At 46.6% G+C, this 62,711-nt stretch overlaps 2 protein-coding genes across 2 annotated transcripts; one reads left to right on the top strand and one right to left on the bottom strand.

Moving 5' to 3' along the window:
• Positions 1 to 5,328: 5,328 nt before the first annotated feature.
• On the bottom strand, positions 5,329 to 22,345 carry LOC122367682 (beta-1,3-galactosyltransferase 5-like). The gene is made up of 6 exons (XM_043341017.1): positions 22,241 to 22,345; positions 15,209 to 15,611; positions 13,405 to 13,535; positions 12,800 to 12,990; positions 9,506 to 9,647; positions 5,329 to 7,126 (listed from the first exon to the last, which is right to left on the bottom strand). Exons 2-6 carry the CDS (start codon positions 15,587 to 15,589, stop codon positions 6,898 to 6,900), a joined length of 1,074 nt encoding a protein of 357 aa, XP_043196952.1. The 5' UTR covers positions 15,590 to 15,611; positions 22,241 to 22,345; the 3' UTR covers positions 5,329 to 6,897.
• Positions 22,346 to 29,508: 7,163 nt separating this feature from the next.
• On the top strand, positions 29,509 to 38,069 carry LOC122367680 (carbohydrate sulfotransferase 13-like). Its single transcript, XM_043341016.1, has 4 exons — positions 29,509 to 29,603; positions 29,960 to 30,098; positions 31,092 to 31,276; positions 36,760 to 38,069. Exons 2-4 carry the CDS (start codon positions 29,960 to 29,962, stop codon positions 37,537 to 37,539), a joined length of 1,104 nt encoding a protein of 367 aa, XP_043196951.1. The 5' UTR covers positions 29,509 to 29,603; the 3' UTR covers positions 37,540 to 38,069.
• The last annotated feature ends 24,642 nt before the right edge of the window (positions 38,070 to 62,711 follow it).

Genomic DNA, 62,711 nt, shown 5'->3' on the forward strand with positions numbered 1-62,711 from the left:
CATAGAGACCAAGATCGTGAGTACAGTTGTTGGATGGGAGATACAATGGACAACCGACCTTGGCGCGGCTTCTTCGTTGTTCAGCGTGACCGTGCTACACAGTACACACCTTGTCCTTGTCCGTGCGTATCCCATGCCGTTTACCGCTTGTCGCTATCTTGCTTCGTTCTCGAGATCTCAGGGGGGGGGGCGGTCATCCGCCCCCCCCCGTCGGGTACGAAGTTGGCGCAAACCCCTGTCGGTGCGCGGGTTAAAGGTAGTGTGCCACCTTCCAATGATTTTCCATTTTATTTTTCCTAGGATAAAAAGCTTCTGTTTTCACCTAATATCGCAAAAAAATCAAAAATGGGCCTAAGATAGTGCTTTTTTTCGCCTAAAAGTTTATCAGTTTTTCGATATGTATAACAACTGTAGTGGGCTGACCTGCAAACAAGCGTCGGCAACAATCGCGAATGCGGCGCACATGTGACAATAAGCAAAGGTCATTATAGAGTTACGACGTACGGGAATGAGTTATCAGCTGTCTAATCGTAGACAACACAATGTCGAATTTAAATTGTGAGCCTGTATTGGTATTGTTTCTTTTAATTTGGCTGTCGAACATTAATTTATGGTTTGAAATATTGTTTTATGTAAAATAATTGATATGAAACAGCCGTCTCTAAAGTTATGACCCCATCTCACCACATGAAAGTGGCAGAAATGACAATGATCAGCTGACGCATTTTTCTTGGCCGAAGTCAGAGCGCGCGGCCCGACGCACCACCACCGCACCACAAATATGAGCAGAAGCCGCGCCCAAAGCCTGTGCCCCGGTAACGTGAGGTAGCCGAGTCGGGGCAGCGTGCGCTGACCCAAGCCGGGGCCGCGGCTTTGGGCGCGGTCTACCGCATCCCCGGGCAGCCCCGGGCTATTACATGACACCGGGAGGACGCCCGGCCCCGGCTTGGGTCAGCGCACGCTGCCCCGACTCGGCTACCTCACGTTACCGGGGCCCTGGCTTTGGGCGCGGTCTACCGCACCTCCTAACAGGCCACAGTGTATATAAATACTAACAGGCGTGTTCGAAACCGCAGGAGATGATGATGAACGGGTTTATCGAAACTTGATTGGATGAGCCTATCGGTAATAGCGATTTCAGTGTGTGCATTTATTGTTCATAGTGGTGTGAAATGTGGTTGGGGTACGACCGACAACCCGTCGGGGCGAATTTCGCACTGGGGTACTCAAAATGTGAAGAATTTAAGACGTTTCCATGAGTTTTGAAGGTATGGATAAGTTCTAAAAATCCAGTTCTCCTTATCTGGGCCATTAACTCCATACGGTCCAGGAAAGCTGGCACACTACCTTTAACCCGCGCCGTGCTGGTGGCCTGAACTTTCCGCCGAGTGCTGGGGGGGGGGCGTTTTCACGCCCCCCCGTCTAACTCGGCTCCTGGGCCACGTAGCGACACGCGGTAAGCGGCAATCGAAAGAGCGTCAAAAATAAGGACGAAAACACTTCGGTCATTTTTTGGGTCAGGTCAAAGGTCAGGTCACCAGAGGTCACCAAAGGTAAAATGTTGACTATTTCAACATTTTGGAAACTGCCAACGGCTATCTCGGGAACCGATAGAGCTACAGCGCCGCGGAAAAGCGCATTCGATAGCCCTTTTACAGACCTTTCTGAGTAATGTTCTCAGATTTGACCTCAGGTCAACGGTTTAGCCTCCAGAGGGCAAAAACTCCAAAAATAGCCGTTTTTACGAAAAACGTTTTTTCGTCAATAACTTTTGACTCATAAGCGCCATGACATTACTTTTGCCAGCATCGTGTTCCTCTCGTCGAGACGCGTCGAATGGACTATTTGTTGACCTTGAAAGGTCATTTTGAAAATTTGACCTCAGGTCAAGGTCATGACCTGACCGAAAAGGGTCATGTTGCATATCAGTCGATCCGTATCGTCGAGCTGAACACATCTGACGTGTTTTCACCGCTCTAGCACGTCTCTATCAAAAGTTATAGCCAAAAAACTGCTGGCGACCGTTCATGACCTGAGATGACCTCAGGGGCACACAGAGGGGTCACAGGTGCATTTTTCCTATTCAGTGTGTCATGTTTACCTATGAACCGATGTTTGAGAGCGTTTTGAACGATATTCGTCCAAAAGAGGCGCATTTCAATTTTCTCCCATTGACTTATAATGGAGAGGTCGCAAAATTGACCTGACCTTAGGTCACAGATATCAAAAATCCGAGATATACATTTTATACATACTGTTACTCATATCAATCGCTGAAAGTTTCAAAGTGATCGTTCAGTCGGTGTAGCTATAGCGAGCCTTTGAACTTTTTCTGAGGTAAGGTCACTTGACGTGACCTGGTGACCTGACCTTGAACGGCCTAGGTCTGAAATTTTCACAACATGTGCGGAAATGATGTAGGAACACGTGTACCAAAAACGGCGGCGCTGCGCGCCGCCGTTTTTGAGATATTCGCGAAAAACCTGAGGGGGGGGCGTAAAAACGCCCCCCCCCCAGCACGGCGCGGGTTAAAATTGGATATCATCGGCTTCCTCTCGTGACGGGCAGCACGCTCGTTTTTTCCGCGAAGCTCTAGCTCGATCAGGGGCCAAACGCGAGGGGGGTCGTACCAACCTCCCCCCCCCCTTGTGCCGTCGAAGGACGCCAAATGGCCTGTGCCGGTGAGGGTTAAGTTAACATAAAAAACTGGCAAGAGAAATGTCGCGGCATTCCCTACTAAGAAAACATTCAGGGATTGTTAGCATACTAATAAAATCGCTTTTGTTCTGCATTTTGATTTCGTTATACGTGCTTGTGAATGACAGGGCACTGCGCTGCCTGTATTGTATGTATATGGTTTATGTATGTCGATGTGTTTCCCTCTGTAATGCCCACCGAATGGTGGTTAGTGGGAATATGAAATAACCAGCGCCCCAGTGGCGGTCTCGGCCAACTTCGCCCTAGTGAGGGGGGGCATATGTTACCACCCACCTCTAACTCAAAAACTAAGAGGGCTAGAAAGACGCGGTAAAAAGCAGTCGATAGCTCTCAATGCGTACGTTTGAAAGTATTTCGGTCATTTTTCACCTTAGAGCAATATTGGGGTCACCAGACGTCATTAAAGGTCAAAATTTGCCAATTGTCATTATATTTTCAGAAAACATGCCGCTATCTCAGGAACTATGATAGCTAAAAAAGCGCATGGAAGAGCAATCAATAGCTTTTGAACTCTTCTTTTGAAAAGGTTATTATCAATATTGTCCTCAGGTCAACGGCTTAGCCTCCAGAGGGCAAAAACTCCAAAAATAGCTTTTTTTACGAAAAGTGTTTTTCGACAATAACTTTCGACTTAAAAAAAGCCACGACATTTCTATTGCCAGAATCGTGTTCCCCTCACCGAGACGCGTCGAATGAACTATAATTTGACCTTGAAAGGTCAACTTAGAAATTTGACCTCAGGTCAAGGTCATGACCTGACCAGAAAAGGTCATGTTGCATATCAGTCGATGCGTCTCAACAAGACAAACACAATGAGACCATCCCCAGCGGTTCTATCTCTTTCCAATCGCGAGTTATTGGCAAAAAACTGTTTGTAGCCTCAAATGACCTCGCATGACCTTTCTAGAGGCTATCAGCAAAATGACACCTTGGTCATCACGAGTTGACTAAATCATTGTGATTCTGAAATATTTGGACTGTTCCTATGCGTACACACGGATCTAGAGGCATTTTCATTTTTCTCCATTGACTTGTAATGGAAAGGTCATGCCACTGACCTGACCTTAGGTCATGGATATAAAAAATCCGAGATATACAAATTGTAGGCTCCCATAACAGCATGCAATCCACCAAGTTTAAAACCTTTCTGACAAACACTGTAGGCTGGACACGATTGCAAACTTTTTTTAAGGCTTGGTCAGTTAACTTGACCTGGTGACCTGACCTGACATGACCTGGGGTCAAAAATTTCACACATTGTCCAAAATTGATGTACCAAAAGCTACCCCAAGCGACGCGGCGCTACGCGCCGCGGTTTTTTATTCACACGCGAAAAACGCGACAGGGTGGTAACATATGCCCCCCCCACTGGGGCGAAGGATAAAAAAAAAATAATATAATTATATACCCTCGCATGTGTAGGGGGGGGGGGTCGGATGGACCCCCCATGGTTTTTCGCGAATAACTCGCGTAAAAAGCGGGCGATCGCGACGAAACTTTCAGTACCCTCACATTGATCAATTTTACACCTACCCTGAAAATTTCATGACCCTGACCCAAATGACCTTTGACCTGTGACCTCTTTTCCGAGACCATGTTTGGCCGGAATCGCGATTCTGCGTATGTCGGCTCGCATTAGCCGCGCGTTTGCAAGCTTTTCGTGGTTTCAAACGTTCAAACATGTGATTTGATGTTGCTTCCATGCATTAGGGTGGGTGTTAAGGTCACCTGAAGGTCAGGTCAGGTCATTGACCTTTGATGACCTCGGGTGACCTCGGCTCACTTTTTCGAGCTATACATATTTCTAGGCTAGTTTTTGGAGCTGAATTCGAATTTAGCAACCATTTTGACATTTACGAAGTAATTTTGGTGCCTTCGTAACATGTTACGAAACTGTCAGAGGCGGTTGACACGTACTACGAATACCCGTCACGATGCCTACTGGTTGACCTGACCTGACCTGACCCGACCTGGTCTATATGCTTAAAGACATCATCTGTGATCAAAACTAACACGATATTCGTGATCAGCACCCCGAAAACCCCTTAGCAGCCACACTTTACGACTTTCTAACAGGTCCCGATTTTCCCGACTTTGGGTCATTGACCTGACCTGGAAGGTCACCCAATAACCTAGGACCTTAAAATTGGGTATCATCAGCTTCCTCTCGTCACGTGCAACACGCTCGTTTTTTCCGCGAAGCTCTAGCTCGATCAGGGGCCAAACGGCAAGGGGGGGTCCAACCGACCCCCCTCCCCCTACACATTAGAAGCTGGCAAACGCCGCACACATGCGAGGGATAAGAAGGAGGAAGAAAGATGTCAATGGTGAATGGAGTAATGAGCCATTAACTGATCTTCCCACTACGATTCCGAAATTAACACTCATACTTTTATTCATATGCATTGGGTTAACCCTCGCACTTATATGGGGGTCGGACGGACCCTGTCCCTGCCCCTTGGTTTCTCGCGAATAACTCGCGTAAAAAGTCACCGATCGTGACGAACCTTTCAATACCCTCGATATGATTAAAGATAGGTACATATACCCCGAGAAATTCATGACTCTGAACGAAATGACATTTGACCTGTGTACTATTTCTCGAGACCATGTTTTTCATAAACGGCTTGTTTATTTCAGAAATTAAACAAATGGCAATACTGGACTATAAAATGGGTCAAAGCGATAACTGGAATCACCCGAAGCAATTGATCCGAAGGTGATCTGAAAACGCGCACAGTAATGTACATCGTCTTTGCTCGCAGTAATAGCATGACACAATCAACAGAATGATAATATCAACACAATACAATACGGCATGTCATCGATGGAGGATGCGCATTGCGAACCGTGAACAAAACGGGCTACCTACCACTTAGCTAAACAACGCGGCGTTTCACGCATGCAGACAGGCATGAGGAAAAACGCAGACAGTGTAGGCCAGGGCAGGAACAGGAAGACCTCAGCCACAGCACACAATGCACATACACTAGACATGAATATGGGTGCATAAACAATGAATAGGTACTTTGGTGTCGCCGCAACTGGCGTGTGAGTGGTAAAGTTGCTACAGGCTGTCGGTGGTTTCAGCCAGAAAAGATCTCCTGAAAACCATGGCGATGGTGTATTTTATGTTGCCGTGGCCTGTTCTTACTCCAGTCCATTAGCCTGTCTCTCAGGCCACCTTGACCATCCAAGACGGCCATAGATAATATCTATGAAGACAGCCACCCAAGCAAGTCTCATGTGGCGGAAATACACAAAAATCACTAAAATCACAACCCATCACACCTCTCCATATCACAATACTGCACCCACGTGAACACACCAACCATCTCGAGACCATTTTTGGCCGGAATCGCGATTCGGCGGTCGGCTCACATTATCCGCGCGTTTGCAGTTTTTGTGGTTTTAACCCGCGCATGACTGGGGTGTCCATATGTCCAGCAATGTGGAAGATATTGCGGAAAAAACGGAAGCGGAGTTCTGTTGAGCCCCTCCCCTCCCTCCAGTCATGCACGGTTAACCCGGCGGCCGCTGGGCCTCCGCGCCACCCGCCGGCCGCTGGGGGGGGGGGGCATATAGTTGCCCCCCCCCTTTACTTCCGCGGCGATATCGTCGCAACGCGAAGAGATAGAGAAGCGAAACTTTGCACACATCTTCCTGAATACCTAGCCGAGGTTGTGTCCAAATTTGGTGTCGATCTCATTTGAAATGACGTCACAGTGACGTCATAAGTCAAATTATAGATTTGCGACTCTCAGTTTCCTCACGATACATCAGGTATATGGGACCGAATATAAAGGGCCGATTATTGGTTAGGAACTAGATGGAAGTGTACTTAGATGTTTTAGGATGACAGCAGGTGCTGTCTAGTTCATTTACAGTTGAGTTTCATGCTCAGCGTCATCAGAAACGGTCCATATCGGGAAACGACAAAACTTTATGACGTCACTGTGACGTCATCTTAGATGCTACAGCCACCAAACTTTCTTCAAACATTGCCTAGGTATTCATTTGAAGCTATGCCAAGTTTCACGTTCGTAGCTCATCAGGTTTCGGAGATATTCCACAAAACGTAAAGGGGGGGGGGGCAACTTTATGCCCCCCCCCCCCAGCGGCTCGTGGGTTAACGGAGCCGGTGTTCCAAATATAAGCACTAACCACTAAGCAGTCCATTTAAAACTCCGTCAAGCTATTTGCACACACTTTCCCTCGCTCCCTCTTGCGGCACGGCCGGCTCCTGCAGTAGCGACAGAGGCTGTTGAAGGCCTTCAGCGCATCCAGGTCGCGGTCGGTGGGCGTAACCACCACGCTGGGACTGAAGACGGTGCCGCTGGGTCGTCCGAGCCGGGGGTAGTTCTGGTTGACCGTGTGACGGACGCATTCAGCCGACGTGGCGAAAAGTCTGTCATGAAGAAAAATACAATCGTTAGCTCAGGTAACATCAACAAACCTGAGAGAATATCTTAGGCTAAAAAGCACATGGTCAAGGTTGAGGAAGGTGTCGGTGCAATATAGGCTACGTGATACCCTAGCGGGGGACCCTGGGAGTGGGGAGGAGAGGGCAGGGTGCGCTAGTGTCAGCCATCAAAGGTCTTATCAAAGTTATCATAGAAGTTCTGTTTGGAGACACATGATAGGGTCAGCCGTGCAACGAAACTCAAACATCCGCGAACGTTGATATAATGCGCCGTTCATTTTCACCACCACCTTGCTGCACTGTGGGGAGGGATCAACCCCCTCCTAACATTTATTTTTTTTACAAATATCTCAAACACAATGGAGTGCCACACCTTTATATGTATTTTTACTTGTGAAAATTTTTGACCCAGGCATTTTAACTGTTGCACTGGCGACAGTTAAAAAGGTCGATGTGACCCTCCCCTGTTTTTTTTTTTTTTTTTTTTTGGCGATGGGCGCCGAACTTTTAGTCGAATCGTGCTAAAATTTTACATAGCCTCTGAGGCATCCTTTGCACTATGTTTGGCAAGAAAAAATATTTTCGGGTCATTTCAGGTCACCGAGCTATGACGTCATAATAGGTACAATCTCCGACCGTGTTTGACAAGATCGTACATTCCGCGTAGCTGGATGTTATCTCATCGACAAGAACGAAACTATTCCATGTGATTTATGTCAGAATTTGACAAGACATGAATCTTTACACTGTATATTGACCTTTCAGAGGTCAACAAAGGTCAATGACCTCGAATCGTAACACGCTGACCTCCGTGATATGAGCTGTGTTTAGTGGAATTTCTTGAGGTCCAGAAGCTGGATCTGTGGCTCAGCTACCACCTAAGCGCCTTCAAAACTGTTCTTTGACCTCTACACAACGTCAACCCAGATCAATTACAACCGTTCTCGCCGGCAACGTGTGTGAACTTCAGTGTTCCCGGGGCCTAAGCCACGCAAGTAATGACTGAAATGCAATCAACTATACATCATTTTGTTGCTAATTCGTTGACAAATTTTACATTGTACATTCCGCGTTACTGGAATTTGTTTCACGTTCCTTCTTTCATAGATTCGCCAAAATTGGTTAAGTAACTTGGAAATTATAGCTTTTTCTCCGAAATTTGACCTTTGACCTGCCATAACGTGAGCAATTATTGACCCAGGGTCAAAAGATATACCACCAATCGCGAGTACTCGTTGAGAGCAATCGACTGGTCTTTGTTGCGAAGCGCTACGACGCTTAGTTTCGAAACGCTAGGGGCTGGGTAGCATCGAGCCCCCCCCCCCCACGCCACGCTGTGTTATGAAAAATGCCCTGCCAGGGCGAGGGTTAAGGGCAGGTAACCAGGTTACGTCAAGTGGCGTTAGCCGAGATAAAGTTATAATGTTTGCAACAGCTACAGCGACTGAACAATGTGTTTGAAACTTTCAGCGATTGATAAGGACAGTACTATGCAAGGAACGCCATGCTTCAAAAAATTGATATCGGTGACCTAGGGTCAGGTCAGTTTTGCGACCTCTTAGTTCTAAATCAATGGAAAAAATTGAAATGCGTCTCTTTGGTCGAAGGATATACTAAACACTCTCAAGTTATAGGTGAACATGAAACTGCACTGAATCGGAAAATTACATTCGTGAGCCCTCTGTTTACCCCTTGGGTCATCGCAGGTCAGGAAAGGTCTTTATTATAGATATAGAAGCTTTACGACAGTAACTTTTGAAAGAGACTAGTAAAAGAGCAATGACTGAACTTTGCCTTAGTCTGAAAAAAGTGACAGAATCAAATTACCTATTTTTGATTTTTAGCGCTCTTTCGAACGCCGCCTACTGCATGTTGCTACGTGGCCTAAAAAGCCGAGTTAGAACGGGGGGATGGGATAGCTCAAACGTCAGATCCTGAAAATACAGGGGCGTGGTTAAAAAAACTTTAGAGTTGCATGCCAACATTTGTAGATTTGTGCTGAGATTTGCACTTTGTCGTAAGATTTGTTGATTGTATGTATTAGACAATACCCACGACAGATGTCTGACATGAAATGACAGATGTGCCGTAAAATATGGTTAAATATTTACATAAAAGCCCAGTCCTATCAAAAAGCCCGTGATCAAAAGTCAGAACATGAGATGCCTAATTAACATTCGCCCCAGTGGGGGGAGCATATGTTACCACCCTGTCGCGTTTTTGCGTGTGAATAAAAAACCGCGACGCGTAGCGCCGCGCCGCTTTAAGTAGCATTTTGTAAATCAATTTTGGACAATGTGTGAAATTTTCGACCCCAGGTCATGTCAGGTCAGGTCACCAGGTGAAGTTAATGCATACACTTACTGATTAAAGCCCGTGACGTAGATACCCAGTTGTTCTGTTATCATGCCAGTGATGAACAGATCGTCGATCCAGAAGAGCGGTACCTCGGTGGACCGTCTAACCATTGCACGAGCAACATCCTGACTGACGATGTACAGCCAGCCTGAAAACGAGCACAAATTCTTGTTAGAATCCCTGTAAGTGCCTTGACGTATTATTATAATGAATGTCCCTGTTTCAACTGCCAATTTTCACACTCATTGAAGTCAAATTGTTGATGAGAACAAAGTGACAGTGTTCTGCTACCTAGTGTGTCATATTGAGTTATTTACATATGACTATTGCAATATTGTGGACGGATGCGGGTCAGGCATGAGGCATGTGTACATACATGGCGGTCATGCGTACTTAAAAACAATATTTATCATTTTATACTGCTAGGGCTTTATTTCAATTTTTTTTTTTTTTGCTCCGCCAGCCTAAAACCAGTCTGGAGCCGGGGGTCATTACATCTGACAATTTTGGCCAGGAACAAAGTTTTACGTTAAGCCGGTTTATGTGAACCCGGAAGCAATAGCAACGTGGGAGCCCATCCTTAGCGTGTGTGAGCAAATTTAACCATATTAGTGGCAGGCTCCTGGCTACCCCTATTAGTGGCAGGGGGGGGGGGGCTGTTTACGACCCCCCCTTGATATCTCGAGATCTAACGGGCTGATTTTCAAAATTCAAACGGCATTCGATTTGGCTCAACGAGATCTATATTTCTTTAAAAAAAAAATTAAAAAATGTCAATAGGGGGGTAGAGGGGGGTAAAAACGGGCAAATTGCAGATACATTTTAGACTGTTTATCACGGCCAGGTTTCTGAACCAATCTTAACGCAACTTTTGCCGATCGATAGAGAATGAACCAGGAATTCACATGGATCCTAAAAATATGCATTTTCAAAAATCATAGGCGGATACAGATCATTGAGATTGGGGGTGCACAAAAAGTATAGTAAATAAGGTTTTTGTTGGTACTGTTTCTAAAAAGGGTGGCAATGGTCTTGTTATGTTACAATTTTCTTATGAGAGAACGACTAAAATTGTATTGGTCATGCATAGGCGGTGTCAGGGCACCTATGTTGGGAGGTAAAAAATAACCCCCCTTTTTGGACGCCTGGATCCGCCTATTATAGCAAAAACGTGTCAAAAGAGGATGCACAAAAACTTTGTATATGTTATCACATGATACCTTTCATTCACTGTTCGTAAAACTGGTGCAGCATCGTGATCTTCGCCCAAATGACTCGCTTCACGAATAGAACCCCCCAATTCCCAGTGCTCTGGAGCCGCCCCTGGTAAAGTTATGAACTTGAAATTTTCAGGGAATGTGCCCAATTTAGTTTTAGGAAAAGTCAGAAAATTTCAGCATCGTAGCTTCAGCAGTTTCGGAGATATTCCCGAAAAACCTGAGGGGTGGATAAAAACAACCCCCCCTGCCACTAATAGGGTTAATGGGGAAACTTACTTTTGCCGAAGTGCCGAAAAAGCAGGAACAAAAAACACAGATGAAGAAACGGTAACATTTATTCACATCACATATTCATACACTTGTGGAAGGTGTCAGTGTACTGGTGTCGGGTGTATTGGTCAGGGAAAAAGTCCTAAATAACAAAAAACCTGACGCCTATTGCAAAGGGGAAAACCCCGCGTTGAAGCCAAAGAGCGCGGGGAAAAACCCCTACGTTTAATCTAATGTGTAGGAGGCAAAAGGGAAGGGATAATGACGGCCCCGTGCTGGGGAGGGGCGCCCGGCGACCACAGGCGTACTAACACCTTGGCCGCCAGTCGGCATTGGCTCTCAACGACTTCGCCTTAGCGGGTCGGAGAGCGCAATAGGGGGCCGCCAGTTGCACAATGCAAGAAACATCAATGGCTATAGCGTGAGCACACGATGCAATCATAAGGAAAATATAAATAAACGACCGGGATTTAGGTTGCACAAGGAACTGGGCGCCGCGTTACTATCGTCCCCACGGCGCCCACTCATGTCCGTGCTCGGGTTCCTTTTGTCTCAGTGAGGTGGTTTTTATATGCTGTTAACCCTCGCCCGCACATGGGGGGGGGGGGTGGTTGCCACCCCCCCAGGCAGTCTTTCTGCTCTGCACTCAACATTTTTAGAGCTAGAGGGCTGATTTTTCGTATAGCTGCTCGTCTATCCTTTCTTGATGTCCACTGAAAATTTCAAGTTTCTGTGATTTTTGGTTTCGGAGATATGACCTTGTTTTTCAGGTCATGTCATGACCCAAATGGCCAATTCTCAACATCTTGCGTTTGCCATGGGCCTTGTGAGCTTTTGACACCCTGATTTCGGCCTTTTTTGCCAGTCTTACCTCCCACCTATCATGGAACATGTTGTTCGACGATGTACAGAGGTCAAGGTCAGGGTCAAGGTCAACCTAGGTCATCTAAGATAATTGCGTTTTAGGCAAGCTGAATTTACTTTTTGTGAAGTTTTTTGACTGCATTGTTGGTAAAAGCTTCTCAGATCATGATTTCATGTGATATGCACCCAAAAACAATCGGTGCACACATCAGTATACACACAGACACACACAGACATACAAACACATATAATTGACCTTGACCTAACTTGACCTGAAATGACCTCAGCAGCAAAATTCTGGTCGGATAGTGTGACAAAGAGGTTCTAGCTGGCTTGGCACCAGAAAACAGCATCGTCATCGGTATTTGATAAGCAGCGCACTTGATATCCAACGGTGACCCAAAACAGCAACATTTTTTAGTTTGACCTGACCTGGAAGGTCAATGACTGACCTGAGAAGGTGAAACTGGATATCATTGGATTCGTCTCTTCCCAAAGAATCTTTTTGGTCTTTACTGCTAAGCTCTATCTCCAACAGGAACGAAATGGCGCGGGGGGGGGTGGCAACCACCCCCCCCCCCATGTGCGTTCTAGGATGGCAAAATGGCATGTGCGGGCGAGGGTTAATAAGACGTGCCTCCTGAAGAAAGATAAAAAGCAAATCATGAAACTCTGGATGATCGTCAATAAATTAATTTTGCTGCGCAAATACAACAAAGGCAGAAATCTGTCATAATTCGAGGACGCTACCGTCTCTGCGGGGGTTTATGTACAGCCCGTGATACTTTGAGGCACGTCGAACTAAGCGAGACAACACATCGTCTTAAAGTCGAGTAATTCCATTTCAGGTCCTCGATTACGAGCTGGTCAAAGTTTCTGTTCATAGACGCTATTCAATCTGGATCTCTTGGAATTCGTAAAATATCCTAACTACGGAAAAACCTACCTGATATGTACGGCGGGTAATACTCCTTTGGCCACTCCTCTAGGCTGACATGCCATTTAGAATTACCCCGGTAGGGTTTGGACGTTCGGAAGGCATTTCCACCCAGGTATCCCTTATCAGGGGTCTTCTCCAGCAAGTGCAGTACCTCGTACACATTGTAAGCTATGTCGTCATCCATCTTGATTATATGTCTGCAACAAAAGTGGATTGATCTGATCTGACCAACAAGTAAACCAAAATTGAACACATACATTTCTGAATAAATCCTGAAAATCGTTTTTGAAGCATCACCTCTACCAAATGGCCAACAGTCAGCTCTCGCTTATCAATGCATTGAGCAGTGAGACACCTCCCTTTAGTTTTGCGCCGGATTATCATTGGTAACCAACCATGTTATAAGATGAAGAAGACCTATAGACTAGGCCCCTTCGAGATGGCCATTTATCGTCTTATCCCTCTGACCGGGCTAAGTTCGGCGTTGCACCATTTGGTGGTCACTAACTAGAGCCCAGCGCCACTTAACCTACTCGAACTTTGGTCCATATCGTATCAAATCCTTATCCTTGTTCAATGCGGTTTCAGAGCGCACCAACCCATCCCCTCACCTGGCCTGGGGACAGAAGGTGGTGGCCCAGTCGAGGGCCATGATGTGCTTGTAGGTCAGGTTGTAGTAGGAGTCGTGGAAGTCTCCCTGCACTATGTCGTGATAGAGAGCATTCTCCGCCGCCACCGCAAACTGTGGTAAAAAATGCCAGTGAAAGGTAAAGCCTGAAACAGACTCTTTCTGCAGTCAGGAAATCGCGCTCGAGAGCCTATTCAAATACATGAAACACTCACGGCTCAATCACACGCACCTCACGCATGAGATTGATGCGGGTAGAATTATAATATATTTGAATATAAGCTCTCGCATGCGATTTACTGAATGCGGAAAGAGTCTGTTTCAGCCTTAATTAATTAACCCTCGCATGTGTAGGGGGGGGGTCGGATGGACCCCCCCCATGGTTTTTCGCGAATAACTCGCGTAAAAAGCGGCTGATCGCGACGAAAGTTTCAGTACCCTCGCATTGATCAATTTTACACCTACCCTGAAAATTTCATGACCCTGACCCAAATGACCTTTGACCTGTGACCTCTTTTCCGAGACCATGTTTGGCCGGAATCGCGATTCGGCGTACGTCGGCTCGCATTAGCCGCGCGTTTGCAAGCTTTTCGTGATTTCAAACGTTCAAACATGTGATTTGATGTTGCTCCCATGCATTAGGGTGGGTGTCAAGGTCACCTGAAGGTCAGGTCAGGTCATTGACCTTTGGTGACCTCGGGTGACCTCGGTTCACTTTTTCGAGTTTTACATGTTTCTAGGCTAGTTTTTGGAGCTGAATTCGAATTTAGCAACCATTTGAACATTTACGAAGTAGTTTTGGTGCCTTCGTAACATGTTACGAAGCTGTCAGAGGCGGTTGACACGTACTACGAATACCCGTCACGACGCCTACTGATTGACCTGACCTGACCTGACCCGACCTGGTCTAAATGCTTAAAGACATCATCTGTGATCAAAACTAACACGATATTCGTGATCAGCACCCCGAAAAACCCCTTAGCAGCCACACTTTACGACTTTCTAATAGGTCCCGATTTTCCCGACTTTGGGTCATTGACCTGACCTGGAAGGTCAACCAATGACCTAGGACCTTAAAATTGGGTATCATCGGCTTCCTCTCGTCACGGGCAACACGCTCGTTTTTTCCGCGAAGCTCTAGCTCGATCAGGGGCCAAACGGCAAGGGGGGGGGGGTCCAACCGACCCCCCCCCCCTACACATTAGAAGCTGGAAAACGCCGCACACATGCGAGGGTTAAATCTGCCACATGAGCTGTCGAGCCAGGAAAAGAAGGTGATTTTTCAATGTCATGCTTTCTTTCATTTCGGTTTTCCTTTATGACCCATAACCCCTAATTTGATGACAATCTGCCCCAACGGTTCCTGGCCCTATGAAAAGCTGTGGGCAGAGACCCCACGGCCCCAGAGTTGTGAGAGCACGCTGCCCCCACTGCCCCTCCCCCTCCCCTGGTTTCCGCGCCTATGAACTGTAGCCAGTATATAATGGAACCTTTGTTCCTGGCTACCAAAATGTAGGTAAATACTTGACGCAGGTGAAAGGGAAAAGTTGTAACTTTAGAAAAGTACTTTCGTTTTTCTTATCAGGGAAAAAGAAAAAATGACTGGCCTAAAACCCGTGGGAGCACTAGACTTGGTGATTCCCTACGGGCTACGATGATCCATGTTATGAAACGATGCCAGGAAATATCAGGTGGGGACACCCGCTCCCATCCGTCAGAAAAATAGTTCCCGCGCCACTGCTCACTTGTAAGATAAGTCTTTGCAAGACCGCAAAAACGGCTCTCACTTGGGATATGGTGGTGTCGTCCTCCCGAAGCTTGGTGGACGCCTCTGCCAGCATAAAGGCGCGCCTCAGACCGAGCTGGGCCAGCTCGGCTGCCGGCAGCGAGTCCCTGATGGCCTGGCGCACCTCCGGGCGGCGCGGGTCCGAGTGGACCACGATCACGGCCCGCACCTCCTCCTCGCCACCACACACGGGACTGTTCAGCAGGTACTGGTACCGGCCGTACTGCGGCAGTACGGCGGCGCCCGGGCGCGGCTCCGGAACGGCTGGGGGCTCCATCCAAGGAGCCTGATGCACGACCTGCTGGGCCACCAGCAGCAGCACCAGCAGCGAGCAGCAGCAGGTCAGCAGCAGCCGCCGACGGAACGCGATAGGCGTCGGCATGGCGCCGCCAGAGAACGACCCTCTGGAGTATGTTTTGGAGGGCTAAATGCGATAGTTGACACAGACTTATCAGTTTTTTTCATACATATGTCATCCATCCATCCATCCATCCATCCGTCCATCCATCCATCCATCCGGCATCCATCCATCCATCCATCCATCCGGCATCCATCCATCCATCCATCCATCCGGCATCCATGTCCATCCATCCATCCATCCGGCATCCATCCATCCATCCATCCATCCATCCATCCATCCGGCATCCATCCATCCATCCATCCATCCATCCATCCATCCATCCGGCATCCATCCGGCATCCATCCGGCATCCATCCGGCATCCATCCGGCATCCATCCGGCATCCATCCGGCATCCATCCGGCATCCATCCGGCATCCATCCGGCATCCATCCGGCATCCATCCGGCATCCATCCGGCATCCATCCGGCATCCATCCGGCATCCATCCGGCATCCATCCGGCATCCATCCGGCATCCATCCGGCATCCATCCGGCATCCATCCGGCATCCATCCGGCATCCATCCATCCATCCATCCATCCATCCATCCATCCATCCATCCATCCATCCATCCATCCATCCATCCATCCATCCATCCATCCATCCATCCATCCATCCATCCATCCATCCATCCATCCATCCATCCATCCATCCATCCATCCATCCATCCATCCATCCATCCATCCATCCATCCATCCATCCATCCATCCATCCATCCATCCATCCATCCATCCATCCATCCATCCATCCATCTATCATGCATACATACATGCATACATGCATATATAAATAGATACATGCATACATACATACATACATACATACATAAGTAGTCCAAATTTCACAATTTTAAACTTTTCAAATCTTTTTTTTCGGTACGTTTTTTACATCGTACAGTAATATAACTAGCATTATCATGTTCCTGAACTCAAACTGCAGCTAATAGCCAGACCGATACACGATATTAAATTCAATGACCAAAGATGACCTGGCCTTGACCTGACGAATTCGAAGTACAGGCTGGGTACCTTAACCCGGCAGTTGCTGGGGTATTTCGCCACCCACCGTTTGCTGGGGGGGGGGGGCGTTAAACGCCCCCAGCCGATAACTCGAGAACCAATAGGCGCAGCGAAACGCACGAGGCGGCAAACGAAAGAGCGCGACGAGACGCTTCAGATGAGTACTTTAAAGTTGAATTTTGAGGTCACAGGTTGGGTCAAGGTCAGGTCAAACACCTGAAATCGGGCTTTCAGTAGCATGGACCTCAGGAGTTTGCAATGGGCGCCTCTCGTCACAAACTCTGTCAAAACGGTGCACAATCCATCATATAAAGCCTACAAGAGTGTCAGATCCATTAAGGGGTCAGTCAAGCATAGGTCAGGGTCAAGGTCAGGTCAACCGGGTAGGCACATATCCCCAAAAATCAAAACTGATATCCGCAGCCTGTGACACATGTTTTATGGGTAATTTGGGGCGTAGAACACGATGGTAACATTCATTTTATCATATGTGTACGTGTTTGGCTCAAAAAGTTCAATTTAAGAAATGCATGTATCATGGTCGTGAAGCAATCACGTGAAATGTTCCAGATTTAGTTCAAGATTTTGGAAAATGCGGAACGATAATCAATAATCGAAGATAGCCATTTGATTGTTCATGGTATTGCCAGTCTAACGGCGTTTACGGCATGGCTGTATGTCTATTCTGTGATTTTATATGATTTTTTGAACATATGTCGTTTTTTGGTCGAAAACTCAGAAATCATGACGTCACTAAAACCTCGATATCTCAAAAATTTTCCAACCGATTTTTTTTCAAACTTTGTAACAATAAACTTCAATCAATTCCCTATAGGTACCAAAAATTTGGCGCGCATGCGGCGCGCCGTTTTTATGCTATGGCCCGGCGAAAAAAAGTGGGGGCGTTTAACGCCCCCCCCCCCAGCAACTCGCGGGTTAACCCTCGCCCTGGCAGGGGGGGGGTCGATGCGACCCCCCCCCCCTAAGGTTTTTCGAAGATAGCGTAAAAACGGCGGCGCGCAGCGCCGCCAAATTTGGCACAGCCTATGGGGCAACCTTTTTACATATGACCTGAAAATTTCAGGTCCGGGTACCTTGGGTCAGGTCACCAGGTCAGAAAAACCGGTACAAGGTCATGGTCAAATTTCAATTTTCTTTTTGCACCTGTCCAGCTCACAGTTTTGGACTGATTTCCTTCAAACTTTCAGGGTGTGCTAAGTTCACCGAGTTGTATAACATATAGTTCGGGTTTTTTGAGGTCACTGACCTGAGGTCAGTTAGAGGTCATTACGTCGTAATGTTAAGCCTACGGGAAAATACTAAATTCGGAAAATACTGGAGATATCCGCTTCGTTCTATCACTTTTGTGCTTTGAAACCACAGTACTTAACAGCAGGTCACTTGGTGCTTCTTTGTTTGGTGTACTTATCCATGGGTCAGGTCAAATGAGGTCAACTGAGGTCAAATGACGTTTTGGCCAATAACTTGGCACATAATGACGCTAGAGCTTAAAAAAATGGTGTCATTGTGTTCCTGGTGATCAGCCGAATCGAATGATATGCGATATGATGCAATTTGGTTAACTTGAACTTAATTGATTAATTAAAGTTTACTTAAAAATTAACCCTCGCCCGTATTGGTGTTTTTCCAGCCGCGAACGTATAAGGGGGGGTCCGTTGGACACCCCCTTGCCGTTTCGCCCCTGATTGAGCTAGAGCTTCGCGGCAAAAACGAGCGTGTTGCCCGTGACGGGAGGAAGCCGATGATACCTAATTTTAAGGTCCTAGGTCATTGGTTGACCTTGCAGGTCAGGTCAATGACCCAAAAGTCGGGAAAATCGGAACCTGTTAGAACGTCGTAAAGTGTGGCTGCTATGGGTTTTTTCGGGGCGCTGATCACGAATATCATGTTAGTTTTGATTACAGATGATGTCTTTATGCATTTAGTCCAGGTCGGGTCAGGTCAGGTCAGGTCAACCAGTAGGGGTGCTGCCGGGTATTCCTAGTAGGTGTCAACCGCCTCTGACAGCTTCGTAACATGTTACGAAGGCACCAAAACTACTTTGTAAATGTTCATATGGTTGCTAAATTCGAATTCAGCTCCAAAAACTGGCCTAGAAACATGTAAAACTCGAAAAAGTGAACTGAGGTCACCAAAGGTCAATGACCTGACCTGACCTTCAGGTGACCTTGACACCCACCCTAATGCATGGGGGCAACATCATATCACATGTTTGAACGCTTGAAACCACGAAAAGACTGCAAACGCGCGGCTAATGCGAGCCGACATACGCCGAATCGCGATTTCGGCCAAACATGGTCTCAAAAAGTAGGTCACAGGTCAAAGGTCATTGGGGTCAGGGTCATGAAATTTTCAGGGTAGGTGTAAAATTGATTAACGCGAGGGTACTGAAAGTTTCGTCGCGATCGGCCGCTTTTTACGCGAGTTATTCGCGAAAAACCATGGGGGGGGGGGTCCGTTCGACCCCCCCCCCTATACGGGCGAGGGTTAAGAAAAACTTTAAGTACACTTAAGCAAGCTAAAAAGTATATCATTCGACGCGCCTTGACGTGCTGAGTTCACTGGTGCTTTTCGTTTTGCTCTATCTTAATTAGATCAAAAGTTATAAGCGAAAAGTTTTTGACCTGTTTTTAGCGAAATTTTTACATTTATACCCCCCAAAACCCCCCTAAATATTGACCTAGAGCAACCAAATTTGCACAGGGGCGAGAACTCCGGGGGGCCCACCTACCTACCAAATTTGGTGTTTCTGGGTGCCATAGGAGTCAATCGCGAGGGGGGGGGGTCGCATCGACCCCCCCCCCTGCCAGGCCGTGTTATGAAAAATGCCCTGCCAGGGCGAGGGTTAAAGGGACCCTCCCACCTTAACCCTCGCATGTGTGCGGCGTTTGCCAGCTTCTAATGTGTAGGGGGGGGGGTCGGTTAGGCCCCCCTTGCCGTTTGGCCCCTGATCGAGCTAGAGCTTCGCGGAAAAAGCGAGCGTGTTGCCCGTGACGAGAGGAAGCCGATGATACCCAATTTTAAGGTCCTAGGTCATTGGTTGACCTTCCAGGTCAGGTCAATGACCCAAAGTCGGGAAAATCGGGACCTATTAGGAAGTCTTAAAGTGCGGCTGCTAAGGGGGTTATCGGGGTGCTGATCACGAATATCGTGTTAGTTTTGATCACAGATAATGTCTTTAAGCATTTAGACCAGGTCGGGTCAGGTCAGGTCAGGTCAACCAGTAGGCGTCATGACGGGTATTCGTAGTACGTGTCAACCGCCTCTGACAGCTTCGTAACATGTTACGAAGGCACCAAAACTACTTCGTAAATGTTCAAATGGTTGCTAAATTCGAATTCAGCTCCAAAAACTAGCCTAGAAACATGTAAAACTCGAAAAAATGAACCGAGGGCACCCGAGGTCACCAAAGGTCAATGACCTGACCTAACCTTCATGTGGCCTTGACACCCACCCTTATGCATGGGAGCAACATCAAATCACATGTTTGAACGTTTGAAACCACGAAAAGCTTGCAAACGCGCGGCTAATGCGAGCCAACATACGCGGAATCGCGATTCCGGCCAAACATGGTCTCGGAAAAGAGGTAACAGGTCAAAGGTCATTTGGGTCAGGGTCATGAAATTTTCAGGGTAGGTGTACAATTGATCAATGCGAGGGTAATGAAAGTTGCGTCGCGATCGGCCGCTTCTTACGCGAGTTATTTGCGAAAAACCATGGGAGGGGGATCCATCCGACCCCCCTACACATGCGAGGGTTAACGTTAGATTTGAGTTGATATAGCCAAAATGGGGTCCCTGGCTCACAATTACCGGTTTCGGCACTCACAACATCGAGAAATGCCTTAAATCGGAAATATTGAATTTCAAAATTGCAGCATTTTGATTCAGAGGTGCTAATGCATACGAATACCCCTCTGAATGTGTGACGTCAGCGCAGATATCTAACGATTTTTAAATGTTTGAACTGTAATCGCCACGGCCCGTGTGGAATGTCCATGATGGTAATTAGAGATGTAAATCGGATACTAACTTTTTGGTATACCGATACCAAAGCGATACCAACTTGGTATTTGCTATTTCAATCATAATGTGTTTGGTATTTTGTTGGTATTATGAACCCTCACTAATGTGGTAAGAGGCTAAGAAATTGGTAAAAAGTTGGTATTTCCCTCATGTTCCCATGTTGGATCGGTTTCGGTATTTCCCCACGGTTTTGGTTGGTATTTGGTTTTGGTATCGGTACCTATTCCGATTTTCTGTAATTGACATCACTAATGGTAAAACATACATATTACATACACACACACACACATGATTTTACTTTGACCTTACCTGTTACGTCATCGGTAACATCGAGTTCAATGAAACGATAGGCGTTATCACAAGTGTATTCGCGGCCATTGGAGCGACGGAAGAAAAGAAGAAAACAACTAGCCCCAAGAACTTTAAATTATGAAATAGCATGCACCTTTTCCTTGATATGTAGAGAATTTACCATTAATTGTTAGAGAAAATTGCATTTAAAATCTTCCATTTATGCTTTTTTCATCGTTTGCACAGTATGTTCTTTTACTAAGCTAGAAACACTAATTAGAAATTCCCGCATCATCAAGAACAATAGGGAAGGCTTGAAGTGAATACAATAATCTTAAACGGTTTTGTAATCCATGCGAAGACACTTCTAAAATTGCCTGTAGAAATATTAAAGGCAAAAGTTCAACTTTTCACAAGACGGATGGCTATAAACCTATTCAACGTGTGACAACTCAGCCGGTATATCGTCGCCTACAGCCCAGCTTTCCCTAGTGACCGATAGAGGCGCTGCTATCGATGTCCGCCCGTGCCGCCTAACGGTTAGGTTTTGGTCGACAGTTTGTCCAGGGCTATCAGACATCGTTTGAATTTTGACAATCAGTTTCGGAGATAGCAGGGGAGCCCCTGTAGAGCCACCGTCACCACCAGTCACCCGAATTATTGAAAATACCCCAGTCAGACGCGGGTTAAGACAGCTTTGACTACTGCCATAGGTATCATGAGCTACCATATTATCTAGTTGATGCTATCTCAGCTACTGCTAAAACATTCTTCGCAACATTTCCACTAGCCACCTACGCCTCAAGGTTTATATTCATCGTTCGTGGAGCTGATTATGTTTCAGAAATCGCCAATATAGGTACCTATGAATCAGTGGCGGATCCAGGATTTTCACTGGGGAGGGGCTGCAGGTCATAATTGGGCGCCACGCCCCGGATGGGCGCCATAGTCGCATCGTATTGGCGCTGAAATATTGGCGACCAGTGGCCCTGACAAGAGGCGCCCAGGATCAGTATGTACAGTGACACCACACGATTGGAAATATCGGTGCGGAGCGTACTGAAACGACGTTATTCGACTGATTTTTGCATCCTAGTCCTAGTATGCGGCACTCCGATGAGTTGCGAATTGAAAATTGGCGCCACTGCGCCTTCGGCGCAGTGGCGCCAGTTTTCCTTGGGTGGGGGCTGCCAGCCCCCGCAGCCCCCCCCCTGGATCCGCCACTGCTATGAATGAAAGACAGACACATGTTATATGAGAGGTAAAAAAAGGTCTTACCGAGCCGAGCGAGTGGCCGACTGGCTGCAGGTCAGCAGTGCAGGACTTCCCTGCAGAGTGGGTCGGCCTGCCGGTTTCACGTCACATCATACACTGGTGCAGCCGCCATGTTGTCTCTGACGTCACTGATACCAGTTCTGGGACGCCACAAAGCCGTGATTGTTCAAGATTAGATTGGGGTCCTAGTCGCGTATTTGGAAATTCCAATAACAACGAGCCTCAGTGGTAGAAACCCATCACATTGGTAGTGCAAACTACTGCGGTATAGTTGAAATTTTGCTACCAGCTGTGTCACAAGGCAAGGGGATTTGTCTCACACGAAAGTCGCACGCCGTGATTACCTATTTGATGTCCAAAATTCTTATTGAGATATTTCTGCAATGGATGTACCTAATCAGGCGCGGATCCAGGGGGGGGGGCGACGGGGGCGGCCGCCCCCCCCCCCCGCCATCCGAAAAAGGCCCCCATATCCCGCGGCAGAGAGGGCGCCCCGAGCAGAAGAGCGGCGACACAGCAAAGGTTCAGCAGAAATAGGGCGCCTCCAGCAGAAGTTGGGCTCACCAAGCATGAGAGTGACGCCCAATTGCCAATTCCCAGCAGATGAGAGTCGCCCCAGCAGCAGATGGGCGCCCCCAGCAGAAGAGGGCGTCTCGTTACAAGAATATAAAATACCTTCTGTTCAAGAGGGGCGCCCCTGGCAGCGGAAGGGCACCCTTAGCAGGAGACGTGTCCCCCTGAAGAGGAGCGACGCCCCAGCAAAAGGAGAGAGGCGCCCCCATTCCGAGAAGAGGGGCGCCCTGACAGCTGCTGGGCGCCCCAGCAAAAAAGGAGCCCCTATAATAAGAAAATGGGTGCCACTGGCAGAACAGGGGCGCCCCAGCAGAGGAGAGGGGTCTCCAGCAGGAGACGGGCGCCCCAAGCAGAAAAGGGGCGCCCCAGCAGAAGAGAGGCGCCACAGCAAAAGTTAATCAGAAATAGGGAGCCTCCAGCAGAGGTTGGGCCCGCCAAACAGGATATGGGCGCCCCATTGACAATATCCGGCAGAAGACAGACGCCCCAGCAGCAGATGGGCGCCCCCGGTAGAAGAGGGGCGCCCCATTACAAAAAGAAAAGGAGTATATTCTACCAAGAGGGGCGCTACTGACGACAGCGGAAGGGCAGCCCCAGCAGAGGGGCGGTGCCCCAGTAAAAGGAGATGTGTGCCCCGTTCCGAGCAGCAGAGGGTCGCCTCGCCCCAGAAAAAAAAAACAGGAGCCCAATAAGAAGAAAAGGGGTGCCTCTGGCAGAAGAGAGACGTTCCCCGCAGTGGAAGGGCGCCCCCACACGAGTGGCGTCTCCAGCAAAAGAGAAGTGCCCTCTGCAAGAGAGGGGCACCCCACCAAAAGTTGGGCAGAAGTGGGGCGCCTCCAGCAGAATTTGGGGTCGCCCAACAGGAGAGGGCCGCCCTATTCACACAAAAACTCCTCAGCAGCAAAGGGGCGCCCTAACAGAAAAGGTGCACTCGTAGTAGAAGTGGGACGCATCAGGAAGAAGAGGGGCACTTCTAGCAGAAGATGGGCGTCCCAGATAAGTGGGCCGCCTACAGTAAATCGGTCGTTCTTAGAAGGAAGAAATGAGGCGACTTAAGCAAAGTGGGTCTCTCCATAATGGATTAGGCGATCCAAGCAGAGGTTGGGCGCCCCCGGGAAGTGAGGCATACCAGCATAAGTGAGACGCTTCCAGAAAAAGGAGGGGGCATCACCGGGAGAAGAAGGACTGCACCAGTAAATGGAGGCCACCTTTTTGCTAATATCTTTTGCTACGGTAGCGGTGCCCATCTACGACTTTTAACCCGGGTGCCGTGCTGGTGGTCTGGGTTTTCCGTGTCCTGCTGGGGAGGGGGGGGGGGGGGGCACACTCCCTCGTCTAACTCGGCTCCTGGGCCGCGTAGTGACACGCGATAAGCGGCATTCGAAAGATCGTCAAAAAAACAGGACGAAAACAAAACGGTCATTTTTTAGGTCAGGTCGAATGTCAGGTCACCAGAGGTCATCAAAGGTAAAATGTTGCCTGTTTCAACATTTTTCCGTTTTCGAAGCAGCGGCACATAACTCGGAAACCAATAGAGCTATAGCGCCGCAGAAAAGCGCATTCGATAGCCCTTTTAAAGGTGTTTCGGCAAGCTGCGCCCAGATTTGACCTCAGGTCAACGGTTTAGCCTTCAGAGGGCAAAAGACTAAAAATAGCCTTTTTACGAACAATGTTTTCCTGCAATAACTTTTGACTCAAGAGAGTCTCGACATTACGTTTGCCAGCATTGCGTTTCTGTCGTCGAGACACGCCGAACTAACTAAAGGTTGACCTTAACCCTCGCCCTGGCAGGGGGGGGGGGGTCGATGCGACCCCTCCCTAAGGTTTTTCGAAGATAGCGTAAAAACGGCGGCGCGCAGTGCCACCAAATTTGGCACAGCCTATGGGGCAACCTTTTCACATATGTCCTTAAAATTTCAGGTCCGGGTCACCTTGGGTCAGGTCACCAGGTCAGAAAAACCGGTACAAGGTCATGGTAAAATTTCAATTTTCTTTTTGCACCTGTCCAACTCACAGTTTTGGACTGATTCCCTTCAAACTTTCAGGATGTGCTAAGTTCACCGAGTTGTATAAGATATAGTTCGGGTTTTTTGAGGTCACTGACCTGAGGTCAGTTAGAGGTCATTACGTCGTAATGTTAAGCCTACGGGAAAATACTAAATTCGGAAAATACTGGAGATATCCGCTTCGTTCTACCACTTTTGTGCTTTGAAACCACAGTACTTAACAGCAGGTCACTTGGTGCCTCTTTGTTTGGTGTACTTATCCATGGGTCAGGTCAAATGAGGTCAACTGAGGTCAAATGACGTTTTTGCCAATGACTTGGCACATAATGACGCTAGAGCTTAAAAAATGGTATCATTGTGTTCCTGGTGATCAGCCGAGTCGAATGATATGCGATATGATGCAATTTGGTTAAGTTGAACTTAATTAATTAATTAAAGTTTACTTAAAATTTAACCCGCGCCCTGCTGGGGGGTGTTTGAACACCCCCCTTGTGGTTTTTCGCGAATATCTCAAAAACGGCGGCGCGGAGCGCCGCCGTTTTTGGTACACCTTATCATACATCAATTCTACACATGTTGTGAAAATTTCAGACCAAGGTCTTTCAAGGTCAGGTCACCAGGTCACTTGAAGTGACCTCACCTCATAAAAAGTTTCAATGTCTGTCATAGCTACACCGAGTGACCGATCGCTTTGAAACTTTCAGCGATTGCTAAGATCAATAGCATGTACAAAATGTATATCTCAGAATTTTGATATCGATGACCTAAGGTCAGGTCAATTTTGCGACCTCCCCATTATAAGTCAATGGGAGAAAATTGAAATGCGCCTCTTTTGGACGAAAGACATTATAAACACTCCCAAACAGCGAATTACAAGTGGTTAAGACACAATGAACATGAAAATGGTGTCCGTGACCCTTGTTTGTGCCCTGAGGTCATCTTAGGTCACGAATGGTATCTAACAGTTTTTCGCAAATAACTTTTGATAGAGGCATGCTAGAGCGATGAAAACGCCTTATATGTGTTCAGCTCGACGATACGGATCGGCTGATATGCAACATGACCCTTTCCGGTCAGGTAATGACCTTGACCTGAGGTCAAATTTTCAAGTTGACCTTTCAAGGTCAAGTTATAGTTCATTCGATGCGTCTTGACGAGAGGAACACGATGCCGGTAAAAGTAAGCTCGTACAAGGCTTGGGTCAAAAGTTATTGCAGAAAAACTGTTTCCGAAAAAATCGGCTTTTTTTGCAGTTTTTGCCCCCTGCAGGCAAAACCGTTGACGTTAGGTCAAATCTGAGAGAATTACTCAGAAAGGGCGTTAATAGGGCTATCGAATGCACTTTTCCGCGGCGCTGTAGCTCTATTGGTTCCCGAGTTATGCGTTGGCTTCTTGGAAATTTTTGACATTCGACCTGGAAATCGGCGAAATTTTGCCTTCAATGACCTCTGGTGACCTGACCTTTGACCTGACCGAAAAATTGACTGAAGTGATTTCGTCATTATTTTTTACGCTCTTTCGAACGCCGCCTTCCGCGTATCGCTACGTGGCCCAGGAGCCGAGTTACAAGGGGGGGTGTTCAAACACCCCCCCCCCCCCAGCAGGGCGTGGAAATCCAGGACCCCCAGCCGGGCGCGGGTTAAGAAAAACTTTAAGAACACTGATGCAAGCTAAAAAGTATATCATTAGACGCGCCTTGACGTGCTGAGTTCACTGGTGCTTTTTTTTGCTCTGTCTTAATTAGATCAAAAGTTATAAGCGAAAAACTTTTGACCTGTTTTTAGCGAAATTTTTACATTTATACCCCCCAAAACCCCCCTAAATATTGACCTAGAGCAACCAAATTTGCACAGGGGCGAGAACTCTAGGGGGCCCACCTACCTACCAAATTTGGTGTTTCTACAGGGTGTTTCATAATGAATGTCAATTTTAAACTGGGGAGTTCAAAAAGAAAAAATGTGTCTAGCACGTGCAAACTTTCAAGCATTGTTGGAAATTGATGGACATTTTATATAAATAGCATTCAATGCCAAAGTTGTTGTCATCCTTTTTTCAGAACGGGATATGTCGGGTTCACCTCGCGGCTCGCCGTGCTCAAATGATAAATACGCCATTTTCGAAAGAACAGCAGGCGTGGATAGTGCTACAGTTCGGAAGCCTTAAGAACATCTCCAAATTTATGAGAAAGTTTCGGCTTCACTTTAGAGTTAACCCTTCACTTTAAAGTTCACTTTAGACTTGAGCAAGACTTCGTTGACTCCCCCATGGACTGCGAAGAAGTGCTCCGGGCCGTGCGCCATATCCGTGGACGGGACCGAAAGTGCGTTGATCTTCACGGGGCTGTGGTGGAACCGTTTGTCTAGATAGAGAAAAGTGAACAGACAAAAATCAAATGTCCAAGTCTTCTGGTGTATGTGAATCTAAAAACTATGCAAATATATTGTTTTATATGGCTAATATGGCAAATTTAAAATTGACATTCTTTATGAAACACCCTGTAGGTGCCATAGGAGCCAATCGCGAGGGGGGGGGGGTCGCATCGACCCCCCCCTGCCAGGCCGTGTTATGAAAAATGCCCTGCCAGGGCGAGGGTTAAGAAAGGTAATTTTGAGAATTTACCTAAGGTCAAGGTCATGACCTGACCGGGGAAGGTCATGCTGCATAGCAGTCGATGCGTATCGTCGAGCTGAACACAGCTGAGGTGTTTTTATCGCTCTAGCTTGAATCTATCAAAAGTTATTAAAAAAAAACTGCTGCGGACCTTTCATGACATGGGATGACTTCTGGGACATAATGAGTGGTCACACTAGGTGCAATGTTCTTATTCAGTGTGTTAATTTTATATGTATCCCAATGCTTGATATTGTCTAGAATGGCGCTCGTCCAAAAAAGATGCCTTTCAGTTTTCTCCCAAAGACCTAATTATACCTACCTACCTAATGGAGACGTCGCACAACTGACCTGACCTTAGGTCACAGATATCGAAATTCCGAGATATACATTTCATGAATAGTGTTGCTTTCATCAATCGCTGAAAGGTTCAAAGCAATCGTTCAGTCGGTATAGCAATGGTAAGCATTTGAACTTTTTCTAAGGCTAGGTCACTTGGCATAGCCTGGTGACCTGACCTTCCATCACCCGCGTCAGACATTTTTACATGTGCAAAAAAGATGCATGATAAGGTATGCTGAAAATGGCGGCGCTGCGCGCAGCCGTTTTTCAGATACCTATTTGCGAAAAATCTGAGGAGGAGCGCGATAACGCCCCCTAGCACGGCGCAGGCTTTTAGCTCCGTATTTCGACGGTTTGGCGCCCCCTTTGTATGGAGCGCCCCCGGATTGCCAGGTCGCCCCTATTTCGACTTGCCGCCCCCCCTCCCGAAAATTCCTGGATCCGCCCCTGTACCTAATGATGTCATTGCTAGCTACAACTTGTTTATCTCGGAATTTTTATATCGATGACCTAAGGTCAGGTCAATTTATTGACCTCCCCATGATAAGCCCACGTCCCACTGGGGGGCTAATCATAGCCCCCCTTCCCGCTGCAATAACTTCCTAACCTTCCTCTCCTTTCTGCAATAAATTCCAAAACCCTAGACGTATCAACGCCCAACTTTTAGTACCTTCGGCTGCATCAATGTGACACTTTGTGTCAAAATATGAACTTCGTAGCTACCATAGGTCGGCCGGAAATCACGTCAGAGTGACGTCATGTTCGGCCGATTTCGACGCAAGATATTGAACCACGGCAATCGCTTCGATGAGCTCAGCAATTAATAAAACGTTTATGTTAATTAAAAGTTTTTATGAAAAACATAAAAAGTAATGTCGTTTCTTTCTAGAACGATATTCCGCAAATCACGCAAGCTCGCAAAAAACGCACGCAGAAAACGCAGTGTAGCCAGGCCTTAACAACTCATGCCGGTATTTCGTCGCCTACAGCCCAGCTTTCCCTAGTGACCGCTAGAGGCACTGCTATCGATGTCCACCCGTGCCGCCTAACGAGTCGGCGCCACCGTCGCACTTGGCCGCAACCGGTATACTGGCAATCATGGAGCTATTATGATATCGCTCGTTTGTAACTTGTGTAGAGTGCTTCATAAATGATCGCCACATAGAGAAACAACTGTTTAATGAAGCAAATGACTTATATTTTACTCAAAATAACAATTTGAACCCTAATGTCCACTTCTATATGGATTTTGGCGCATAACGGGCTATCAAGTGGGCTTTTCCGCGGCGCTGTATGTTTATTAGTTTCCGAGCTGTACGACGATTTGTTGAGAATTGTCGACATCTGACCTACAAATCGGTGAATTTTGGCCTTCAATGATCTCTGGTGACCTGACTTTTGACCTGTCCAAAAACAGTGACCGAAGTGATTCTTCCTTATTTTGCCGCTCTTTCGAACGCCGCCTTTCCGGTATCGCTACGTGGCCCAGGAGCCGAGTTAAAAAAGGGGGATGTTCAAACCCCCCGCCAGCAGGGCGTGGAAGGAAATCCAAGACCCCCAGCAGGGCGCGGGAGGAACCTACTTAAGTTTCATAGTCTAGCTCCCAGAAAACATTTGGTGTCTTGAGAATCTAGCACATCCGAACAGCCCACAGTGCGCTGATAAGCGCCGCCTGGGTAGGCGCCACACGTCACGACGCGGCCGCTGACCGCCGACACACCACCCGAGAACCGCGAGCAGTCTGCGCCAGCCGACTGCACAGGTCGCACCGCCTCCCTCTCTCCAGTCCACACCACCGACCCTTAGCTCGGGTGGAGGGCGGCGCATCGCAAACTGTAAGTAGCCTTTGGTCGTAAGGTGATCGATGAAGCTCTAGGTGACCAGAAACAGTAGGTGATCTCGTTTAGTAGAGTCGTGGGTGTATTCACGGAGACATATAATTCATATATTTGTGATCTTTGTACTTGCTTACCTGATTAAATGTGATTCCTTGATAAATCAATCAGACAAAAAAGGTCAAATAATTTTGCAACAGTTGCCAATAATTCCAGGGTAGAAGCTAGAAGATATAACATATTAATTAATATTGATGTTTTCAAGCACTTATATTGATATGCTTTTACAAGAATGCTATAAAATAAAACACACAATGTTATTGAGATACACCCCGGTTTTTACTATTTTGTTGCAGATGATGTCTTATCCCAGAAAGACAACTTTTAGCAGAGCACTGCTTCTACTCAGTGCACTCTTAATGCTTTCCATAATAACGTCCCTCGGTCGTAGGGGAGAAACTCTAAAATCACTGCCAGAAATCAGCAAAACATCTGGTGAGTGTATCGTGCCAGACATTGTGATGTTTATTCACATTTGATGACAGCACAAAAGCAAGTATTCTAAATAGCCATTAGAGTTGGCTATTTATAATATTTGCTTTTGTGTTGTCATCGAATGTGAATAAACATCACATCTGGTAAGTTCATCATATCTGGTGAGTGGTGAGTTTTTTGGTATTTCTAAGCGGCCATTGTTGCTATCTGGTTTCATTGCATAGTTTTGTTAGATGGTCGTATCACAATTGATTGAAAACTGAACTGTTCTTTTTTTTAACGAAAGCATACCCAACAACTCACTGGGAATTCTGGATTTCCATGACCTGCTGGAGAGGTGTCTGAACGCCCCCTTCTAACCCGGCTCCTGGGCCACGTAGCGACACACAGTAAACCCAGTAAACCGTTTCGGGCCAAGGCCCATTAACCACAAATAGGGAACCGATAAGCCTCAAAACATTTCAAAACATCTTGGAAGTTCTTGCGCAAGATTACGAAAAAGTGCAAAGTTTGAGGTCAATTTTGAGCGTGACCTTGACCTTGACCTTTGATTTTGAGCACAGTTTCGAAGTCCTCAGATTCTCTTCTTTCCTTCCTTTGACAACCAATTTTGCCGGATTGATGCATCCTGCCGTCCTCTAGAACGCTTATTTTGATATCACTACACATGTGACGGTTTTTGCCTTTGACCTTGACCTCTGACCTTGAAAACTGACCTGAGGTCAAAAATTTTAGGTGCTTTAGAATCGTCTCGTAAGGAGTTTTCGTTTGATATCGCCTTTGTTTCCGTAACTTCCTTATTTACGGAGTTAGACGGGGGGGGGGGGGCGAAAAACGCCACCCCGGGCTGCGGTGGTTGGGATTACCCCCGGGCCCGGCCGGGTTAAAGAACATATTATAAAATGTCAATAGTAAAGTACATGGGTTAACGCTCCTAAGGATTGTTCAGAAACTACTGCTGTTCAGATCTTAACTTCGCTGTTTTAATTTCAGAACAATTTTCCGCAGTTGCTGAAGCTGATATGATGGCACAACAGTACCGGCGGGAACTCTTAGAGAAACGCTGTATTAGCACAAAGTCTTTGAAAACATTCGATTATCTCATCGAACGCCCATGGCTGCTCCGCTGGCTTATCTACAATGATGAACATCGACTGATGTACTGCTACGTTCCAAAGGTGAGTAGGTGTCTTGCCTTTTTTATATAGCATGAATAGGATTATAGTTTAGGTTCACGGTAGGAGCAGAGGTCAACCGGTGACCTCTGAGGTCAGGTCAAGTGCCCCAAGGTACGATTCAGTTTTTGGTGAATAGCTTCGCAAAAAACGGCCGCAGAGCCGCGATTTTGGCAGAATGGAGGTCAGATCAGGTCATTGACCTTTGGTGACCTCGGCTCACTTTTTCGAGTTTTACATTTTTCTAGGCTAGTTTTTGGAGCTGATTTCGAATTTAGCAGCCATTTGAACATTTACGAAGTAGTTTTGGTGCCTTCGTAACATGTTACGAAGCTGTCAGAGGCGGATGACAGGTACTACGAATACCCGTTACGACCCCTACCGGTTGACCTGACCTGACCTGACCTGACCCGACCTGACCCGACCTGGTCTAAACGCTTAACCCGCGCCCCACTGGGGGGGGCTATTTATAGCCCCCCCTCCCGTTTTTCTGCAATAACTTCCAAACCGCTTGACGGATCGACGCCAAACTTTCAGTACCTTCGGCTGCATCAATTTGACACCTTGTGCCAAAATTTGAACTTCGTAGCTACCATAGGTCGGCCGGAAATGACGTCAGAGTGACGTCATGTTCGTCCGATTTCGACGCAAAACATTGAACCACGGCAATCGCTCCCAAGAGCTCAGTTTTTCAGCTAGATCCAATTTCTTTGCATGAAAGGACTCAGAATTGACCGCGCTATCAAACTGCTATCTCGGATTTTCAAAATTTTGAAAATTACGAAAATTTCATATAATAATATTCAAAATTTATATTTTTATATTTTTTTCAAAAAGTTTTTGACTTTTCGAAAAAAAACCGGAATATATGTGACAGAACGCATGATTATGACTAACTCTAGCCAGTTTTAGCTAAATATCTTCAAAAATGGCCAAGTTATACGCATTATTGCAAAAAATTTACAATTATTAATTTTTCAAATCAATTTTTCAGTACGTATTTGACATCGTACACCAATATAAATAGCACCATCGTGTTCCTGAGCTCAAACTGCATCCAATAGACACCTTTTTTGTTGAAAAATTTTAACTTCAAAATTTGACCTTTTTTGACCTGAAAGTGACCTGACCTAAGCTAAATTCGACTCAAAATGACCTCGAATGACACATACGACATCAAATTCGAAATCTATGGCCTAAATGGACCATAAAACATGTGTCACGTGACCGACGCATGATATAATATTTTCGTGACCTGTGATGACCTGACCCTGACCTGAAAATCAAGGTACAAGTTTGGTACCCTCAAGGTATCTAGAGCATCTGTACACGAGTGTGGAAACCAAAAATGAGCCTGATCTGACTTGTAAGACGGCGGCCAGAGCCCAAAATGTGAACAAGCTAAAGTGCTAATAATTTTTACTTTGACCTGACCTGTGACGTCATCGGTGACCTTGAGGTCAATGAAATTAGGTTTCGCTCGACAGTTTTTCCGGGGCTATCAGACGCCGTTTGAATTTTGACGATCGGCCCAGTAGTTTCGGAGTTAGGAGGGGGGGCTATGAATAGCCCCCCCCCCCCCCAGTAGGGCGTGTTATACACAGACCCCAGTGGGGCGCGGGTTAAAGGAAATAGTTCACTTTCCTGAAATTAGTATTTTGCTATGGATTTATGTTTTTTTATGCTCAAAATGATCAGAAAATAAAGCAAAACGTTTTGTAAAAAGGATTATTTTCTATATTTTAGTATAAGAAGAACTATATTCTATATAAAATAATGTTTGGCGCGGAAGCTTATTACGCGTTGACCAATCATATTGCGTAGGACAAACCCATCGGCTGTAAGCAGCATTCTGATTGGCTGACGATGACGTGACTGCATTCCTCAGCAAGGCACGCATTCATCTGCAAGGCACTCTTTTCGGAACGAAAAATGGAATATCTTCGTCTAGGGTGATCGTTGGGCCGTAAAAACTTCTGATTTGTGCTAGTCTCAGCGCAAGCAACAAAACTGCTATTCCAGTTCCAAACCCCATGTTAAAAGTGAACTATTTCCTTTAAAGGTAGTGTGCCAGCTTTCTTGGACCGTATGGAGTTAATGGCCCAGATAAGGAGAACCGGATTTTTAGAACTTATCCATACCTTCAAAACTCATGGAAACGTCTTAAATTCTTCAAATTTTGAGTACCCCAGTGCGAAATTCGCCCCGACGGGTTGTCGGTCGTACCCCAACCACATTTCACACCACTATGAACAATAAATGCACACACTGAAATCGCTATTACCGATATGCTCATCCAATCAAGTTTCGATAAACCCGTTCATCATCATCTCCTGCGGTTTCGAACACGCCTGTTAGGTGGCTTCTGATGCTCGTCGAGGTCGGAATTTCCAAATACGCGTGGTGCGTCGGGCCGCGCGCTCTGACTTCGGCCAAGAAAAATGGGTCAGCTGATCATTGTCATTTCTGCCACTTGCGTGTGGTGAAATGGGGTCATAACTTATAAGACGGCTTTTTCATATCAATTATTTTACATAAAATCATATTTCAAACCATAAATAATGTTCGACAGCCAAATAAAAGAAACAATACAATACGGGCTTACAGTTTAAGGCTCGACATTGTGTTGTCTACGATTAGACAGCTGATAACTCATTCCCGTACGTCGTATGGTCGTAACACTATAATGACCTTTGCTTATTGTCACAAGTGCGCCGCATTCGCGATTGTTGCCCGACGCCTGTTTGCAGGTGAGCCCACTACAGTTGTTATACATATCTAAAAACCGAAAAACTTTTAGGCGAAAAAGGCACTATTCCAGGCCCATTTTTGATTTTTTTTTGCGATATTAGGTAAAAACAGAAGCTTCTTATCCTAGGAAAAATAAAATGGGAAATCTTTCAAAGGTGGCACACTACCTTTAACGACATCATCTGTGATCAAAACTAACACGATATTCGTGATCAGCACCCCGGAAAGCCCCTTAGCAGCCACACTTTATGACTTTTTAACAGGTCCCGACATTCCCGATGTTTGGGTCATTGACCTGACCTGGAAAGTCAACCGATGACCTAGGACCTTAAGCCTCGCCGGCACAGGCCATTTTGAGTCCTTCGACGGGGTTGGTTGGTACCACCCCCCTCGCGTGTGGCCCCTGATGGAGCTAGAGCTTCGCGGAAAAAAAAACGAGCGTGTTGCCCGTCACGACAGGAAGCCAATGATACCCAATTTTAAGGTCCTGTAGGCTGTAGGCTGGACATGATTGCAAACATTTTTTTAGGCTTGGTCAGTTAACTTGACCTGGTGACCTGACCTGACATGACCTGGGGTTAAAATTTCACACATTATCCAAAATTGATGTACAAAAAAAACTACTCCAAGCGGCGCGGCGCTACACGCCGCTCTTTTTTATTCACACGCAAAAAATGCGACAGGGTGGTAACATGGTTAACCCTCGCCGGCACAGGCCATTTTGCGTCCTTCGACGGCACAAGGGGGGGGGGGTTGGTACGACCCCCCCTCTTGCGTTTGGCCCCTGATCGTGCTATAGCTTCGCGGAAAAACGAGCGTGTTGCCCGTCACGAGAGGAAGCCGATGATACCCAATTTTAAGGTCCTAGGTCATCGGATGACCTTCCAGGTCAGGTCAATGACCCGAAAACCGGGAAAATCGGGACCTGTTAGAAGTTCGTAAAGTGTGGCTGCTATGTGGTTTTCCGGGGTGCTGATCACGAATATCGTGTTAGTTTTGATCAGAGATGATGTTTTTAAGCATTTAGACCAGGTCGGGTCAGGTCAGGTCAGGTCAACCGGTAGGGGTTGTGACGGGTATTCGTAATACGTGTCAACCGCCTCTGGCAGCTTCGTAACAAGTTACGAAGGCACCAAAACTACTTAGTAGTTAGTAAATGTTCAAATGGTTGCTAAATTCGATTTCAGCTCCAAAAACTAGCCTAGAAACATGTAAAACTCGAAAAAGTGAACCGAGGTCACCCGAGGTCACCAAAGGTCAATGACCTGACCTGACCTTCAGGTGACCTTGACATCCACCCTAATGTATGGGAGCAACATCAAACCACATGTTTCAACGTTTGAAATCACGAAAAGCTTGCAAACGCGCGGCTAATGCGAGCCGACATACGCTGAATCGCGATTTCGGCCAAACATGGTCACGGAAAAGAGGTCACAGGTCAAAGGTCATTGGGGTCAGGGTCATGAAATTTTCAGGGAACGTGTAAAATTGATCAATGCGAGGGTACTGAAAGTGTCGTCGCGATCGGCCGCTTTTTACGCGAGTTATTCGCGAAAAGCCTTAGGGGGGGGTTGCATCAACCCCCCCCCCTGTGTCGGCGAGGGTTAATTCGACGCGTCTCGACGAGAGTAACACGATGCTGGCAAAAGTAATGTTGTGGCTTGTTTGAATCAAAAGTAATTACCGAAAAAAACTTTTTTTGTAAAAACGGTTATTTTAACACTTTTTTGCTCACTGGAGGCTAAACCGTTGACCTGAGGTCAAATCTGAGGACAATGCTCAGAAAGACCCGTAAAAGGGCTATCGAATGCGCTTTTCCGCGGCGCTGTAGCTCTATTGGTTCCCGAGTTAGCCGTCGGCAGTTTCAAAAATTGTTGAAATGGCCTGAATTTGACCTTTGTGATGACCTCTGGAGTCTGGCGACCTGACTTTGACCTGACCCGAAAAATGACTGAAGTATTTCCATCATTATTTTAGACGCTCTTTCGAATGCCGCTTACCGCGTGTTGCTACGCGGCCCAGGAGCCGAGTTAGTTGTTGGGGAGGGGTGTTCAGACACACCCCCCCCCCCCGGCCCGGCGCGGAAGTCGCAGAGCACCAGCCCGGCGCGGGATAATATAAACGATTTTCTATGGTTGCTGATGACCAGGAAAGTGACTGGGTTGCATATAACCATGACCATCGGATTTGGCGTGAAAAATAAGCCATAAAACATGTGTCGCATGCCCATGTAGCAGAAAGTGAAAACCGTGACCTTTCGTGACCTGACCTGACCTTGACCCGTGCTTAGTATGACCCTTATACGCACATGGTATCTTCACTAGGCCTTTGAGGTCATTCTGGGTGAGTTTCCAGCAGGAGCTTTCGATTCCGCTGTCCGTAAGCCTCATCATGCAAAACCCCAGAATTTGACCTTTGACCTGGCCTTGATCCGAAAGGTGACCTCAATCTTAAAATCTTAAGTGTTTTGGGAAGGTCTCGTAGAGATCTTTCGAACGCCGCTTTGCGGGGATCGATACGACCATTAGTTCTCCAGATAACAGGGGAGTCGGATCCGACCCCCCCCCCCCCCGGCTGTCGTGGGTACGGAAATAGCCCAGGCGGTGCCGGGTTAAAGGGAGGGTCGATCGATCACCCTCATCTGTTTGCCTTGTTCGCTCTGATCACGTTTGCACCTTTGGCTGTTACTGGCCACATCTCAACGGGTCACTAATCACCGTTTGTTCCCGTTTCAGGTTTCCTGCACGCAGTGGAAGAAGCTCTTTGGTATACTGTCCGGAGTGTTTCCAAATGTACCTTTCAATAGCATAAATTCTGGACATGCGCACGAGCCAAACCTTTTCCCGAGCCTGGCACAACTCCCCGAACCCGAAATACGCCGCCGGCTGGAGACGTACACCTCCTTCATGTTCACGCGGCACCCCCTCGAGAGGATGGCCTCTGCTTACCGCGACAAACTAAGCCCAGGCAATACCGTATATCGCCAGCAATATGCGGCAAAGATAATGGGTCAGCCCAACGGCAGCATTTCAATTCACAATCGCCAAAATACATCCCTCCCTCTAGATGAGCTGCCGACGGTCACATTCGATAAGTTCGCTGAGTGGATAGTTCGGGCGGGTCCTGTGGACTTAGACACGAACAGCAAGAAAGCGCAGCACGACGAACACTGGCGTCCGATGGTGGACCTGTGCCACCCGTGCACCATCCCGTACACGGTACTCGGCAGGACGGCCACCCTCGCCGAGGACGCCCGGCTCGTGCTGCGGACCGCCAACATCACCTCGGTCAAGTTCCCCGAAGGGTACCGGTCGGCCACCCCGGGCGTCACGGAGAGCCTGGTGAGCCTGCTCCGGACGGACGTGCTGAAGGGCGTGCTGCGACACTACCTGCACGACCTGTTCCTGTTTGGATATCGTCCGCAGGCTGTCTTCCATGAAAACGCGACGGCTCGCGATATCACCCAAAACATGTATGAGGAACTTCTGGCAGAAGCTATGATGCCGCACACGTGAATATGATGTGGTTGTGTTCACTACTCGACTGCGCCTTCAAAACGCAACAAAACGTTCGTTGGGCGTTTCGTGGGAGGGTTTGTATAATTTGTCAAGATGTCACTTAGTAAAATAAATCAAACTACTTCACCAGTCCACCACCCATTACCAGGCGGTGGACTGTTGTCAACGAGGACGTCTTGCGTTGAAGAGGCAGACGTCCTCGGTGACGAGTGTCAACGCAATGACTCCGTTTTCTTGCATCTTCACGAGAAAATCTGCAGCCAGATTATCCGTGTGGAGCGTTCCGGCGAGCCTTTCTAACCACCACAGGGTGCACTGTAGGTCACCGCTGCGGTGATCAGCGGTTGAACGCTTCTGAGTGTGTCTGACCACGCCTGTGCCTGTGTGTGTATGTTTCTCTGTATTTTTTTTTTATTATCAGGTAACCAGGATTGTTTCACGCCTAGCAAACCCATACGTTAACCCACGCATGACTGGGGTATTTTCCCAGACCCGGAAAGTAGATGCGGCCCTGAAATCTATTAATCCCAGCTTAACCCGCGCCCTGCTGGGGGGGGGGGGGGTGTTTGAACACCCCCCTTGTGGTTTTTCGCGAATATCTCAAAAACGGCGGCGCGGCGCCGTTTTTGGTACACCTTATCATACATCAATTCTACACATGTTGTGAAAATTTCAGACTAAGGTCATTCAAGGTCAGGTCACCAGGTCACTTGAAGTGACCTCACCTCATAAAAATTTTAATGTCTGTCATAGCTACACCGAGTGACCGATCGCTTTGAAACTTTCAGCGATTGTTAACCCGCGCCTGGCTGGGGGTCCTGGATTTCCACGCCCTGCTGGGGGGGGGGGGGTGTTTGAACACCCCCCCCCCTGGGCCACGTAGCGATACGCGGAAGGCGGCGTTCGAAAGAGCGTCAAAAATAATGAGGAAATCACTTCAGTCAATTTTTTGGTCAGGTCAAAGGTCAGGTCACCAGAGGTCATTGAAGGCAAAATTTCGCCGATTTCCAGGTCGAATGTCGACGATTTCCAAGAAGCCAACGCATAACTCGGGAACCAATAGAGCTACAGCGCCGCGGAAAAGCTCATTCGATAGCCGTATTAACGCCCTTTCTGAGTAAATCTCTCAGATTTGACCTAACGTCAACGGTTTTGCCTCCAGGGGGCAAAAACTGCAAAAATAGCCGATTTTTTTCGGAAACAGTTTTTCTGCAATAACTTTTGACCCAATCCTTGTACGAGCTTGCTTTTACCGGCATCGTGTTCCTCTCGTCAAGACGCATCGAATGAACTATAATTTGACCTTGAAAAGTCAACTTGAAAATTTGACCTCAGGTCAAGGTCATGACCTGACCGGAAAGGGTCATGTTGCATACCAGTCGATCCGTATCGTCGAGCTGAACACATCTAAGGCGTTTTCATCGCTCTAGCATGCCTCTATCAAAAGTTATTTGCGAAAAACTGTTAGATACCATTCGTGACCTAAGATGACCTCAGGGCATAAACAGAGGTCACGGACACCATTTTCATGCTCAGTGTGTCTCAACCACTTGTAATTCAGTGTTTGGGAGTGTTTATAATGTATTTCGTCCAAAAGAGGCGCATTTCAGTTTTCTCCCATTGACTTATAATGGGGAGGTCGCAAAATTGACCTGACCTTAGGTCATCGATATCAAAATTCTGAGATATACATTTTGTACATGCTATTGCTCTTAGCAATCGCTGAAAGTTTCAAAGCGATCGGTCACTCGGTGTAGCTATGACAGACATTGAAACTTTTTATGAGGTGAGGTCACTTCAAGTGACCTGGTTACCTGACCTTGAATGACCTTGGTCTGAAATTTTAACAACATGTGTAGAATTGATGTATGATAAGGTGTACCAAAAACGGCGGCGCTCCGCGCCGCCGTTTTTGAGATATTCGCGAAAAACCACAAGGGGGGTGTTCAAACACCCCCCAGCAGGGCGCGGGTTAAGAGTAATAGCATGTACAAAATGTTCATCTCAGAATTTTGATATCGATGACCTAAGGTCAGGTCAATTTTGCGACCTTCCCATTATAAGTCAATGGGAGAAACCCATACAGGTTTTACAATACAATCTGGTTTTACAATCTGGTTTTACAATGGGAGAAAATTGAAATGCGCCTCTTTTGGACGAAAGACATTATAAACACTTCCAAACACTGAATTACAAGTGGTTTAGACACACTGAACATGAAAATGGTGTCCATGACCCCTGTTTATGCCCTGAGGTCATCTTGGGTCACGAATGGTATCTAACAGTTTTTCGCAAATAACTTTTGATAGAGGCATGCTAGAGCAATGAAAACGCCTTAGATGTGTTCAGCTCGACGATACGGATCGACTGATATGCATCATGACCCTTCCCGGTCAGGTCATGACCTTCACCTGAGGTCAAATTTTCAAGTTGACCTTTCAAGGTCAAGTTATAGTTCATTCGATGCGTCTTGACGAGAGGAACACGATGCAGGTAAAAGTAAGCTCGTGCAAGGCTTGGGTCAAACGTTATTGCAGAAAAACTGTTTCCGAAAAAATCGGCTATTTTTGCAGTTTTTGCCCCCTGCAGGCAAAACCCTTGACGTTAGGTCAAATCTGAAAGAATTATTCAGAAAGGGCGTTAATAGGGCTATCGAATGCGCTTTTCCGCGGCAGTGTAGCTCTATTGGTTCCCGAGTTATGCGTTGGCTTCTTGTAAATTGTCGACATTCGACCTGGAAATCGGCGAAATTTTGCCTTCAATGACCTCTGGTGACCTGACCTTTGACCTGACCAAAAAATTGACCTTCCGCGTATCGCTACGTGGCCCGGGAGCCGAGTTAGAAGGGGGGGTGTTCAAACCTCCCCCCCAGCAGGGCGTGGAAATCCAGGGCTCCCAGCCGGGCGCGGGTTAACCCGCGACCTTGTGGGGGCTATTTTTGCCCCACTCCAGACTTTTCGATATATCTCCAGAACCGCTGCGCCGATCGTCACCAAACTTTCAGTACCATCCCGGACATCAATTTAACACATTGTGACCAAAAATTTTTCCAAAGGCTATGATAGGTTGGCCGAAAATGACGTCAGAGTGACGTCATGTTTTGCCGTTTTCGACCCAAAAAAGGGTTTCGCGGGAAGAGCTGTCAGGCCTATAGCTTTGCAAATACAGAAAAATGGTAAAGTAATAAAAGCTGTAGAATCAACAGGGCTACACAACTGCTATCTCTGATTTTTGAAATTTTTGGATTTTGACCCCCAAATATCAAAAAATATTTTTTTTTGGATATAATAATCGAAAAATCCAAAAAAGTTTCTTGAATTTCGCAAAAACCGGAATATATGTGATAGTCTTTACCGCCTTCCATCCACATACCAAATTTGAGATTGAAACTTCTTTTTTGGCGAAGTTATAGCGAAAAAGCTGTTCAAAATTGATGACGTCAAATTCTCAAACTCAATTTTTAGCAATTCTAGACCCCGTAGCGGAAAACAAAGACCACCATTAGACTCCCCGTGACGAGCTGCATCGAATCAATACCCATTTTATGCAAAACTCCCCCCCCCAGCGGGGCGCGGTGCAGCGGCAAAATTGTTTATTGTAGTACCTATGGAAATGAACTATTGCAGATATTTTTCCTCTTTAAAAGTTATCCTCTAAAATTATCGCTTCTTTTAGAAAAAAAAATAACTTTTAATAAATCTGAACGTTCACACGAAACTGCTTCACCTATGGGGCACTTTCGTGCAAGGGGTGGGGCACTTATATATTGACAATATTGACAATCGCCGACACTCCACAAACACAGTAGTGCTGTTCCGTGTCGTAAGTCACGAAGTAAAAACAATGCGATACGTAGGTAGATGGGCATAAGAGAAACATACGCTCACTTCATTCACCACTTTAGCACATTTTAGATCCTACTCCTGTCCCCCCGCGGAGTCCCTATTGCACTGCGACTTAATGTAACGCTGGAAACGAGCCGAGTCAAGTTCGATGACAGCCGGTGGAAGTTTGTTTAAAAGAGATGTTGCGCGATATAAAAAGGAGTGTTGCCCGACTGCTGAGCGAGTAAAAGGAGGTGGCTAAAATGCCGGTCCTGTCGAGTGCTACGGTCACATCGTTGTTGGCGCGATACACCGAAAGTCACAAACAGAGATGAAATGTCGGCCGGCTCGTCATACACAATTGCCTTATGGGCCACAGCCATTGCTGATATCTCGTACATACGTCGAGGACAGAGCAGTCCTATAGGTCCTCTCGCGCGCGAGACACGTGATCGTACTTTCTGAGGCCAGTGATCACCCTGGTAGCAAAGTTGATCACGCTGAGCAGCTGTGAGTCGTTTTTGCGGTACCACCGCCATATACAGAAATACAGTATCTCACGCGCGAGAGGACCAGACCGTCGACAACAGTTCGCAGTACACCCCGCGGGAGATTCCTCAGATGGCGGAGACCGATCAGGAGGCCAATACAACGACGGACCACGTCACCTACGTGTGCGTCCCAGCTAGGGTGGCGATCGAAGATCAAGCCCAAGTTTTTTACTGTCTGGCTCTCCTGATCGGTCTCCCCACCGAACCGTACGCTGACAGGGGATAGGTCACGTGTGTTCTGCCGGGTACCAATGACGATGATTTCAGTTTTGGATGCATTGAGCTTTAGACCATGGGCATGGAACCATGTAGACAGGGTGCAAAGTGTGAGTTCCATGCGTTGGACAAGGGAAGGAAGGTTGCGTTTGGTGTCGGATATAAGGATTTGGGTTTCGTCAGCGTACTGGGTCACATGAGCGTCCGGCGCGTGCAGGCTGAGGTCGTTGGCGTATATGGTGAACAGGAGAGGACCGAGGGCAGATCCCTGAAACACTCCCATGGCATTAGGGAGAGGATCTGAGACCACTCTGTCACCAGAGGGAGATGTGATTGAAACGGATTGGGTGTGACCGGAGAGATAGGAGGCGAACCAGGCTGGGTGAATGTTGTACTGCTGGAGCTTGGCAAGGAGCAGGTTGTGAGGGATGACGTCAAAACACTTGCTGAGGTCCAAGAGGCAAAGGAGTGGGAGGTGGCTACGGTCCATATTGGAGAAGATCCGGTTTGTGACTGTGAGCAGAACGGTCTCGGTGGAGTGACGGGGCGGAAACCATGCTGGGATGGGGATAGGAGATGATTGTTGGACATGTAGGCGAGCAGCTGTCGCTGCACCACACGTTCGACAATCTTGGTAACAACAGGAACAATGGAAATAGGACGGTAGTTGGATATTTGGGTCGAGTCACCGGATTTGAAAATAGGATGAACCAGAGAGTGTTTCCAGGCATCGGGGATGTCACATGAGGTGAGTGAGGAATTGATGATATGGAGAAGGATAGGTCCGATGGCGTCAAAACTAAGGATAAGGATACGGATGCATATACCGTCAGTCCCACACGCACCGGAACGCTTCATGGAGAGCATGACCTCCCGCAGGGCGCCCAGCGTCGTGCCCGACACACGAAACCCGCGCGCCCCCACACGCGGCAGACAGATTCAGATTCAGATTCATTTATTAGCAATAAGTCCACAGCACGGTGGCTTTTCACCATTGCACGTCAATTGACAAGGGATATAGCAGGGACAAGCACATCACATGCATTCATATACATACAGACTATCATATAGACATCCAGACAATGACGCGTAAAACGAGCATTTCAAGGCGGTTGAGACATGATCACACTTTTTAGGTGTCTTTTAAAATTTGTGATACCGGGATCGAGTTCATTGATGACAGTCACACCGCGGTAACACAGGCGACGTTTACCGGTTTCTGTACGGATGCGTGGTAAAGTTATTCGACCAGCGTTTCTGGTCGAATAACGGCACGGAATGTGCGGCGGCGGCCCGAGATCGGACAGGCCGGCCGCGACACGGGGCCCGACATTCACGAATAGGTGTTCATTTCGTTGGAAGTGGCCGCAGGAAGTCTCGGAGTGCTGCCTCGCTTGCCGGCGATGACTGGGCGGATAACATGGTAGAGGGAGCTGCTCCCCCGCTCTCGCAGTCTCGCTTCAATGTCCGCACGACAGTCACGCCTGATAGCGGACCTGACTAGCCTGTCCAGGCCACGGAAAGCAGGCGACCTCCCTTCGCGACGCAGCACTCCCCGCCGCTGTGCCATTAGGTCCAGTGTGGCCGGTGTAACCGCCGGCGCATCGGGGTTCCTGATCTTCGTAAGTCGTATCGGAGCATGTCTATCTATAACCGGTAGCAGAAGGTCGGTAAAATAAGACCACATATCTGCGACATTGACACATCAAAAAACTCCGGTCCAGTCCCAACGATTCAAATCATTTAACAAATCAAAGCGATTTACATGTTTTAGCGACCTTGTTCTAATGCCAGAAACCGTTCATACGACACTTTGGCACTGATATGGCTATGCGAACGTAGCAGTGAGGGCTAAAAGCGCATGAAAAAAACACCCACGCGTTGGACAATGTCATCAGAGTTAGAAACCTACATCTAAAAGCGAACCTGATGAGAATGATGGTTTTGAAACGTATTGATACAAGTGAAAAGACTGTAACATGTCCCGCAGTCGGTCTCGACAGGCGTTTGGCTCAGAATCTAAAAGATTACAATTAAGATCGCCCATGATGATGACTGGTCCAGTATGCTGCAATATCGCCCGCTGATACTGGAGCTCCAGCTCGCCAAAGTCCGCCTGGAGCGCCGCGGCCGTTCTCCGCGGCGGCCGGTAGACGGCGGCGAGCGTGAAGTGCGGCCCGGTAGCAGGCTTCACCCGGAGCTACAGTTACCGGGGTTACATGAGCAAGTAAATGCGTATCAGGAACGGATTTTCCTATTCGCTCACCATTGTAGTCCGTTTGTAATGCGCATTAACCCTATCATAGATGACATGTTCATGTTATCTATGACCCTATTAGTGGCAGGCTCCTGGCTACCCCTATTAGTGGCAGGGGGGGAGAGCTGTTTACGACCCCCCCCCTTGATATCTCGAGATCTAACGGGCCGATTTTCAAAATTCAAACGGCATTCGATTTCGCTCAACGAGATCTACATTTCTAAAAAAATAAAATTTAAAATGTCAATAGGGGGGTAGAGGGGGGTAAAAACGGGCAAATTGCAGATACATTTTAGACTGTTTATCACGGCCAGGTTTCTGAATTCTGAACCAATCTTAAAGCAACTTTTGCCGATCGATAGAGAATGAACCAGGAATTCACATGGATCCTAAAAATATGCATTTTCAAAAATCATAGGCGGATACAGATCATTGAGATTGGGGGTACACAAAAAGTATAGTAAATAATGTTTTTGTTGGCACTGTTTCTAAAAAGGGTGGCAATGGTCTTGTTATGTTACAATTTTCTTATGAGAGAACGACTAAAGTTGTATTGGTCATGCATAGGCGGTGTCAGGGCACCTATGATGGGAGGTAAAAAATAACCCCCCTATTTGGACGCCTGGATCCGCCTATTAACCCGCGAGTTGCTGGGGGGGGGCGTTAAACGCCCCCACTTTTTTCGCCGGGCCATAGCATAAAAACGGCGCGCCGCAGGCGCGCCAAATTTTGGGTACCTATAGGGAATTGATTGAAGTTTATTGTGACAAAGTTTTAAAAAAATCGGTTGGAAAAATTTTGAGATATCGAGGTTTTAGTGACGTCATGATTTCTGAGTTTTCGACCAAAAACGGCATATGTTCAAAAAATCATATAAAATCACAGAATAGACATAAAGACATGCCGTAAACGGCATTAGACTGCCAATACCATGAACAATTAAATGGCTATCTTTGATTATTGATTATTGTTTCGCATTTTTCAAAATTTTTATCTGAATCTTGGCAATTTCTCGTGACTACCTCACGACCATGATACATGCATTTCTTTAATTGAACTTTTTGAGCCAAACACGTACAAACATGATAAAATGAATGTCACCATCGTGTTCTACGCCCCAAATTACCCATAAAACATGTGTCACAGGCTGCGAATATCAGTTTTGATTTTCGGGGATATATGCCTACCCGGTTGACCTGACCTTGACCCTGACCTATGCTTGACGGACCCCTACATGGAGCTGACACTCTTTTAGGCCTTATATGATGGATTGTGCACCGTTTTGACAGAGTTTATGACGACAGGCGCCCATTGCGAAGTCCTGAAGTCCATGCTACTGAAAGCCCGATTTCCGGTGTTTGACCTGACCTTGACCCGACCTGTGACCTCAAAATTCAACTTTAAAGTACTCATCTGAAGCGTCTCGTCGCGTTCTTCCGTTTGCCGCCTCGTGCGTTTCGCTGCGCCTATTGGTTCTCGAGTTATCGGGTGGGAGCGTTTAACCTTCGCCCCAGTGGGGTGGGGGGGCATATGTTACCACCCTGTCGCGTTTTTCGCGTGTGAATAAAAAACCGCGGCGCGTAGCGCCGCGCCGCTTGGGGTAGCTTTTGGTACATCAATTTTGGACAATGTGTAAAATTTTTGACCCCAGGTCTTGTCAGGTCAGGTCACTAGGTCAAGTTAACTGACCAAGCCTTAACCCGCGCACCGACGGGGGTCTGCGCCAACTTAGTACCGACGGGGGGGGGGCGGATGACCGCCCCCCCCCCCCCTGAGATCTCGAGAACGAAGCAAGATAGCGACAAGCGGTAAACGGCATCGGATACGCACGGACAAGGTCTACAATTTTTACAATGGTCATTTTCAGGTCAGGTCAAAGATGACGTCACAGGGGTCGAAAAAGTCAAAATGGCGGCGCTAGATATGGAGAGGGTTTTTCTCGAATAACTTTCGAAGTAGTCAAGATAGGAACAAACTAAGGGCATCATCGTGATCCTCTCGTCAATCCGCATCGAATGATATATATGTTGACCTCGAAAGGTCAAGGTCAAAGGTTGACCTCAGGTCACGTGACCTCGAGGTCATCATGTATATCATTCGATGCGTCTTGACGAGCTGAACACAATGAGACCATCCGCGCGGCTGTATCTTGTTCCTGTAAGGAGTTATTGGCAAAAAACGTTTGGTGACCTTTGATGACGTCACATGACCTTACAGCTGCCCAACAGCAAAACAGACCTCAAGGTAGTGAAGGTTGATCGTATGTGAAGTCATGTATGGTATATGGGGCCATTCCGACCCGTTTTAGTGGTAAAAACAGGGAGTTGATTTTTCCCCTATTGACTTATAATGGGGAGGTCGCGAAATTGACCTGACCTTAGGTCACCGACATCAAAATTCCGAGATATACAAATTGTAGCTACTAATGACCTAATAACATCCTGCGACTTTCAAAGGCCTCCGACATCTACTGTAGCTCTGGCACGGTGACAAAGTTGCAAAAAAGTGACTTGAGGTTGGGTCATTCAAAGTGACCTGGTGGCCTGACCTTAAAAGTTAGGAGGTTCAAACTTGCACACCATGTGTAAAATTGATGAGAGAATAGTCATACCAAATTTCGCGGCGCTACGCGCCGCGGTTTTCCCGCTATCCGCGAAAAACCTCAGGGGGGGGCGGATATCCGCCCCCCCGTCGGTGCGCGGGTTAAAAAAAGTTTGCAATCATGTCCAGCCTGCAGTGTTTGTCAGAAAGGTTTTAAACTTGGTGGAACGCATGCTGTTATGGGAGCCTACAATTTGTATATCTCGGATTTTTTATATCCGTGACCTAAGGTCAGGTCAGTGGCATGACCTTTCCATTACAAGTCAATGGAGAAAAATGAAAATGCCTCTAGATCCGTGTGTACGCATAGGAACAGTCCAAATATTTCAGAATCACAATGATTTAGTCTACTCGTGATGACCAAGGTGTCATTTTTGCTGATAGCCTCTAGAAAGGTCATCCGAGGTCATTTGAGGCTACAAACAGTTTTTTGCCAATAACTCGCGATTGGAAAGAGATAGAACGCTGGGGATGGTCTCATTGTGTTTGTCTTGTTGAGACGCATCGACTGATATGCAACATGACCTTTTCCGGTCAGGTCATGACCTTGACCTGAGGTCAAATTTTTAAGTTGACCTTTCAAGGTCAAATTATAGTTCATTCGACGCGTCTCGGTGAGGGGAACACGATTCTGGCAATAGAAATGTCGTGGCTTTTTGTAGTCGAAAGTTATTGTCGAAAAACACTTTTCGTAAAAACAGCTATTTTTGGAGTTTTTGCCCTCTGGAGGCTAAACCATTGACCTGAGGACAATATTGATAATAATCTTTTCAAAAGAAGAGTTCAAAAGCTATCGATTGCTTTTCCATGCGTTTTTCTAGCTACCATAGTTCCTGAGATAGCGGCATGTTTTCTGAAAAATATAATGACAATTGGCAAATTTTGACCTTTGATGACCTCTGGTGACCCCAATATTGCTCTAAGGTGAAAAATGACCGAAATACTTTCAAACGTACGTATTGAGAGCTATCGACTGCTTTTTACCGCGTCTTTCTAGCCCTCTTAGTTTTCGAGTTAGAGGTGGGTGGTAACATATGCCCCCCCTCACTAGGGCGAAGTTGGCCGAGACCGCCACTGGGGCGCGGGTTAACGCCCCCCCCCCCCCCCAGCAAACGGTGGGTGGCGAAATACCCCAGCAACTGCCGGGTTATAGCAAAAACGTGTCAAAAGAGGATGCACAATAACTTTGTATATGTTATCACATGATGGGTGGAGACTTCCACAGGCGTCCAACTGGCGTCTAACTGAGCAGACGTCCAAGTTGGCGTCTAACTTGGCGTCTAACTGTTGAACGGAGACTTCCAAGCTAGGCGCGTCTAAAGTTAGCTGTCGCCACATGCAGGTGGACGCAGCTGCCGTCCAGCTAGACGCTGACTTAGACGCGTCTAGCTGGACGCGAAATGGAAGTCTCCACCCGATACCTTTCATTCACTGTTCGTAAAACTGGTGCAGCATCGTGATCTTCGCCCAAATGACTCGCTTCACGAATAGGACTCCCCAATTCCCAGTGCTCTGGAGCCGCCCCTCGTAAAGTTATGAACTTGAAATTTTCAGGGAATGTGCCCAATTTAGTTTTAAGAAAAGTCAGAAAATGTCAGCATCGTAGCTTCAGCGGTTTCGGAGATATTCCCGAAAAAACCTGAGGGGTGGATAAAAACAACCCCCCCCCCCCCTGCCACTAATAGGGTTAACTCTGCTCATGTAACCCCGAGCAGTGACTCCAGCCGGCAGTCCGCGCAGTCAGCTGATGGTTGGATGGTTGGATTGGCACTTCCGTACACCCTGCAAAGTTCGAGCAATTACCGGGCATTAACAGAAATTTACCAAAGGAAATTGGCAGGGGGTCATTTGACTTGATTTCTTTCGACAAGAATGCATTGCACAACATATGTAGAAAGAATGGGCTGGCCAACAAGAATGTGCCAACTGCAGGCCTCCGTGACCTCGCCAAGGTCGCGTGAATTACTCGTCACGAGGTCGCAAGCAGCCGAAACTGAGTCAGGCGAGCTTCATTAGTGAAACCTACTACAGATAAGGTCATAAATCGCAAAACGAAAAAGATATGCACGAATGTGCGCCTAGGCAATGCGTACAAGAACCTGCCTCACAACGTTATTTGTAATATATTTCAAAATTTCTTGTTGAAAAATGACACTTTTTCAACATACAAGTCTGCAGCGGTTCCTTGAATAGAGTGAGCTTCTTCGCCCCCAATTTTGAAAAGCTGAACCACATTTCCGAGTCACGATCACGAAAATGGATGACATGAGAAAGGTTTGGAAAGCGCACGAATATTACAAATTTGCGTTTAACCCATTAGTGGCAGGGGGTTGTTTTCATCCACCCCTCAGGTTTTTCGGGAATATCTCCGAAACCGCTGAAGCTACGATGCTGAAAATTTCTGACTTTTCCTAAAACTAAATTGGGCACATTCCCTGAAAATTTCAAGTTCATACGTTTACCAGAGGCGGCTCCAGAGTCCAGAGCACTGGGAATTGGGGGGTCCTATTTGTGAAGCGAGTCATTTGGGCGAAGATCACGATGCTGATGTATTATAACTGTATACACCAGTTTTACGAACAGTGAATGAAAGGTATCATGTGATAACATATACAAAGTTATTGTGCATCCTCTTTTGACACGTTTTTGCTATAATAGGCGGATCCAGGCGTCCAAAAAGGGGGGTTATGTTTTACCTCCCAACATAGGTGCCCTGACACCGCCTATGCATGACCAATACAATTGTAGTCGTTCTCTCATAAGAAAATTGTAACATAACAAGACCATTGCCACCCTTTTTAGAAATAGTACCAACAAAAACCTTATTTACTATACTTTTTGTGTACCCCCAATCTCAATTATCTGTATCCGCCTATGATTTTCGAAAATGCATATTTTTAGGATCCATGTGAATTCCTGGTTCATTCTCTATCGATCGGCAAAAGTTGCGTTAAGATTGGTTCAGAAACCTGGCCGTGATAAACAGTCTAACATGTATCTGCAATTTGCCCGTTTTTACCCCCTCTACCCCCCCCCCCCCTATTGACATTTTTTAATTTTTATTTTTAGAAATGTAGATCACGTTGAGCGAAATCGAATGCCGTTTGAATTTTGAAAATCGGCCCGTTAGATCTCGAGATATCAAGGGGGGGGTCGTAAATAGCCCCCCCCCTGCCACTAATAGGGGTAGCCAGGAGCCTGCCACTAATAGGGTTAAATCAAACATGGCAGCAGGTACAGTGTTGTGTTCTACAGTGAACGAAGGGCGGCAATGATAGACATATTTCCATAATTTACCTTGAGCTCGTGCAGTCACTCGTGTTCCCATAAACTGCTGAAAACGAATGGGCCCCATGCATGAATGTGTCCCACTCTCCCCTACATTGGAGAAACAAAGCGCTGTGTCAGATACAGATTCGATGAGCATTTTAGAGACGGCACCAATCGCACGAGGTAGACTCCCTTTGGAGAGCATATGAGGGAGAGGGAGAGCCATCCGAATGAGTCGATCCTCGGCTGTCACCATCCTTCGCAGATGCAAAGACGCAGCTGACCGGAAGATAGCCGAGGCTCTTGCTATTCGGGATAAGCAGCCCTCTCTGAACGACCAGATCGACTCATGGTCACTGCTACACTGAATTTAACGTTTTGTCAGCCATCGATCGATGTGTATGTAGGTATGTACATACATGTTGCACGTATGTAATGTATTCGTCGTGATGTATTGATACATTTGAGTACGAGGTGTAGGTCCCAACCAAATTACTTGATAATTATTAAATTTCGGTGCGTATCAAATGTGTAATTATTGTAGGGATCGTGTGTGTTCTTATTTAGGCCTAAAAACATGCGTTATTTTATTATTTATACCTATGCTGCCAGTCTGGGGAGAAGATCGTGATCGTAATCCTGCCTTTCTTTTAGGTATCATTGAGCCGCAAGGCACCACTCGCACTGGCGGATCCAGGGGGGGGGGGGTATAGGGGACATGCCCCCCCAAAAGCCTGAGAGGGGGGCCAACATAGCTTTCCCCCCCCCCCCCCCTAAAGACTTGAATGAAGCATCATATGGTTTTAGGTGACCCATGAATATTTTCTCACTGGCGCACATGTTTTCGGGTAAAAAGAAGTGAATACCACATAGATAGATCGAAAATATTTACATACCGTAGCCCTTTGCAAAACAATTTATCTTTCCCACCTTCCAACATGATGTATGTATATATTCTTATCGCAATACCTCTGAAAAATCCTTTAATTTGGAAGCCGTCATGGAATCTGGAAGCATGATTTGTTTCAAACATGACGAGGCTGTTACTTGTCACAATAAGTGTAAATGCTGTTCAGATTCCTATTCATCACGTAGTAACCTAGCAACGAGTCACACTTCTCTTGTTTCTGAGAGTAGATTGGCTAATATGGGGATGTCCGTGGTCTTCACACCTCACTTTCAAACACCTTTGCTTATCGCGCGCGCATGTCGTCTGCTAGGCCCCAGTCAACACTTACTTCTTTCTCAAAAAGAAGAAATCGGAAGATGAGCTAGGTAGGTATTGTATCACTATTTTATTTTTGTATACGTCTGCTGTAAAGTAAATTTGCCCTGGGAGGCCGATAAGGGAAACTGGGCCCGGAACGTTCGCAAAGTTGATGGGACACTGGGGCAGGCCAAATACGAGACCGAAGTAGGGGCGAGGGGAGCAGTCTGGCTCAGGGAAAAGTCCCTTATCATCTACGTTAACCCTCGCCCTGGCAGGGCATTTTTCATAACACGGCCTGGCAGGGGGGGGGGGTGATGCGACCCCCCCCCCCCTCGCAATTGGCTCCTACGGCACCTAGAAACACCAAATCGGGCAGGTAGGTGAACCCCTTGGAGTTCTCGCCACTGTGCAAATTTCGTTGCTCTAGGTCAATATTTAGTGGGGTTTTGGGGGTATAAATGTAAAAATTTCGCTAAAAACAGGTCAAATGTTTTTCACTTATAACTTTTGATCTAATGATAGAGAAAAAAAGAAAGGCACCAGTGAACTCAGCACGTCAAGGCGCGTCGAATGATATACTTTTTTGCTTGATTAACACGCGCACCGACGGGGGGCGGATATCCGCCCCCCCCCCCTCAGGTTTTTCGCGGATAGCGGGAAAACCGCGGCGTACGCGCCACGAAATTTGGTACGACAATTCTCTTATCAATTTTACATATGGTGTGCAAGTTTGAACCTCCTAACCTTTAAGGTCAGGTCACCAGGTCACTTTGAATGACCCAACCTCAAGTCACTTTTTTGCAAATTTGTCACCGTGCCAGAGCTACAGTAGATGTCGGAGGCCTTTGAAAGTCGCAGGATGTTATTAGGTCATTAGTAGCTACAATTTGTATGTCTCGGAATTTTGATGTCGGTGACCTAAGGCCAGGTCAATTTCGCGACCTCCCCATTATAAGTCAATGGGGGAAAATCAACTCCCTGTTTTTACCACTAAAACGGGTCGGAATGGCCCCATATACCATACATGACTTCATATACGATCAATCTTCACTACCTTGAGGTCTGTTTTGCTGTTGGGCAGCTGTAAGGTCATGTGACGTCATCAAAGATCACCAGCGGTTTTTTTCCAATAACTCCGTACAGGAACAAAGATACAGCCGCGCGGATGGTCTCATTGTGTTCAGCTCGTCAAGACGCATCGAATGATATACATGATGACCTCGAGGTCACGTGACCTGAGGTCAACCTTTGACCTTAACCTTTCGAGGTCAACATATATATCATTCGATGCGGATTGACGAGAGGATCACGATGATGCCCTTAGTTTGTTCCTATCTTGACTAATTCGAAAGTTATTCGAGAAAAACTCTCCATATCTAGCGCCGCCATTTTGACTTTTTCGACCCCTGTGACGTCATCTTTGACCTGACCTGAAAATGACCTCGTAAAAATTGTAGACCTTGTCCGTGCGTATCCGATGCCGTTTACCGCTTGTCGCTATCTTGCTTCGTTCTCGAGATCTCAGGGGGGGGGGTCATCCGCCCCCCCCCCTGTCGGTGCGAAGTTGGCGCAGACCCCCGTCGGTGCGCGGGTTAAGTGTACCTTAAATTTTTCTTTATTTTTAAATAAACTTAAATTAATTAATTAAGTTCAAGTTAACTAAAGTGCATCATATCGCATATCATTCGATTCGGCTGATCACCAGGAACACAATGACACCATTTTTAAAGCTCTAGCGTCATTACGTGCCAAGTTATTGGCAAAAACGTCATTTGACCTCAGTTGACCTCATTTCACCTGACCCATGGATAAGTACACCAAACAAAGGAGTACCAAGTCACCTGCTGTTAATTACTATGCACAAAAGTACAAAAGTGATAAAACGAAGCGGTTATGTCCAGTATTTTCCGAATTTAGTATTTTCCCATAGGCTTAACATTACGACGTAATGACCTCTAATTGACCTCAGGTCAGTGACCTCAAAAACCCGAACTATATGTTATACAACTCGGTGAACTTAGCACCTCCTGAAAGTTTGAACGAAATCAGTCCAAAACTGTGAGTTGGACAGGTGCAAAAAGAAAATTTAAATTTGACCATGACCTTGTACGGTTTTTCTGACCTGGTGACCTGACCCAAGGTCACCCGGACTTGAAATTTTCAGGTCATATGTATCTGTTGCCCCATAGGCTGTGCCAAATATGGCGGCGCTGCGCGCCGCAGTTTTTACGCTATCTACGAAAAACCTTAGGGGGGGGGGGGTTGCATCAACCCCCCTGCCAGGGCGAGGGTTAATGATCTGGATTGAATTACTGACATGGCATTGGCAATTGGCATGTGGCTGTCTGTCGGCCTTTGGTCTGACCCTTATACAACCACCGTCCACCAGTCATAACGGCCGAGAGAACCTCCAGCTCTTATCCCCCCCCCCCCCGTCCTTTGGAAACTGCTAATTTTTATATCGTCATCCACGAATTCCACGTGTACCGTAAACGACTGGCTAAAACGGCTAACCTTTTACCTTGGCCTTTCGAGATCAACATATATATGTATGATTCGATGCGGATCGACGAGAGGATCACGATGATGCCCTTAGTTTCTTCCTAGCCTTAGCTAATTCGAAAGTTATTCGAGAAAAACATTCCCCATATCTAGCGCCGCCATTTTGACTTTTTTGACCCCTGCGACGTCATCTTTGACCTTACCTGAAAATGACCTGTGTAAAATGTGGTGTGTTAATGTCACGTGAGGTCGGGTCACAGGAGCAGTGCTGCCGCCTGGCGGTGACACGACCCGGGTACGACCGGCTCGCGGAGCGGGAGTCGCCCGCTGACGCTTGAGCCGCGCGGAGCTGCGGTTACGTTTAGAAGAATCGGTTCAAAAATGTGGGAGTTATTAAACATTTTATGACGTCACGACACACACAAAATTTGAAAAATGATTTTTTGGAAGTTCTAGACCTTGTACGGAAACCAAAATAGCACCATTCGATTTGCCGTGAAAAACTGCATCAGATAGACATCTTTTTAGGCCTTAACAACCAACTTCAAAATTTGACCTCACTTGACCTGACCTTGACCTGACCTCGACCTGAAATTCATCCAGAGGTGGTCCATATCACTTATTGAGTGTGCCTATTGAATTCTATGAGTAAAATCACCCATAAAACATGTGTCGCACATGCCCTTTTCTATATTTTGTTTTTGGTGACCTGACCTGACCTGACCTTGAACTTGACCTCTGATTGATATTGTATGCAACGAATATTGTCTTGGTAGCCTAAGAACACGTTTTGGGCAATCAGTCTCAGTCCATGACTCCATTCTTCGGCAATTACGGTGCAAGGCCGATACTGTGGGAACTTGCAATTTGTACCATTCCATTCCATTCCATTCCAGTGTATTTTAGTAAACAAGGATCAAATAAATGTACAGAGCAAATAAGGGATCGGCGCAAAAGCATCGCTTAAATTAAAGCGCCTCTCCGAAGAAGAACATAAAATTGACAATGCTAACCTAACCAATACCTGAGGCCAGACGACGCTAGCCCCGCCAGCAACCCTCCGAGCAACAAACGAACCGGGTCAAGGCGCCCGGGCCCGAGCGACAGCAGCTAGGCCAGCGTGCTTGGGTGTGAGTGGGTTACCTAGTGTTGGGTGTTAAACCGGCGTGAGTGTGCGATGTATGAGTGAATGTGGAGAGCAACAAGTGTGCCCTGGGTTTCAGAAAGGTCGTTTCCATATAGAAGAATGTTAAGCTTCTGTCTACTTGGTAAGTTGTCAAAATTTGGAACGATTGGTCGAACGGCGTTAAAGAGTATTTGCCTGTACCCTTGACCTGACCTTGACCTTGACCTCAAACTTTAAATTAGGTACATTTTTTCAGTTGTTCGTGATGAGACCTTTCGATTGGCGTTTTAATTTTCCAAATCGGACCATTAGTTCGGGAGATAACAGGGGGGGGGGGGGTAAAATTTACACCCCCCAGCCCCGCGCGTTCGGCTGGAGACCCGAGCCCCGCGCGGGTTAAAGCATTGCATTAAACTTTGAAAAGTGTGGTACAGTGCACGTGCCGTTTAAATGCCTGGATGTCTCGATTTAATCATGCAATGTAGCAGGTATGGGAATGTAGAAAACCAATAGGTCCGGCGAGGGTTAAAACAGAGATCAGCAATGCGATGGCAGTATTTTACCTTTGTTTACCTGTGGTTGATTCCTGCCCGCGCAAATTTCTTTCCGCGACCTCTGTTGCATACCTGTTTGCCTGGTGAACTGAATACCGATCAGGCATTTTGAATGCCACCTGAAACGGTTTCTCGGTTTCTGCTACGGACGATGACTGATAACTGAAGCTCAGTTGACCCACTCAGTGTGCGTCACCCCAGGATCTTGCGCGCGGTTGAATGACCTCGTTCGGGATACAGATGACAGCGGCCCCGCCACACCGTGGCCCCTCTCGATACTATAGTCGATAAGAGCAAGGCTATAGATCAGAGGCTGAGCGGTGACCAGCCGATGGACAACGGTGCCATTCGGGTCAGCCGGTGGGAGCCATGTACGGAACCAATGAATGAGCTAAGAGCATTCACGGTATTCGGCTCTGGCTGAAGCTGGGCCACCGCACACTGCCGAAAATGCAAATATTTCACATTCGTGTCACGTGTGTAGGTATTATTCAAACCGTATACTGGCGTCGGTACAATTGGCACAGAAGTAGGTAGACTTCTGAATACCAATGCTGGCAAGTACATTTACGAGCGTCGGGTCGGTGCTCGGCGCCAACCGCGCCGGGCCGGTGGTGTCTGAACATCCCCCGTCTAACTCGGCTTCTGGGCCACGTAGCGACAAGCTGTAAGCGGTATTCGAAAGAGCGTCCTAAAAGAGGACAACAACATTCAGTCATTTTTATGCTCAGGCCAAAGGTCAGGTCACCAGAGGTCATCAAATTTAACCCTATTACTGGTGGGCTTTCTGGACTACGCTAACGGGGGGAGGGGGTGATTCGCCCCCTGGATATCTCGAAAGCTAAACTTTCGATGTTAATGGGACAAACGCGATTCGACTGATCGCATCGTGAACTTTAAGATTGCCTTTAAAAAAACAAAGAAGTTGAAATTTGGGGGTCCTGGAACCAAAAATGTTCGTACAAATCGCGTTTTTTATCTCATCACAAAATTGTTATAAGTTCTTTCTTTTTTGACTGACTTTGATGAAACTTTAGGGGACCCTTCTTCATGAACTGGGCCTTCATATATATTCAGGTTTTATGGATATTTAATTAACCCGCGCCCTGCTGGGGGGAGGGGGGGTGTTTGAACACCCCCCTTGTGGTTTTTCGCGAATATCTCAAAAACGGCGGCGCTCCGCGCCGCCGTTTTTGGTACACCTTATCATACATCAATTCTACACATGTTGTGAAAAATTCAGACCAAGGTCATTCAAGGTCAGGTCACCAGGTCACTTGAAGTGACCTCACCTCATAAAAAGTTTAAATGTCTGTCATAGCTACACCGAGTGACCGATCGCTTTGAAACTTTCAGCGATTGCAAGAACAATAGTATGTACAAAATGTATATCTCAGAATTTTGATATTGATGACCTAAGGTCAGGTCAATTTTGCGACCTCCCCATTATAAGTCAATGGGAGAAAATTGAAATGCGAATCTTTTGGACGAAAGACATTATAAACACTCCCAAACACTGAATTACAAGTGGTTTAGACACACTGAACATGAAAATGGTGTCCGTGACCCCTGTTTATGCCCTGAGGTCATCTTAGGTCACGAATGGTATCTAACAGTTTTTCGCAAATAACTTTTGATAGAGGCATGCTAGAGCGATGAAACGCCTTAGATGTGTTCAGCTCGACGATACGGATCGACTGATATGCAACATGACCCTTTCCGGTCAGGTCATGACCTTGACCTGAGGTCAAATTTTCAAGTTGACTTTTCAAGGTCAAGTTATAGTTCATTCGATGCGTCTTGACGAGAGGAACACGATGCCGGTAAAAGTAAGCTCTTACAAGGCTTGGGTCAAAAGTTATTGCAGAAAACTGTTTCCGAAAAAATCGGCTATTTTTGCAGTTTTTGCCCCCTGCAGGCAAAACCGTTGACGTTAGGTTAAATCTGAGAGAATTCCCCAGAAAGGGCGTTAATAGGGCTATCGAATGCGCTTTTCCGCGGCGCTGTATATCTATTGGTTCCCGAGTTATGCGTTGGCTTCTTGGAAATTGTCGACATTCGACCTGGAAATCGGCGAAATTTTGCCTTCAATGACCTCTGGTGACCTGACCTTTGACCTGACCAAAAAATTGACCGAACTGATTTCCTCATTATTTTTGACGCTCTTTCGAGCGCCGCCTTCCACGTATCGCTACGTGGCCCAGGAGCCGAGTTAGAAGGGGAGTGTTCAACCCCCCCCCCCCAGCAGGGCGTGGAAATCCAGGACCCCCAGCCGGGCGCGGGTTAACCTTCGCCCCAGTGGGGGGGGGGGGCATATGTTACCACCCTGTCAAGTTTTTTGCGTGTGAATAAAAAACCGCGGCGCCACGCCGCTTGGGGTACTTTTGGTACATCCATTTTGGATAATGTGTGAAATTTTTGACCCCAGGTCATTTCAGGTCAGGTCACCAGGCCAAGTTAACTGACCAATCCTAAAAAGTTTGCAATCATGTCCAGCCTGCAGTGTTTGTCAGAAAGGTTTTAAACTTAAGGTGGCTTGCATGCTGTTATAGGCGCCTACAATTTGTTTATCTCCTCGGATGTTTTATGTTTCTCGGATGTTTTAAATCCGTGACCTCACGTCAGTGGCGTGACCTTTCCATTACAAGTCAATGGAGAAAAATGAACATGCCTCTAGATCCGTGTGTACGCATAGGAACAGTCCAAATATTTCAGAATCACAATGATTTTGATCACCCGTGATGACCTAGTGTCATTTTTGCTGATAGCCTCTAGAAAGGTCATCCGAGGTCATTTGAGGCTACAAACATATTTTTGCCAATAACCCGCGATTGGAAAGAGATAGAACGCTGGGGATGGTCTCATTGTGTTTGTCTTGTTAAGACGCATCGACTGATATGCAACGTGACCTTTTCCGATCAGGTCAAGACCTTGACCTGAGGTCAAATTTTCAAGTTGACCTTTCAAGGTCAAATTATAGTTAATTCGCCGCGTCTCGCCGAGAGGAACACGATCAATGCAATAGAAATGTGGTGGCTTTTTGTAGTCGAAAGTTATTGTCGAAAAACACTTTTCGTAAAAAAGCTATTTTTGGAGTTTTTGCCCTCTGGAGGCTAAACCGTTGACCTGAGGTCAATTTTGATAATGACCTTATCAAAAGAATAGTTCAAAGGCTATCGATTGCTTTTCCATGCGTTTTTCGAGCTTCCATAGGTCTTGAGATAACGGCATGTTTTATGAAAAATATAATGACAATTGGCAAATTTTGACCTTTGATGACCTCTGGTGACCCCAATATTGCTCTAAGATGAAAAATGCCTGAAATACTTTCATACGTACGCATTGAGAGCTATCGACCCAAACTAGGGCGAAGTTGGCTGAGACCGCCACTACTGGGGTGCGCAGTGGCGGATCCAGGGGGGGGGGGGCAAAATGGGCATTTGCCTTCCCCAAACGGCATAATTTTAACATTACGCCTATGGACGATGGATAGAAAGAATCGATAAATTGTCATGGTTTGCCCCACCCCCCAAAAAAAAACTCTGAGCTGGATCCGCCTCTGGGGGTGCGGGTTAATCGATGATGCTCTCTGATAATATGACAAAGTAGGCATGTAAGCGATAAGTGCAACCCTAGCTGATAGCTACTAAGAGACACAAGCCGTTTTCACGACGGTCATCTGGTACACATTTGGTACACATGTGGTACAGATTAGGTGCAGATTTGGTCAAATCAGGTTCAGTGTGTCTCTTAGCAGCTATCAGCTAGTGCTGCACTAATTGCTTATAACTATGATTGCTTTGTCATATTATCAGAGAGCATCATTGATTAAAACACTGAAATAAATTCATAAAATGAAGATATTTGCTGTAAAAGAAACTAGGTGTAGATTTGGTCGAATCAGGTGATTCGCCGGATAGCCCGTCGTGAAAACGGCTACACTGAACCTTATTTGACCAAATCTGCACCTAATCTGCAGCAGATATGCACCAAATATGTACCAGATGGCCGTCGTGAAAACAGCTAATATTTCGAGTTTCTCGTTGCTGCATCACCAAAACAGATAACCAATGGTCTTATAATAATAATAATAATAATAATAATAATAATAATAATAATAATAATAATGATAATAATAATAATAATAATAATAATAATAATAATAATAATAATAATAATAATAATAATAATAATAATAATAATAATAATGTTTATTAGGCGTCACATATCAGCGACAAACATGCTTTCATACTCATACAGCTCAGGTATTCACAGTAAGCAAACGCAATAGCTTCCGCGACATCTCACATGTGGAGCTCAAAAGGCCTGCTAGGGAGTCTCTGAGACCATTTTCGGGTCGCGGTGCAGTGATGATGTCTGGATCGATATGTCCGGCAACAATATCCATTATCTCATTTAACCCGGTTCCACACATCTGGAACACAATTTGTGCGAAAGATCCGGGAAATGCTGTGGAGTTACACCCGAGAACAGCGACAGAGGAGAGTAGACCGCTGACCAGGCGATCCGAGCTATTCGTCGCTGAATAGAATGTCTTCAGCGTCCGTTTCGGGGGGGGAGGGGGTCATCGCCTCCAAAGCGGGCCCCCTAGTGTGCGGGCCCCCACCCATTTTTCAGAATATTTCCATATTTCATACGCATTCTGTTGAGCGGGCCCTTTACCTGCACGATAACCCTGAGCGAGTTTGAATAAGAAAATTTGGATGGAACAATAGCTCGGTAGTTAACCCGCGCCCTGCTGGGGGGGGGGGTGTGTTTGAACACCCCCCCCCTTGTGGTTTTTCGCGAATATCTAAAAAACGGCGGCGCTCCGCGCCGCCGTTTTTGGTACACCTTATCATACATCAACTCTACACATGTTGTGAAAATTTCAGACCAAGGTCATTCAAGGTCAGGCCACCAGGTCACTTGAAGTGACCTCACCTCATAAAAAGTTTCAATGTCTGTCATAGCTACACCGAGTGACCGATCGCTTTGAAACTTTCAGCGGTTGCTAAGAGCAACAGCATGTACAAAATGTATATCTCAGAATTTTGATATCGATGACCTAAGGTCAGGTCAATTTTGCGACCTCCCCATTATAAGTCAATGGGAGAAAATTGAAATGCGCCTCTTTTGGACGAAAAACATTATAAACACTCCCAAACACTGAATTACAAGTGGTTTAGACACACTGAACATAGAAAATGGTGTCCATGACCCCTGTTTATGCCCTGAGGTCATCTTAGGTCACGAATGGTATCTAACAGTTTTTCGCAAATAACTTTTGATAGAGGCATGCTAGAGCGATGAAAACGCCTTAGATGTGTTTAGCACGACGATACGGATCGACTGATATGCAACATGACCCTTTCCGGTCAGGTCATGACCTTGACCTGAGGTCAAATTTTCAAGTTGACCTTTCAAGGTCAAGTTATAGTTCATTCGATGCGTCTTGACGAGAGGAACACGATGCCGGTAAAAGTAAGCTCGTACAAGGCTTGGGTCAAAAGTTATTGCAGAAAAACTGTTTCCGAAAAAATCGGCTATTTTTGCAGTTTTTGCCCCCTGCAGGCAAAACCGTTGACGTTAGGTCAAATCTGAGAGAATTACTCAGAAAGGGCGTTAATAGGGCTATCGAATGCGCTTTTCCGCGGCGCTGTAGCTCTATTGGTTCCCGAGTTATGCGTTGGCTTCTTGGAAATTGTCGACATTCGACCTGGAAATCGGCAAAATTTTGCCTTCAATGACCTCTGGTGACCTGACCTTTGACCTGACCAAAAAATTGACCAAAGTGATTTCCTCATTATTTTTTACGCTCTTTCGAACGCCGCCTTCCGCGTATCGCTACGTGGCCCAGGAGCGGAGTTAGAAGGGGGGTGTTCAACCCCCCCCCCAGCAGGGCGTGGAAATCCAGGACCCCCAGCCGGGCGCGGGCTAAGAATATAAATGTTTCAAACCTCTGCATAGTAATTCATCGATGGCCTTCATTTATAGCTATTTATTTTGAGCTATTATTTATAGCTTTTCATTTATAGCTATTCATTTATAGCTATTTATTAGCGATAGCTAGTATATTTTCAGAGCTTCGTGTAGCAGGTTTTAAAGCTTAGTTGATGTGAATTTTTGAGCCTGCGGATGATTTTAAAGTTCTAAATTTCATCTGCCCTCTTTTTGCTTGACTTTATTTTAACCTTCCAGGCGGTGGGGGGGGGGCAATTTTTTGCCCCCTTTAGTTTTTTCGATATATCTCGAGAACCGCTGCGCCGATCGTCACCAAACTTTCAGTACCCTCTCGGGAGCAGCTAGCGCACATGGTGACCAAAAATTTTTCCAAAAGCTACGATAGGTTGGCCGCTAATGACGTCAGAGTGACGTCATTTTTGCCATTTTCGACCCAAAAAAAGGTTTCGCGGGAAGAGCTGTCAGGCCTACAGCTTTAGAGATACAGAAAAATGTTTTTGACATAAAAGGTGTGGAATTAAAAGAGCTACAAAACTTTTATTTCGGTTTTTCGAATTTTTTGGATTTTGGCCCCCAAAAATCAAAAAATAGATTTTTTGAATATAATAGCCAAAAAATCCAAAAAGTTTTTTGAATTTCGAAAAAACCGGAATATATGTGATAGCCCTTACCGCCTTCTATCTACATACCAAATTTGAGATCGATACCTCTTTTTTTTGGCCAAGTTATAGCGAAAAAACTGTTCAAAATTGATGACGTCAAATTTTCAAACTCAATTTTTTAGCAATTCTAGACCTCGTAGCGCAAAACAAAGACCACCATTAGACTCCCCGTGACGAGCTGCATCGAATCGATACCCATTTTATGCAAAAATATCAACTTTGAAATTTGACCTTTTTTGACCTGACCTTGACCTGACCTCCACCAGAAAGTGACCTAAACCGTACCTGATGGTCTTATAACCAACACCATTGAGTTGGAAATGAAAAACTGGCCATAAAACATGCATCGCATAACCTTAGTAAAGTTGGGCTCATGTGGTGACCCTTGGTGACCTTTGGTGACCTGACCTGTGACCTGACCTGGTATGACCA

The sequence above is a fragment of the Amphibalanus amphitrite genome, unplaced genomic scaffold, assembly GCF_019059575.1.
Source record: "Amphibalanus amphitrite isolate SeventyFive unplaced genomic scaffold, NRLGWU_Aamphi_draft 000888F_arrow, whole genome shotgun sequence".
Classification (NCBI taxonomy): domain Eukaryota; kingdom Metazoa; phylum Arthropoda; class Thecostraca; order Balanomorpha; family Balanidae; genus Amphibalanus; species Amphibalanus amphitrite.

What these genes read in the sequence shown, in the direction of transcription:
- LOC122367682 (XM_043341017.1), bottom strand. Translation starts at nt 15,589, where the DNA reads ATGCCGACGCCTATCGCGTTCCGTCGGCGGCTGCTGCTGACCTGCTGC. An exon ending in ACGACACCACCATATCCCAA is followed by an intron (nt 13,536 to 15,208) that starts GTGAGAGCCGTT and finishes TTTTTACCACAG; the next exon opens with TTTGCGGTGGCGGCGGAGAA. An exon ending in TACGTCACGGGCTTTAATCA is followed by an intron (nt 7,127 to 9,505) that starts GTAAGTGTATGC and finishes TCTTCATGACAG; the next exon opens with ACTTTTCGCCACGTCGGCTG.
- LOC122367680 (XM_043341016.1), top strand. Translation starts at nt 29,960, where the DNA reads ATGATGTCTTATCCCAGAAAGACAACTTTTAGCAGAGCACTGCTTCTA. An exon ending in AGAAATCAGCAAAACATCTG is followed by an intron (nt 30,099 to 31,091) that starts GTGAGTGTATCG and finishes TTTTAATTTCAG; the next exon opens with AACAATTTTCCGCAGTTGCT. An exon ending in TGTACTGCTACGTTCCAAAG is followed by an intron (nt 31,277 to 36,759) that starts GTGAGTAGGTGT and finishes TTCCCGTTTCAG; the next exon opens with GTTTCCTGCACGCAGTGGAA.